A 72,089-nucleotide genomic window follows, 5' to 3' on the forward strand; every position below is an offset into this window, starting at 1 on the left:
CATCTCTCCAGAACTGCTTCTATTTCTTTAGGGGATATAGGACTGTTTAGATCATTAACCTGATCCTGATTTAAGTTTGGTACCTGGTACCTGTCTAAAAATTTGTCCATTTCATCAAGGTTTTCAAGTTTTGTTGAGTATAGCCTTTTGTAGAAGGATCTGATGGTGTTTTGGATTACTTCAGGATCTGTTGTTATGTCTCCCTTTTCATTTCTGATTTTGTTAATTAGGATGCTGTCCCTTTGCCCACTAGTGAGTCTGGACAAGGGTTTATCTATCTTGTTGATTTTCTCAAAGAACCTGCTCCTCCTTTGGTTGATTCTTTCAATAGTTCTTGTTTCTAGTTGGTTGATTATTTGCCCCTGAGTTTGATTGTTTCCTGCTGTCTATTCCTCTTAAGTGAAGTTGCTTCCTTTTGTTCTAGAGCTGCTAGGTATGTTCTCAAGCTGCTAGTGTTTGCTCTCCCCAGTTTCTTTTTGGAGACACTCAGCGCTATGAATTTTCCTCTTAAATATGTTTTCATTGTGTCCCATGAGTCTGGCTAAGGGTATGTCTATCTTGTTGATTTTCTCAAAAAACAACCTCCTCATTTGGTTGATTATTTGAATAGTTCTTCTTGTTTCCACTTGGTTGATTTCGCCCCTGAGTTTGATTATTTTCTGCCGTCTACTCCTCATGGGTGAATTTGCGTCCTTTTTTCTAGAGCTTTTAGATGTGTTGTCAAGCTGCTAGTATGTGCTCTCTCCCGTTTGTTCTTGGAGGCACTCAGAGCTATGAGTTTCCCTCTTAGAAATGCTTTCATTGTGTGCCATAGGTTTGGGTATGTTGTGCCTTCATTTTCATTAAACTCTAAAAAGTCTTTAATTTCTTTCTTTATTCCTTCCTTGACCAAGGTATCATTGAGAAGAGTGTTGTTCAGTTTCCACGTGAATGTTGGCTTTCCATTATTTATGTTGTTATTGAAGATCAGCCTTAGTCCATTGTGATCTGATAGGATACATGGGACAATTTCAATATTTTTGTATCTGTTGAGGCCTGTTTTGTGACCAATTATATGGTCAGTTTTGGAGAAGGTACCAGACGATCTGAAAAGAAGATATATCCTTTTGTTTTAGGATAAAATGTTCTTTAGAGATCTGTTAAATTCATTTGTTTCATAACTTCTGTTAGTTTCACTGTGTCCGTATTTAGTTTCTGTTTCCATGATCTGTCCATTGATGAAAGTGGTATGTTGAAATCTCCCACTATTATTGTGTGAGGTGCAATGTGTGCTTTGAGCTTTACTAAAGTTTCTTTAATGAATGTGGCTGCCCTTGTATTTGTAGCATACATATTCAAAATTTGAAGTTCCTCTTGGAAGATTTACCTTTTATGAGTATGAAGTGTCCCTCCTTGTCTTTTTTGATAACTTTGGGTTGGAAGTCGATTTTATTTGATATTAGAATGGCTACTCCAGCTTGTTTCTTCATACCATTTGCTTGGAAATTTGTTTTCCAGCCTTTCATTCTGAGGTAGTGTCTGTCTTTTTCCCTGAGATGGGTTTTCTGTAAGCAGCAAAATGTTGCGTACTGTTTGTGTAGCCTGTCTGTTAGTCTAATTCTTCTTATTGGAGAATTGAGTCCATTGATATTAAAAGATATTGAAGAAAAATAATTGTTGCTTCCAATTATTTTTGTCGTTATAGTTGGGATTCTGTTCTTGTGGCTGTCTTCTTTTAGGTTTGTTGAGAGATTACCTTCTTGCTTTTTCTAGGACGTGGTTTCCCTCCTTGTGTTGGTGTTTTTTTCTTTATTATACTTTGAAGGTCTGGATTTGTGGAAAGATATTGTGTGAATTTGGATTTGTCATGGAATACTTTGGTTTCTCCATCTATGGTAATTTTATGTTTGGCTGGGTATAGTAGCCTGGGCTGGCATTTGTGTTCTCTTAGAGTCTGTATAATAACTGTCCAGGCTTTCATAGTGTCTGGTGAAAAGTCTGATGTAATTCTGATAGGCTTGCCTTTATATGTTACTTGATATTTTTCCCTTACTGCTTTTAATATTCTATCTTTATTTAGTGCATTTGTTGTTCTGATTATTATGTGTCTGGAGGAATTTCTTTTCTTGTCCAGTCTATTTGGACTTCTGTTGGCTTCTTGTGTGTTCATGGGCATCTCTTTCTTTAGGTTTGGGAAGTTTTCTTCTATTATTTTGTTGAAGATATTTGCTGGCCCTTTAATTTGAAAATATTCCTTCTCATCTACCACTATTATCAGTAGGTTTAGTCTTCTCATTAAGTCCATTTTTTCCTGGATGTTTTGAGTTAGGATCGTTTTGCATTTTGCATTTTCTTTGATTGTTGTGCCCATTTTCTCTATGGAATCTTTTGTATTTGAGATTTTCTCTTCCATCTCTTGTATTCTGTTTCTGATGCTCCCATCTATGGTTCCAGATTACTTTCCAAGGTTTTCTATCTCCACCATTGCCTCACTTTGTGTTTTCTTTATTGGTCTACTTCCCTTTTTAGGTCTAATATGGTTTTGTTCATTTCTATCACCTGTTGGATGTGTCTTCCTGTTTTTCTTTAAGGACTTCTACCTGTTTGTGTTTTCCTGTTTTTTCTTTAAGGACTTGTAACTCCTTAACAGTTTTCTCCTGTATTTCTTTAAGTGAGTTATTAAAGTCCTACTTGATGTCCTCTACCATCATCATGAGATATGCTTTTAAATTCCGGTCTAGGTTTTCAGGTGTGTTGGGGTGCCCAGAACTAAGTGAGGTGGGAGTGCTGCATTCTGATAATGGTGAGTGGTCTTGGTGTCTGTTAGTAACGTCCTTACGTTTGCCTGATCATCTTTGGAGTTAGTTGTTATAGTTATCTCTGGTTAGACCTTGGTCCTCTCATGATTCTGTTAGCCTCTATCAGCAGACCCTGGAGATTAGCTCTCTCCTGATTTTCAGTGTGTAGAGTCCTCTCTGCAGGCAAGATCTCCTCCTTTAGGGAAGGTGCACAGATATCTGCCATTCAGTCCTGCTTCCTGACAGAAGATGAAGGCCTGAAACAGGGCCTCTCCCAGAAGCTGTTAGCTTCTGTAGTCCACACTCTCATCTGGGCAGACTAGTCTCAGATGGATTCAGGAACCAATATGACTCCCCCAGGTGCTCTGGCAAAGCCCTGCCAGAAGGGGGGGACACCTCTCCTCTGGCAGGTAAGGTACCCTGATGTCTGGAGCCCGAAGTGGGGTTTTCCTCAGAAGCTATGTGGCTTCTGCCTGTCCCAGAAGCTATTAGCTTCTGTAGTCCACACTCTCATTTGTGCAGAATAGTCTTAGAGGTTTCCAGGAACCAAGATGGCTCCTCCAGGTCCTCAGGCAAGGCCCTCCCGGTAGGGGGGTACAACTCTCCTCTGACAGGGAAGGTGTCCTGATGTCTGTAGCCTGAAATGGGGTCTGCCTCAGAATCTGTCCTCTTGGGACCTTGGGAGTATCCGCTGACTTCATGCCCACGGTGACCAGGTACTGGAACCAACTGGAAGGGACTTGTGACTGCCTTCTGCTTCCATAATGCTGTCTCATGTCCCATGTGTTTGGATTGGAACAGAAGTTGTGTTCCACTCACCAGAGGTCCTAAGATCGAATTGAAAATCCCCTAGGGACCTTGGGGGTGTCTGCTGACTCTGCGCCAAGGTCACTCATTGCTGGCACCGAAGGGAAGTGCTGGAGCAGCCATTCTAATATCGAGTAAAATTGACTTCCAACCCAAAGTTATCAAAAAAGACAAGGAGTACCACTTGATAGTCATTAAAGGTAAAAATCTATGAAGATGAACTCTCAATTTTGAATATCTATGCTCCAAATGCAAGGTCAGCAACATTCATTAAAGAAACTTTAGTAAAGATCAAAGCACACATTGCACCTCACACAATAATAGTGGAAGACTTCAAAACCCTGCTCTCAACAATTGACAGATCCTGAAAACAGAAACTAAACAGAGACAATAGAAACTAACAAAAGCTATGAAAGAAATGGTTTTAATATATATCAACAGATTGTTTTATCTTAAAACAAAAGGATATACCTTTTTTTCAGCATCTCATGGTACCTCCTCCAAAATTGACCATATAATTGGTCACAAAACAGTCCTCAACAGATAAAAAAATATTGAAATTATCCCATGAATCCTATCTAATCACCATAGACTAAGGCTTATCTTCAATAACAGCAAAAATAATGCAATGCCAATATTTAGGGGGAAACTGAACAACACTCTACTCAATGATACCTTGGCCAATGATGAAATAAAGAAAGAAATTAAAGACTTTTTAGAGTTTAATGAAAATGAATCCATAACATACCCAAAATTATGGGACACAATGAAGAGAGTACTAAGAGGAAAACGCATAGTGCTGAGTGCCTCCAAAAAGAAACTAGAGAGAGCATATATTAGCAGCCTGACAGCACACCAGAAACTCTAGAAATAAAGGAAGTAAATTCACCCAAGAGAAGTAGACAACAGGAAATATTCAAACACCGGGCTGAAATCATCCAAGGGGAAACAAACAAACAAAGAAACAAACAAAACCTATTCATCGAATCAAACAAATAAGGAGCTGGTACTTTGAGAAAATCAACAAGATCGATAAACCCTTAGCCAGACTAACTAGAGGGCACAGGGACAGCATCCCAATTAACAAAATCAGAAATGAAAACGGAGACATAACAACAGAACCAGAGGATATCCAAAACATCATCAGATCCTATGACAAAAGGCTTTACTCAACAAAACTAAAAAACCTGGATGAAATGGACAACTTCCTAGACAGATACCTGGTGCCAAAGTTAAATCATGATCAGATTAATGACCTAAACAGTCCCATTTCTCCAAAGAAATAGAAGTAGCCATCAATAGTATCCCAACCAAAAAAGCACATGACAAAATGGGTTTAATGCAGAGTTCCATCACACTTTCAAAGAAGATCTAATTCCAACTCTCCTTAAACTATTCCACAAAACAGAAATGGAAGGTACTCTACCCAATTCATTCTATGAAGCCACAATTACTCTGATACCTAAATCACACAAAGATCCAACAAAGAAAAAGAACACCAGACCAATTTCACTTTTGAATATCGATGCAAAAATAATCTATAAAATCCTGGCAAACCGAATCCAAGAACACATCAAAATGACCATCCATCATGACCAAGCAGGATTCCTCCAAGGAACACAGGGATGGTTTGAATCTGGAAATCTATCAACATTATCCACTATATAAAAAAAGTCAAAGAAAAAAAGCACACTATCATCTCGTTAGAGGCTTAGAAAGCATTTGACAAAATGCAACATCCATTCATGATAAAAGTCATGGAAAGATCAGGAATTCAATGCCCAAACCTAAAGATAATAAGAGCAATATACAGCAAACCAGTTGCCAACCTCAAACTAAATGGAGAGAAACTGGAAGCAACCCCACTAAAATTAGGGACTGGACAAAGCTGCCCACTTTCTCCCTTCCTAATCAATATAGTACTTGAAGTCCTAGCCAGAGCAATTCAACAACAAAAGGAGATCAAGGGGATACAAATTGGTAAGGAAGAAGTCAAAATATCACTATTTGCAGATGATATGATAGTATATATAAGTGACCCTAAAAATCCCACCAGAGAACCCCTAAACCTGATAAACAGTTTCAGTGCAGTAACTGGATAAAAATTAACTCCAACAAATCAGTGGCCTTTCTCTCCTCAAAGGATAAACAAGCTGAGAAAGAAATTAGGTAAACAATACACTTCACAATAGTCACAAATAATCTAAAATATCTTGGTGTGACTTTAAATAAGGAAGTAAAAGATCTGTAGGTAAGAACTTAAAGTCTTTGAAGAAAGAAATAGAAGAAGATCTCAGAAGATCGAAAGCTCTCCCATGCTCATGGATTGTCATGATTAATATAGTAAAAATGGCTATCCTGCCGAAAGCAATCTACAGATTCAATGCAATCCCCATCAAAATTCCAACTCAATTCTTCAATGAGTTAGAAAGGGCAATTTTCAAATTCATCTGGAATAACAAAAAACCTAGGATAGCAAAAACTATTCTCAATGATAAAGAACCTCTGGTGAAATCACCATGCCTGACATCAAGCTATACTACAGAGCAATTGTGATTAAAAACTGCATGTACTGATACAGTGACAGACAGGTGTACCAATGCCATAGAATTGAAGACCCAGAAACGAGCCCACATGCTGATGGTCACTTGATCTTTGACAAGGGAGCCAAAACTATCCAGTGGAAGAAAGACAGCATTTTCAACAAATGGTGCTGGCACAACTGGTGGTTATCATGTAGAAGAATGCAAATTGATCCATTCTTATCTCATTGTACACAGCTCAAGTCTAAGTGGATCGACATAAAACCAGAGATATTGAAATTTATAGAGAAGAAAGTAGGAAAAAGCCTTAAAGATATGGGCACGGGGTGTGGTGGGGGTAGGATTCCTAAACAGAACAGCAATGGCTTATGCTGTAAGATCAAATATTGACAAATGGGACCTCAAAAATTTGCAAAGCTTCTTTAAGGCAAAAGACACTGTCAATAAGACAAAAAGACCACCAACAGATTCGGAAAGGATGTTTTCTAATCCTAAATATGATAGGGGAGTAATATCCAATACGTACAAAGAGCTCAAGAAGCTGGACTCCAGAAATTCAAATAACCCCATTAAAAATGGGGTACAGAGCTAAACAAAGTATTATCAACTAAGGAATACTGAAGGACTGAGAAGCACCTGGAAAAATGTTCAACATCCTTGATCATCTGGGAAATGCAAATCAAAACAACCCTATGACTCCACTTCACTCCAGACAGAATGGCTAAGATAAAAAGTTCATGTGAGAGCAGATGCTGGCGAGGATGTGGAGAAAGAGGAATAATCTTCCGTTGCTGGTGGGATTTCAAGCTTGTACAACCACTCTGGAAATCAGTATGGAATTTCCTCAGGTAATTGGACTTAGTACTACCACTAGATCCAGCAATTCCTCTTCTGGGCATATACCCAGAATATGTTCCAACTTGTAATAAGGACACATTCTGCACTATGTTCATAGCAGCCTTATTTATAATAGCCAGAAGCTGGAAAGAACCCAGATGTCCCTCAACAGAGGAATGGATACAGAAAATGTGGCATCTTTACAAAATGGAGTACTACTCAGCTATTAAAAACAATGAATTTATGAAATTCTTAGGCAAATGGATGGAGTTGGAGGATATCATCCCGAGTGAGGTAACCCAATAACAATAGAAGTCACTTGACATGCACTCACTGATAAGTGGATATTAACCAAGAAACTTAGAATAGCCAAGCTATAATTTGCAAAACACAAGAAAATCAAGAAGAAGGAAGACCAAAGTGTGGATTATTCATTCCTCCTTAGAATAAGGAACAAGTTACCCAATGAAGGAGTTACAGAGGCAAAGTTTGGAGCTAAGATGAAAGGATGGACCATCCAGAGACTACCCCACACGGGCATCCATCCTATAATCTGCCACCAAATTCAGACACTATTGGATAAGGCCCCTTGGTCTTATACACTTTATATGCCCCAGTACAGGGGAACACCAGGCCCAAGAAGAGGGAGTGGGTGGGTAGTTGAGCAGGGCAGGGGGAGGGTATAGGGAACTTTCAGGAGAGCATTTGAAATGTAAATAAAGAAAATATCTAAAAAGAAAAAAAAATCCTGTACTCTGCAAAATTGGAAAATCTTAACGAAAAAAGAGTTTTCTAGAAGATATCAATTATGAATGTTAAATCAATTACACATAAACACTTTAGACAGCCCAGTAACACTAAAGAAATAGAAGCAGTCATTAAAAATCTCCCAAATAAGAAAATAGAAAGTCAATGGTCAATTTAATTTAACACAGAATTCTACTAGAGTTTCAAAGAACTAACTCAATGTATGTTGCTTTCTTTCAGAAAATGGAAAGATAAGGAACACTGCCAAACTCATTCTCTGATTCGACAGCGACCCTGTGGTTTCATAGTTCTACCACAGTTCATAGCATCACCTAAATCATATAAAGACTCAACAGAGAAATAGAACTTCAGACTTATTTCTCTTATGAACATTGATGCAAAATTACTCAGGAAAATAATCAAACTGAATCCTGGAACATAACAAGATGCAACAAACCCAAACATATACTTTAATAACAAGACAGTATGTAGTAATCCACTAGTAGGAAAATGGTTCCACAAACAGTCAAAAGAGTTTTAGACAACCCCATTCCCACTGGTAGGAAGACAACACAAACCCCTTGCTTCACAACTATATCATGAATGTAGAGGGCCTAGTACAGACCCACAGGGGCTCTGTGGTTGTTGCTTCTATATTAATGAACACCTAAAAGCCTTGATGAGTTGACTCTGTAGACTGTGATTTCCTGGTATCCTGACCCCTCTTATTCCTATAATCATTTCTCCACATATCCCAAGGAATTCCCTGATCTCCACCTAATGCTTGACAGTGGATCTCTGCACCCATCAGATGCTATGGGAAGCTTCTCTAATGATTAGGCAATTTAGTGATCTAAATATCATCTTCTGGTGTCCTCTTTGATTTATTTCTATAAACATTTAAAATGTTTTGTCATACTCTACTTTTATTTTTGTGGGTACTTACCCAAGATGTTTTTTGTGGTTTGTGGCTGTTGTGGATGGTGGTATTTACCTGCTTCATTGGCTGGGCCATACCCCACAATAAATTTACCACATCTTTGTATGTTTTCTTGGAGAATAGACAAACACTACCCCAATAGCGATATCCTATCCACATTGCCAGTGATGTCTAACTGCCATTAAAAGCAACTTTTATCTGACTCCACACCCAGTTTGCATCAAGATTTATTAATTCTTCTGCTATATTTATAATATATTGTCCTTCTATATATTAAGATATACAATTCTACATACTAAATTCGGCTATGTCTTCCATAGAGATACATGGGGACTCTTAGATAAAATATAAAAATAAAAATATACTCAGTAACATTGAGGGGATGTGGTGGGGAGAAGTATTAGATTTCAATAGACCAGGAGATCATAATGGATGATGAGCAATCCCAAGGAGATCCCTATGGGTCAGTATGCAGAGCCCAACAGGCAGGAAGAAGCAGAGATGCAGCATTTTTCTTATGAAATATTTTTCTCTCAAGATAGGGATCATGCATAACCTCTTATTTCACCATATATTTTGGGGGGGTATTCCCTGATGAGCCATGAGCAAGCTGCAAAAGATGGCATTAAACTGACACTAATCCATGCCTAGGGTACCTGATGGAATAGACTGTGGTCTTTGGACAATATGATGAAAGAGATTTGGCAATAAATGTCCTTCTCATAAGAATCTGAACTCCTATCTGAGAAACACAAGACCTCAGAGGTAAAGACAATGGGGTAAGTTTTCCCCTGTCTCTGCCTGAGACCTGCCTTCACCAAGGTTTGAAGCATTTTCTCACACCATCCCTTATACAATGAAGGTGTCTGTCTCTGCATGTATGACTTTTCCCTTGTCCAGTGATCTCTAATACCTTGGTTGTGTAGTGTAACCATGGTGTACCATAATGCTGGTAAGACTGCCTTGGGGTTTTTCTTATACCCTGGGGTCAACCTGATAGCTGAGGATCCTGGGCCAATGTCTAATTCAGGATATTGTAATTTCCTAAGGAAGCATAATGGAACTATACACCTGGTTTCAGTGTCCATGGTTTAGTTTCTGAGGCTTTTGTGCAGGATGATCCATGTGTCCACAGGAGACCTGCCTTCAGCAAGTTTTGAAGCCACTTCTTGCCCTAAGCCCTGGTTGATGAAGGTACTTATATATGCAGTGGCACCTTCCCAACTTCATCTATATGCAGTGGTCTCTAAAAGCTTGGTTATAGTTCCACAGTGTCAGCACAGCACTGATGAGATATGTGAGTCTACCTTGCTACTGTCAAGATTACAGCTGAGGATGCTACACCAAGTCAGGATATTGCTGTAGCACAGTGAGAGGACCTGGGCCCAGTATTCATGGTTTGGTGTCTGAGGATTCTGTCTTCTATTTAAACTAAGAGTGGTGTTACTTTTGTCTTATATGTGTATAATCTCTACGCCTTGATGGTGTAATACCCATGACTAGATTGTCTCAGTCCAGTGGAAATGAGAGCCCTGTGTGGTCTTCGACTTAAAGGCCATTTCCATGACTCACTCTGGGAAATCCACCTATAGCCTGAAATGCCTAAGATGCTAGGTTGCCACCTAGATGCCTGGTGGCAGTCCACTTTTTAGGGTGTTTTTTCTGAGCAAAGGTCCAAGGAACTAGATAAAGGATAGTTTAGCATTCTAGACAAAATACTATCATGAAACCTAATTATCTTGCTGAGGCCCCCAGTGCTTTGCTTTGCTTTGCTTGGCATGTTTTGAGAGTGGCAGAGAGGCAGGGCAAAATATTCTTTCAGTATTTCAAGTCCAGGGAGAAAGAAGGGTCTAGTGATTCTGGCAGCCAGAGTCAGTGCAGGCTCCTCAAACAGACAGGGCTCCAGATCTCTTGACCTACTAGATACAGAAGGCATAGCATACCACTTCCCTTTGAGGCCATGTCCATCAGAGATGGCAAACAATAGCAGCCCAGCAGTTTACACATATTCTCAGAGATATAGGAATATTGCCCTGGCATCCTCTAAGTCTTTCTGATAGAAAACATAGTGCCCAAGCACACACATTTTACTACAGGATCCCTAGCTACTTTCTCTTCCCCTACTTGCAGCAAAGTTCATTTCTTTTTTTTTCCATTTTTTATTAGGTATTTAGCTCATTTACATTTCCAATGCTTTACCAAAAGTCCCCCATAGCCACCCACCCCCAGTCCCCTACCCACCCACTCCCCTTTTTTGGCCCTGGCTTTCCCCTGTACTGGGACATATAAAGTTTGCGTGTCCAATGGGCCTCTCTTTCCAGTGATGGCCGCCTAGGCCATCTTTTGATACATATGCAGCTAGAGTCAAGAGCTCCGGGGTACTGGTTAGTTCATAATGTTGTTCCACCTATAGGGTTGCAGATCCCTTTACCTTCTTGGGTACTTTCTCTAGCTCCTTCATTGGGGGCCATGTGATCCATCCAATAGCCGACTGTGAGGATCCACTTCTATGTTTGCTAGGCCCAGGCATACTCTGACAAGAGACAGCTATATCAGGGTCCTTTCAGCATAATCTTGCTAGTGTATGCAATGGTGTCAGCATTTGGAAGCTGATTATGGGATGGATCCCCGGATATGGCAGTCTCTACATGGTCCATCTTTTTATCTCAGCTCCAAACTTTGTCTCTGTACCTCCTTCCAAGGGTGTTTTGTTCCCACTTCTAAGGAGGGGCATAGTGTCCACACTTCAGTCTTCATTTTTCTTGAGTTTCATGTGTTTAGGAAACTGTATCTTATATTTTGGATATCCTAGGTTTTGGGCTAATATCCACTTATTAGTGAGTACATATTGTCTGAGTTCCTTTGTGAATGTGTTACCTCACTCAGGATGATGCCCTCCAGGTCCATCCATTTGGCTAGGAATTTCATAAATTCATTCATTTTAATAGCTGAGTAGTACTCCATTGTGTAGATGTACCACATTTTCTGTATCCATTCCTCTGTTGAGGGGCATCTGGGTTCATTCCAGCTTCTGGCTATTATAAATAAGGCTGCTACGAACATAGTGGAGCATGTGTCCTTCTTACCAGTTGGGGCATCTTCTGGATATATGCCCAGGAGAGGTAGTGCTGGATCCTCCGGTAGTACTATATCCAGTTTTCTGAGGAACCGCCAGACTGATTTCCAGAGTGGTTGTACAAGCCTGCAATCCCACCAACAATGGAGGAGTGTTCATCATTCTCCACATCCACGCCAGCATCTGCTGTCACCTGAATTTTTGATCTTAGCCATTCTGACTGGTGTGAGGTGGAATCTCAGGGTTGTTTTGATTTGCATTTCCCTGATGATTAAGGATGTTGAACATTTTTTCAGGTGCTTCTCTGCCATTCGGTATTCCTCAGGTGAGAATTCTTTGTTCAGTTCTGAGCCCCATTTTTTAATGGGGTTATTTGATTTTCTGAAGTCCACCTTCTTGAGTTCTTTATATATGTTGGATATTAGTCTCCTATCTGATTTATGATAGGTAAAGATCCTTTCCCAATCTGTTGGTGGTCTTTTTGTCTTATTGACGGTGTCTTTTGCCTTGCAGAAACTTTGGAGTTTCATTAGGTCCCATTTGTCAATTCTCGATCTTACAGCACAAGCCATTGCTGTTCTGTTCAGGAATTTTTCCCCTGTGCCCATATCTTCAAGGCTTTTCCCCACTTTCTCCTCTATAAGTTTCAGTGTCTCTGGTTTTATGTGAAGTTCCTTGATCCACTTAGATTTGACCTTAGTACAAGGAGATAAGTATGGATCAATTCGCATTCTTCTACCCGATAACAACCAGTTGTGCCAGCACCAATTGTTGAAAATGCTGTCTTTCTTCCACTGGATGGTTTTAGCTCCCTTGTCGAAGATCAAGTGACCATAGGTGTGTGGGTTCATTTCTGGGTCTTCAATTCTATTCCATTGGTCTACTTGTCTGTCTCTATACCAGTACCATGCAGTTTTTATCACAATTGCTCTGTAGTAAAGCTTTAGTTCAGGCATGGTGATTCCACCAGAGGTTCTTTTATCCTTGAGAAGAGTTTTTGCTATCCTAGGCTTTTTGTTATTCCAGATGAATTTGCAAATTGCTCCTTCTAATTCGTTGAAGAATTGTGTTGGAATTTTGATGGGGATTGCATTGAATCTGTAGATTGCTTTTGGCAAGATTGTTTGATTGTTTTGTTTTGTGTGTTTCAAGTTTTCTCTTATTTATAAGGTTTTTTTTTACATTTCAAATGTTATCCCCTTTTCTCATTTCCCCTCCAAAACCCCAATCCCACCCCCTTTCTTTTGATCTCCAACCCACCCACTCTCGCTTCCCTGTCCTGGCATTCCCCTACAGTAGGGCATCAAGCCTTCATAGGACCAAGAGCCTCTCCTCCGATTGATGTCCATCAAGACCATCCTCTACTGCATATTCTTCTGGAGCCCATGTGTCCTAGTTCCAGCTCACAGAAAAATCTTCCCCATTCCCTTTCCCTAGAATCCATCAAGTAATCCACTATATAAACAAACTCAAAGGAAAAAAATTATCATCTCACAAGACCGTGAAAAAGCCTAGGCCAAAAGCCAAAGCTCCTTCATGATAAAAGTCTTGTAGAGATCAGGAACTCCTGACACACAACTAATATAACATAATAAAATCAATATGAAGGAAACCAGCACCCAGTATCAAATTAAAAGAAGAGAAAGTTGAAGCAATCTTCCTAAAATAAGTTGCAATACAAGGCTGCCCACTCTCTCCCTATTTATTCAATGTAGTACTTGAAGTTGTCAGGAGTCATCATATGACAAGCTAATAAATAATATGTGATCTTCCTGAGATGGTCTGTCTTGGATTATAATCCACGAGAGATTTGCTCCAATAGGCATATCGCAGGAGAAAATCATTTCAGGAACGATTCCTGCTAATGCTTTTCTTGTTAATATTGAACATATAAATTGAACATAACACTAGGAATTAGCCCACACTTCTGAGCAGATCTCTGCAAATCTACAAAAATATACTGGCTTGTAGTGATGCTATATATGAAAATACATGATCTCTTAAATCTTGAAAATGATCCTATCAGATTTCCTTAAGTTATATCAGTGTTTATTAAGCTCTTTTATAGTGGGTCTGCTACTAGATCCTTTTGTGATAGTCAAAACTGCAATGAGAACTCTGCCATTCTCCCATGTGTTACCAGTTAATTCCTCTACATAATAACCAGACTTTCTACTACTACTACTACTACTGCTACTACTGCTACTACTGCTACTACTACTACTACTACTACTACTACTACTACTACTATTACATTGTACTACTACAATGTACTACTACTACATTCCAAATGGTTGTAAAACAATTAACCAAAGGTCGTAAAAATATAACTAACAATTAATTAAAGGCTCTGGTATAGAAAATATAATATTGACTAGGTTTACTATACAAAACTTCACTAATAACTTACTTATGGTTTTTACCTTTCAGTGAACCTTCTTAGCTGTGACAGGTGATGAATATTTAGCCAGATAATTACTCCTAGTATATATGCATGTAAGCATTCTCTGTTGTAAAATTCTATTTCAATTTATGATTTTATGTGTGAACATTTGATGATCTTTTTAACATGTGGTCATGTATTCTGTAAGATGTGTAAGTGCTGAGGATAAAGAGAAGAGAGAAGAAATGAGCTGAGAAATTTTTAGATAGAACAGTTTATGGACATAACAGAGCTGAACAAGAACTTAGAAGTATAGGAATAGCATTGGAAGAGAAGATGTTGAGAGAAAGGGGGAAAGAGAAGAGAGCAAGATTAGAAAAAATGCAGAGTGGATTAAATTCTAAACTATATGTAACATTAAAAAAAATAAAAACTAATAGAGCAATGTGCAGAATGCGGAGAGAAAGAGGAAAAGGAACCTGCAGAGATAGCAGAAGTAGCAGGCAAGTTTCTCCTTACCATGGACAGAATAGGTCTTTTCTTACTAAGGCAAGCTTAGCCTTATTAAAGAACAAACCTTTTTTCTTATAATCTTGTGTTAAATTCATTCAGCATTAAAAGGGTAGAAACTTTTTTCTTCATAAAATAAAGGTTGGAGCACATTTTTCATCCAGAATGAGTTAGTTTCCTGCACCAGTGCTTGATCTTTGCGTCATATGCATAGGTCTGTATGGATATGTGCGTGTAAGTATGTAATTGACACAATTCATGCAAGTTGAACCTAACTGGTTTGAATTGGAATGTATGAATTTGCATTTGTGTAACTCTATGTGAATTTATGTGTTTATGCATATTTTCTTATGCAAAATTTTTCCTTCTGTGAGCACTATTCTCTTCTTCTCATCCAATAGAAGTTTATTGTTCCATGCTTCCCCCTAGACTGAGAAGTAAGAGGCATCTGGACAAAAGAGAAAAGTCTCTAGCAATTAATTCTTTACTTAATCCCATGCTATTTTAGGATGAGGTGTTAAGTGCCAGAGGCCACAGTTTCAGGTCTCAGAGAAACACAGGAGGCAGGTCAGCTACAGCAGCAAAGTAACTTAGACTTAGATAAGTAAATTTTTTATTATTATACAGCAACTCTAGATATCTTGAAAGACAGTCTTACCCTGTATCTTGTAATATGAAGTCTTACACTCCACTGATGCTCTCCCCACTCTGCTGCCTCATCAAAACAAACAAAAGAGAAGAACCTGCCAGGGCTGGCCACCAGCAAAGTTCTAGCTAGAGCAATAAGACAACAAAAGGAGATCTTAGGATATACAAATTGGAAAGGAAGAAGTCATGGTATGACTATTCATGGGTGATATGATACATAAATGTCCCTCAAAACTCTACCAGAGAACTCCTATGATAGATAAACAACTTCAGCAATGTGGCTAGATATTACATTGACTCAAACAAATCAGTTTCCTTCCTTTATACAAATGATAAAGTAGATGAGAAAGAAATTAGGGAACAACACCATTCAAGTAGCCACACATAACATAGAATACCTCAGTGTAACTCACCAATCAAGTGAAAGGCATGTATGAAATGAACTTCAAATCCCTGGAGTAAGGAAGGGAAGACCTCAGAAGACAGAAAGATCTCCCTTACTCATGAATCAGTAGGATTAACAGTGAAAATGGCCATCTTACCAAAAGTAATCCACTGATTTAATGCAAATACCATCAAAATTCCAAGACAATTCTTCACAAAAATAGAAAGAGCAATTCTTAATTTCAAACAAACAAAAACAATATACCCAAAACATTATAAACAATAAAAGAACTTTTGGGAGAATCATTGTCACTGACATCAAAGTCTTTTCTAAAATTAAATATCTATATCAAGTGTTCCCTACTGCTTGTCCCCCCTTAGAGAGACCCTACCACTATCCTGTATCTCTTTCTCTGAGAGGGCAGTGGCCTCCTGTGGGTATCCACCCACCCTTGTACATCGAGTCTCTGTAGGGCTAGGCAGAATTTCTCCCACTGTAGCCAGACACGTCAAACTATGTTGAGGAACAGATATCACTGTCAGGATATAACTTTAGGGAAAGCCTCTGGTCCCCTAAAGGTTTTTTTTTTCTTTGTTCTGCCTTTACTTTGCTGGTTTTTCTTTTCTTTTCTTCTTTTCATTCTAATGTTCAATCTTGAATCCCATGTATGGACTTGTGACATTCCATGAAGGAGAATCACAGCTAATAATATTTTTGAATTTTATTTTTTTATACTTTTTATAGACCAAAATATATTTTATTAGATATTTACCTTATTTACATGTCAAATGTTTTTCCCTTTCCTATATTCCTCTCCCAAAACCCCCTATCTCCTCCCCCTCCCCTTGCTCACCAACCTACCCACGCCTGTTTCCTGGCCTTGACATACCTCTACAGTAGGGCATAGAGCCGACATAGAGCCTTTCCTCCCACTGAGGAATGACTAGGACATCTTCTGCTACATATGCAGATAGAGCCATGATTCTCACAATGTGTACTCTTTGGTAGGTGATATAGTCCCTGGGAACTCTGGGGGTACTGGTTAGTTCATAATGTTCCTCTTTTGGGGCTGCTAACCCCTTCAGCTCCTAATTTTCTTTATTTCTTTTTCTTTACTTCCTTTTTTTTTTTTTTTTTTTTTTTTTTTTTTTTTTTTTTTTTTTTTTTTTTAAGACGGGTTTCACTCTATAGCTTTGGCTTTCCTGGAACTCTTTCTGTACAACAGGCTAGCTTCCAACTCTGATCTGTGAATGTCTCTGCCTCCTGAATGCTGGGATTAAAGGTATGAGCCAGCACAACCAACTTCAAAGGTTTCTTCCATTTATTTATTTATTTATTTATTTATTTATTTATTTATTTATTTATTCAATTTACATCCCTTCCCCACTACTCCCTCCCTGTTTTCTCAGAGTAGAGGAAGTCCCCTCAGGTCTCACCCTGCCCTGGAACAGGTAGTCCCAGCCAAACTAAGCACATCCCCTCCCACTGAGGACCAACCAGGAAGTCCAGCCAGAGGAAGGAAATTTCATTCAATTTTTGAGATTATGCTATAATTACATTGTTTATCGCTTATCTTTTCTCCCTTCAGGCCTTCCCATATATCCCTCCTTACTCTCTCTATACTAATCAGGACTCACCAGTATGATAGTTTAAACATGAGATGAAGATGGACAGGATATGTGGCAAAGTGGACATAGAACGCCCATGAGGCCTCAACCCTATACAAAAACTACTGCTAACTGTTGAATGTTGAGAGTGGGAGCAATATATGCCCTAGAGAAGAGCACACAGTTTGGTTAGCAATTACTATCATTATTTTTCTTTTGTTAAGGAAACAGAATAACCACAGCATTTCCCCCTTCCAGAGTAAGATGAAATATATCCTCTCCCATCCAGGTTTGAAGCTATTTAGGAGCCTAGTAACTAGTTGAGGTAGGTGATTGTGTCCCCCATGGCAGCGACCCACCTTTTTATACTGTATGTTCTCTAGGACTTTGGGTGTGGTATGGACCACAGCGATAGCAAATCCTTGGCAGGCATGACCACCCTGGGCATCACTCTGCATTTGAGGAGTCAAGATGATAACTAGGATCCTGTACCAACATCCAAGTGAGAGGGCCTGTGTTCAGCCCCTGGATCCAGTGTCCACGCTTTTGTATCTGAGGGTTCTGATCTCTTTTCCAGAAAGGGAGAAGGTTCCTTAAGGATAGTTATATCGTATGGTTCCTGTCCCTTGGGAGAATTTAATTCTCACAGTACAGTGGAAATGGTGACACAACGGGGTCTTTGTCTCCCAGGCTGAGTCATATGACTCATTCTTAGAGGCACATATCTAGCCAGAAGTAGCCAAGATACTGAGTAGCCAACGGTGAGTTTGGAAGGTAATGAGTTGGTGTGTTTTGCTCAGTAGAGGATCAGGTAGTGTGTGGCAATGCATTATTATGAAACAGTTGCTTACATCCCAGTTCTATGATACTAGGGTTGACTCAGCAGAAGGTAATATTGCTAAAGAAGCAGACACTGCATCAAGTGTAATAAGCACCTTGCCACTCAACTCCATCCCTAAATCCTAAAACAGTAAGAAATACGATTACTACCACTAAACAAAGTTCGTGATTAGGCTGGAATCTGTAATTTCAATCATAAAATTATACATAATTGAAATAATAAAGATTTCTGACAACTATGTTAACTCCTTCCACATATCCTTAATTTACTTGCCAAAATCAAAAACCTGATTCCACAGACAGATACTGAACTCAGTTGAATTTTTTAATAAACTTTATATTCGAGTTTCCATCAAACTTGTTCTCAAAAAAGACATTGTAGGCACAGTAGATGATGTTTCTATTTGGTATACCAATTCCCCAACTTTTGACAGTCAAAGGATTCATGGCAAAGGTAATTCCCCCATCAAAGTACAGAATAAGTGTGTGCAAGGTTTCAAAGCAAAGCTCACATTTTCAACTCTATATTTCCCCCTTACCTTGCTCTCATTTTTTTTTTTTTTTTTTTTTTTTTTGGTTTTTCGAGACAGGGTTTCTCTGTGTAGCCCTGGCTGTCCTGAAACTCACTCTGTAGACCAGACTGGCCTCGAACTCAGAAATCCGCCTGCCTCTGCCTCCCGAATGCTGGGATTAAAGGCGTGCGCCACCACGCCCGGCTCCTTGCTCTCTTTAGGGTAGAAGTTTCTGTCTCAATGGAGTTGTAAAACTCTGTCCCAGAACATTCTTTCTCAAGGAGCTACTGAAAAACTCCTATCCAATGTTCTTGAATGGAAGGGTTTCTTGTTTCAGCACACTAATGTGTAATTAAGGGGACAAACGTAAACATTTGTATCAGCTAATCCAAGAATAACTTCAGGAAGATCATATAGAGTTATACTTCAAGACCTGGAATATTCCTATATCCTGTATTCCTGAAAGTCTGGTAAATAGTTGACATGACCTCCTTTCTGTCAATGCCCATCTCCATTACTTTGATGCTCTTTAGCCTGGAGTTTTGTCTCCTGCAATGGTCACATGGTCACTCAAAACTGTCTTCTTCTTCTTCTTCTTCTTCTTCTTCTTATTATTATTATTATTGATTTACAGGACCACATTACTATTCTTTTACATCCTAGTGATAAAGTTGTGCTTTTTCAGGGACTACTCAGCAATCAAGTGCTGACATCTGGCTTTCAAAATATATTCAAGGTCCCCACCTTCTGACATCGCTAGGTAACACAGCAATGTGCCCTAAAATACAAAAATATCACCCACATTGAATACCAAAATGCAATTGTTTGAATGTAGAAATGATTTTAGAGCACCCAAAAACCATCAGTGTTAAATTATGTGCCATGCGCTCTGGTCGAGTCAACTTAAGCTGAGAGGCTTGAAAGTCACTCATGAGGCAAAGAGCTTCAAGGAAGCTCTCCTCCTGGAGTCTGGCATTCCCTCTAACCCATACATTAATTTTCCATTCCCGAGTTAGTCTAGTGTATGGATCCACGTGCTCTCTTTCAGTATTTTCCTATTATAAGTGCCTTTTATGTTTGAATTCTGACATAGCTAAAGCCTTCTGCCAGTGTTCCAACAGTCCTAGAACATCCTTGAGCAAGGCCATGGGCTTGAAATTCAGTAAGAATGTTGCTAATCAGAATAGCCTCTGGTACTATACTATCACTTTGAATAAAGGCTAGGTCACTCCCTTACACAGGAATTTACCATCACTGAGGAAGAAGGAAGTTTCAGACCAAAAGAGTAACCAGAATAGATACTTAGAACTATAGCGAAGTTACACCTATACACACACATATTTACAATGGCGTAAGGGGAAGATGGACTATACAATAGACTAAAATAGGAACTATGGCAAGGGCGCAAAGTCCTTGACCCTGGCATCTAAGATTTGTGAATCTTAGGTGGAGCCCTTGTTGATCCTAGTTGTTATCAATGAATTCTATCCCAGGTGGTTCCCTTTAGACCTCTTGTGTTTGCATTACTCTGTTTTATGTAAGATTCTGGTCACCTCATTTGTAACTTACGAATATGTCACCCAACTTCCTTATTGTCTTCTGCATAAAAAGTCTGATGCTTGATTTGAAAAATACATTCAGATTTCACACAACCTCTCCTGTGTGTGTCTGTTTGTGAATTCATCCTACGCTTTGCCCACCCACAACTAGAGACCTGTTCCAAGCAGACAAAGGGGCCCAGAGTGTCTGTGGCAATTATGGAAAATAAATATAAATGCATTTCCTTGGTGAATTTAACGAAGAATGATCTAAGATTTGAATTTATTATTTCTCTCCCTCCAATATCTTCCACTGTTTCTCTCTGTTGCATGAATCTGTGTCTTTACCAGCTTGAATAACTGAATCAATTTCTCTCTCTCTCTCTCTCTCTCTCTCTCGCTCGCTCGCTCGCTTGCTCCCTCTCGCTCTCTTTCTCTCCGTCTCTCTCCCTCTCTCCCTCTCTCTCCCTCTCCCCTCTCTCTCTTTCTCTGTCTCTACCCCCATTGAGCCACACAAAAAGCACCATATGGGGAAAAATTAGTGATACCTAAAGAAATGTTTCATAGTGTTTTTCAAGTGAATAAATAACTGACTTCAACTGATCTGGATAAAAAACATTACAAATACCATTTTATGCACTATTTATATATTTTATTCAATATTTGTGGTGGGTATTCATTTTTAAAAAACAGCTTTGATCCTATTTACCATTTTCCAAATGTGATCATTGTAACACTTACATAGATACACATTCATTACACTCTGGGTCAGAAGCATTGAAAAACATATTTTAAAATAACAGCTATGCCTTACATCAGATTATAATGATTGGTTACTTAAAACTCAAGGCAAGTAAGGTTGGTTGTTCCATTAGTCCCTTAAAGAGAGGTTATACAAAGGAAATGCATACAGTTGGCATTGTTCTACGTCTGAAGTGACCTCAGAGTATATTATTAACTCTGGTTTTGAGATTAAGCAAAAAGGCCAGTCATAGTAAAAGAAATTTCTCCTGAGAAATTTTTATTAAAAATTCATTACCATTGGTGTAGACTTGAGGTAAAGGTAGCTTGGCCTTCACAGAGTGATTTTGACCTGAAGGAGAATTTTCTCATAGATGCCCCAAATATTTCCGTGTGGTTTTCCTGCATGGATTTGGGAAATGGGTTATTTGGGTCTCAGAAGTATGGGAATGTAAGTTCCCTCAGACTAAGGAGTCTTTAGGAGAACCAAGAACCAGGTTGACCTGTGGCAGCTTGGACAAGTGCTGGCTCCTGAGGCAGGCAGTGCTCCAGAGGAGTTAAAGTCATAGGAGATGCATATACATCGACATCATGTGACAGCAATATTTGCCAAGTGAACCCGTTGCTCTCTTCTCAGTAGAATGCATCTGCCATTGAGGGATGTGATGAAATTTCCTGGGATAGCTTCCTGGCCTCTTTGCACACAGTAGTAATATGCAGCAATGCTTTGGATCCTTAGGTCTTCTCTGGGCTAAGCTGCTTACTCAAAACTATTTTGAAGAAGTCACACCTAATGCTGGATATCCTTGGATCATCCCATGGTGTTTGGGGCACACAGACCTACTACATAAATAGCTCTTTATTTTTCCTTCCTCACTTTTCTCTCCTTCATTCTTGTCTCTTACACTCTATCTCCACATGTGTACCTAGCCCCAGACATGAGTATGTGACTGTTTACAGAGGACATAGAAAGTCTTAAAGTGACTTAGGGACTTTGGAAAAACAGAAGACAGTGAAGTATTTTGAGTGATACTTAGTGATTAGAGTAGGGTGTGATGGAGCTGTGGGCTGGGGAGAAGAGAGAGATTGTCACAGATCTCGAGATTCCTTATTATGATTGCATGGCTATGTGCAGGAGATGGTTCAGATGGGGGCCCAAACCCAGGGCGTGGCAGGCATGAAGGCAGGTGGTATGGAATGCTTCTCCTTTTGCTATGTCCTCATCCACACATAAGATTCCTGGGCTTCCTGACTTCTCAACAATTGTTGTGAATGTACGCTGCTGCCCTCTGGTGGTAGGTGGGTTGGAAGACATGCTGCGGCATCAACCTGGACCCTGATGACTGGGTGCCTGAAGACTCAGACCTTAGTTAATGGAAAAAAGAATCAAAGGTATTGGCAAATATTCTTATCTCCTGGCTCCAGCTTGAAAATGTGAATAGAGCTGCCTGTGCTTTGCCCTGAATCCACCCCAGAGCTATATTCTGGTAGATTGAAGCTGTCTACTCTCCCAGGGGCCCAGCTGAGGTTGTTGGAATTCACCCTTTTGGCATTTGTTCATCTTCCCTTATAACCTAATCTCTCAGCTACAACCAACTCTCTCATCTACCAGCACAGGGTTCTCCTGGGAAGACTGGGGGACAAGCATCTTTAAACTTACAGCATTCTTGTGGTCTGAATTCCAAATGTTTGCGCACTCATGACAAGCTTGGCAGCTGTACAGCAGGTACTTTATTGTTAATGACGTAGTCATAAGCCAGGTATCTCGGCCCTGAGAACAAAAAATTATTAATCTGAGTCAAGCTCTCAGATAGGAAAATGGAAACACCATTACCATATAGATGGACTTTGCTATGATTTTTACTACTCTGTCCACTGCATGTATGTATGAACGATAAAGGCGGCATCTTACCACTACAAGACAGGATATTAAAAACAAAGAGAATTTATTGAACTTTCTAGAAGCTATTTGACTTTTCCTATGAACTGTGGTCCTCCACTGCCAGGTTGCTGACCTGGCTCCCCAACAAACACCCCTAACATCTATTTATATTATATTCTGATGACATAACCCAACCTGGTGCCGCCTGAGACTCCATTGTAAAGAAAAAATATACAGCTCACATCCACAGGTTGATGGAGGACATCAGAGGCAAAGATCATTCTCACACAAACAACTGGCAAGATTGTTGGTAATTGATCTTCACCAGGCATCTGGGGTCCATGCAACTTTCTGAGTTACTCAGATTAAAGTACATTTCACTTAAACTGGACATCCTGGTTCAAGATTATGCCAGGTTTGTATTCAAATTAATCTAAAACAGGGAGCCCTTACCTAGGAAGGGTTCGAAATATGAAATAAACACCTCAGCAACTTTAGGGAAACTGACTTCAGCAAGCTTCAGCCTGCCAGGGGATGGAAAACTTTACTTGCTAGGTTTGCAGGTACCTTTTTGTTGAGGCCAGCCAACAGCTCACATGTATGGGTTCAGCAATGCCTCTACAAGAATTATGCCAATTGTCACAACACAATTTGTGACTCTTAGGCTATATTGGGAGCTAGAGGTCATCCTCCTCATCTTTATTGTCTCTATGGCCTGATGAATCAGACCAAAAGCCATAATATGTACTGGAATGCTTTTAGAATGAAAATTAGTAGCTGCCATCTGCACACTCTTGGGGGCAGGGATGCACACCTGGTACAGTCAGGCTGAAGGGTGTTGATTGACCTGCTTGAAAAACAAAATCCAGACAGTGAAAGGCAACAGTACACAGTTTCTTTGTGGAAGCACAGGTACTTTATTCAGTTGCAAATTAGCAACAATCAAGATCAGGCTCTGGCCTCCAGGTGTGTGGGAGCTGGCTTTTAGAATTAGTAAAAAGGCCAGAGATTCTCTGGAAGTGGAGGCTGTGCTCTGAATCAACTTTGCTAGATAATCAAGATTTTTAGCTATCTTCAATAGGAATCTCTAATATTGGACTTATTACTAGACCAGTCCAAGACTGTGTTAGAATAACTGGTCACCTTTAAGAAAAGAGAAAAATCATTATGACTATTATATGACTAATATTTCTAGTCAGAATATACAGTCTCTGATGTTCATTTTGCCATAAAGTTTTAAAAGCTTGAAGCAAGAGAGCTTCACTAGTCCAAACTGGAAAAATGGAAAGCAAGGATGGGTCGAAAACATGTACCCAATTTAGCTTCCTTGTCACTTCAGTCAGGGCACTGAGCCAACTCACCTGCCAGCTTGTCAAACGAATTAGCCATCATGCTTCTGCAGTGTTCCATGGAGAGAACCTATGTTTTTCCTTTCCCTAATAAGGTAGCTGTTTAGGATCAAACCATATGCCAATAAGTAGATCCTTTTAAGATACTATAAAGCATTAAGTTCTTTGACATCCAAATTTCAAAATTCTAAAATAAAAGTATGATTTAAATAATGTGCACAGAAATACACTAAATAATATGCACAGGGATATAATTTCCCCCTTCTTTGTCTTTTAAGAAGTTAAAGTTTTTTTTGTTTGTTTGTTTTTTTTTTGTTTTTTTGTTTTTTTTTTTTTGTTTTGTTTTGTTTTGTTTTTATCGTAAACTTTTTTTTAATTAGGTATTTTCCTCGTTTACATTTACAATGTTATCCCAAAAGTCACCCATACCCACCCCACCCCCCATTCCCCTACCCACCCACTCCCCCTTTTTGGCCCTGGTGTTCCTCTGTACTGGGGCATATAAAGTTTGCAAGTCCAAAGGGCCTCTATTTCCAGTGATGGCCAACTAGACCATCTTTTGATACATATGCAGCTAGAGTCAAGAGCTCCGGGGTACTCGTTAGTTCATATTGTTGTTCCACATATAGGTTTGCAGTTCCCTTTAGTTCCTTGGGTACTTTCTCTAGCTCCTCCATTGGGGGCCGTGTGACCCATCCAATAGCTGACTGTGATCATCCACTTCTGTGTTTGCTAGGCCCTGGCATAGTCTCACAAGAGACAGCTATATCTGGGTCCTTACAGCAAAATCTTGCTAGTGTATGCAATGGTGTCAGCGTTTGGAGGCTGATTATGGGATGGATCCCTGGATATGGCAATCACTAGATGGTCCATCCTTTCGTCACAGCTCCAAATTTTGTCTCTGTAACTCCTTCCATGGGTGTTTTGTTCCCATTTCTAGGAATGGGCAAAGTGTCCACACTTTGGTCTTCATTCTTAAAGTTAAAGTTTTAAAGTTCCACAATATCTTGTCCTTTAGAATTAATAACTTGTAGACAAAACATCTCAAATACTTGACTGTTATAGTCAGTATTCACGTAACATGGGCAGTGATTAATAGCACTTTGAATTGTTTCTCTTAAAGAGTGAGTGGTTGATGTCCAGGACTCCACAGAAAGTTGTCTGCACAGACCAGAGTGTGGACCTCAGAAGCTAACAGCTTCTGGGACAGGCGAGAGCCACAGAGCTTCTGAGGCAGCGCCGTTTTCGGGCTCCAGACATCTGGCCATCTTCCCGGCCAGATGACAGGGGTCTGCCCAGCCTGGGAGGCTAGGATTTTGACTCAGGAGCGGCGGGAGCCACCTTGGTTCCCGGACTCAGCAGAAAGCAGCCTGCACAGGTGAGAGTGTGGACTACAGAAGCTAACAGCTTCTGGGACAGGCAAGAGTGACAGAGCTTTTGAGGCAGCGCCATATTCGGGCTTCAGACATCCGGCCACCTTCCCGGCCAGAGGTCAGGTGTCTGCCCGGACGGAGAGGCCCTAGCCTCAGGATCCGCGGGAGCCATTTTGGTTCCGGGACTTCACAGAAAGTAGTCTGCACAGATGAGAGTGTGGACTACTGAAATTAACAGCTTCTGGGACAGGTGAAAGCAACACAGCTTCTGGAAAAGGTTCTATTTTGGCCCTTCATCTTCGGCCAGGAGAAGGTCCAAACACCAGATAAGTGTGCACCTTCCCTGTAAGAGGTGAGCTTGCCTGCAGACAGCGCTCTGACCACTGAAACTCAGAGGAGAGATCTAGTCTCCCAGGTCTGCTGATAGAGGGTAACAGAATCACCAGAGGAACAATCTCTAAACAGAGACAACTATAACAACTAACTCCAGGTATTACCAGATGGCGAAAGGTAAAAGTAAGAATCTTACTAACAGAAACCAAGACCACTCACCATCATCAGAACCCAGCACTCCCACTTTGCCAAGTCCAGGGCAACCCAACACACCCGAAAAGCTAGACCCGGATTTAAAAGCATATCTCATGATGATGGTAGAGGACATCGAGAAAGACTTTAATAACTCACTTAAAGAAATACAGGAGGGGCCACCTTCCTGGTGAGAGCACAGGGGTCCGCCCGGCCCGAGAAGTTTCTTCCATAGGCCCTGGCGGCCGGAGCCTCCTTGGCTCCGGGACTCCGCGGAGGGCAGGCTGCACGGGTGAGGGTGTGGAATACAGAGGCCAGCCGTTTCTGGGACAGGCGAGAGCCAGAGAGCTTCTGAGGTGGCACAAACTTCGGCTCCAGACAATCGGCCACCTTCCTGGCCAAAGCAACAGAGCTCCTGGGAAAAATCCTGTTTTGGGCCTTCATCTTCAGCCAGGAGAAGGTCCAAACACCAGATAACTGTGCACCTTCCCTGAAAGAGGAGAGCTTGCCTGCAGAGACTGCTCTGACCACTGAAACTCAGAGGAGAGAGCTAGTCACCCACGTCTGCTGATAGAGGGTAACAAAATCAACAGAGTAATAATCTCTAAAAAAAGACAACTATAACAACTAAATCCAGAGATTGCCAGATGGCGAAAGGAAAAAGTAAGAATCCTACTAACAGAAACTAGGACCACTCACCATCATCAGAACCCAGAACGCCCACTTTGCCCAGTCCAGAGGATCCTAACACAACTGAAAAGGTAGACCTGGATTTAAAAACATATCTCATGATGATGGTAGAGGACATAAAGAAGGAATTTAATAATTCACTTAAAGAAATACAGGAGAACACTCCTAAAGAGTTACAAGTCCTTAAAGAAAAACAGGAAAACACAACCAAACAGGTAGAAGTCTTTATAGAAAATCAGGAAAACACTTCCAAACTGATGATGGAAATGAACAAAACCATATTAGACCTAAAAAGGGAAGTAGACACAATGAAGAAAACCCAAAGTGAGGCAACACTGGAGATAGAAACCCTAGGAAAGAAATCTGGAACCATAGATGCCAGCATCAGCAACAGAATACAAGAGATGGAAGAGAGAATCTCAGGTGCAGAAGATTCCATAGAGAACATCGGCACAACAATCAAAGAAAATGGAAAATGCAAAAAGATCCTAACTCAAAACATCCAGGAAATACAGGACACAATGAGAAGACCAAACCTATGCATAATAGGAGTGGATGAGAATGAAGAATTTCAACTCAAAGAACCAGCAAACATCTTCAACAAAATTATTGAAGAAAACTTCCCAAATCTAAAGAAAGAGATGCCCATGAACATACAAGAAGCCTACAGAACTCCAAATAGACTGGACCAGAAAAGAAATTCCTCCTGACACATAATAATCAGAACATCAAATGCACTAAATAAAGATAGAATACTAAAAGCAGTAAGGGAAAAAGGTCAAGTAACATATAAAGGCAAGCCTATCAGAATTACACCAGATTTTTCATCAGAGGCTATGAAAGCCAGAAGAGCTTGGAAAGATGTTATACAGACACTAAGAGAACACAAATTCCAGCCCAGGCTACTATACCCAGCCAAACTCTTAATTATCATAGATGGAGAAACCAAAGTATTCCACGACAAAAATAAATTCACCCATTATCTCTCCACGAATCCAGCCCTTCAAAGGATAATATCAGAAAAAAAGAAAAAAACCAATACAAGGACGGGAACCACGCCCTAAAAAAACCAAGAAAATAATCCATCAACAAAACTAAAAGAAGACAGCCACAAGAACAGAATGCCAACTTTAACAACAAAAATAACAGGAAGCAACAATTACTTTTCCTTAATATCAATAGTCTCAACACCCCAATAAAAAGACATAGACTAACAAACTGGCTACACAAACATGACCCAACATTTTGCTGCTTACAGGAAACTCATCTCAGAGAAAAAGATAGACACTACCTCAGAATTAAAGGCTGGAAAACAATTTCCAAGCAAATGGTATGAAGAAACAAGCTGGAGTAGGCATCCTAATATCTGATAAGATTGACTTCCAACCCAAAGTCATCAAAAAAGACAAGGAGGGGCACTTCATACACATCAAAGGTAAAATCCTCCAAGAAGAACTCTCAATTATGAATATCTATGCTCCAAATACAAGGGCAGCTACATTCATTAAAGAAACTTTAGTAAAGCTCAAAGCACACATTGCACCTCACACAATAATAGTGGGAGACTTCAACACACCACTTTCACCAATGGACAGATCATGGAAACAAAAACTAAACAGGGACACAGTGAAACTAACAGAAGTGATGAAACAAATGGACTTAACAGATATCTACAGAACATTTTATCCTAAAACAAAAGGATATACCTTCTTCTCAGCACCTCATGGTACCTTCTCTAAAATTGACCACATAATTGGTCACAAAACAAACCTCAACATATACAAAAATATTGAAATTGTCCCATGCGTCCTATCAGACCACCATGGTCTAAGGCTGATCTTCAATAACAAAATAAATAATAGAAAGCCAACATTCACATGGAAACTGAACAACACTCTTCTCAATGATACCTTGGTCAAGGAAGGAATAAAGAAAGAAATTAAGGACTTTTTGGAGTTTAATGTAAATGAAGCCAAAACATACCCAAACTTATGGGACACAATGAAAGCATTCCTAAGAGGAAATCTCATAGCTCCGAGTGTTTCCAAAAAGAAACTGGAGAGAGCACACATTAACAGCTTGACAACACATCTAAAAGCTCTAGAACAAAATGAAGCAAATTCACCCAAGAGGAGTACATGACAGGAAATAATCAAACTCAGGGGCGAAATCAACAAAGTGGAAACAAGAAGAACTATTCAAAGAATCAACCAAATGTGGAGCTGGTTCTTTGAGAAAATCAACAAGATAGACAAACCCTTAGCCAGACTCACTAGAGGGCACAGAGAAAGCATTCAAATTAACAAAATCAGAAATGAAAAGTGAGACACAACAACAGATCCTGAAGAAATCCAAAACTCCATCAGATCCTTCTACAAAAGGCTATACTCAACAAAACTGGAGAACCTGGATGAAATGGAGAAGTTTCTAGATAGACACTAGGCACCAAAGTTGAATCAAGATCCGGTTAAATGATCTAAACAGCCCTATATACCCCAAAGAAATAGAAGCAGTCATTAATAGTCTCTGAACCAAAAAAAAAAAAAAAAAAAAAAAAAAAAAAAAAAAAAAAAAAAAAAAAAAAAAACCCCAGGACCAGATGGGTTTAATGCAGAGTTCTATCAGACCTTCAAAGAAGATCTAATTCCAGTTCTTCACAAACTATTCCACAAAATAGAAACAGAAGGTACTCTACCCAACTCATTCTATGAAGCCACAATTATTCTGATACCTAAACAGCAAAGAGACACAACAAAGATAGAGAACCTCAGACCAATTTCCCTTATGAATATTAATGCAAAATACTCAATTAAGTTTTTGGTAACTGAATCCAAGAACACATCCAAACAATCATCCATCCTGACCAAGTAGGTTTCATCCCAGGGATGCAGGATTGGTTCAATATACGGAAATCCATCAAGGTAATCCATTATATAAACAAACTCAAAGACAAAAACCACATGATGATCTCCTTAGATGCTGAGAAAGCATTTGACAAAATCCAACACCCATTCATGATAAAATTGTTGGAAAGATCAGGAATTCAATGCCAATACCTAAACATGATAAAAGCAATCTACAGCAAACCAGTAATCAACATCAAAGTTAATGGTGAGAAGCTGGAAGCAATTCCACTGAAATCAGGGACTAGACAAGGCTGACCACTCTCTCCCTACCTATTCAACATTGTACTTGAAGTCCTAGCCAGAGCAATTAGACAACAAAGAGAGATCACGGGGATAAAAATTGGAAAAGAAGAAGTCAAAATATCACTTTTTGCAGATGATATGATAGTATATATAAGTGACCCTAAAAATTTTACCAGAGAACTCCTAAGCCTGATAAACAGCTTCAGTAAAGTAGCTGGATATAAAATTAACTCAAACAAGACAATGGCATTTCTGTACACAAAGGATAGACAGGCTGATAAAGAAATTAGGGAAACAATACCCTTCTCAATAGTCACAAATAATATAAAATACCTTGGTGTGACTCGAACTAAGGAAGTGAAAGATCTATATGATAAGAACTTCATGTCTCTGAAGAAAGAAATTAAAGAAGATCTCAGAAGATAGAAAGATCTCCCATGTTCATGGATTGGCAGGATCAATATAGTAAAAATGGCTTTCTTGCCAAAAGCAATCTACAGATTCAATGCAATCCCCATCAAAATTCCAACTTAATTCTTCAACGAATTAGAAAGGGCAATCGGCAGATTCATCTGGAATAACAAAAAACCTAGGATAGCAAAAACTCTTCTCAAGGATAAAAGAACCTGTGTTGGAATCACCATGCCCGACCTAAAGCTGTACTACAGAGCAACTGTGATAAAAACTGCATGGTACTGGTATAGTGACAGACAAGTAGAGCAATGGAACAGAATTGAAGACCCAGAGATGAACCCACACACCTATGGTCACATGATCTTTGACAAGAGAGCTAAAACCATCCAGTGGATAAAAGACAGCATTTTCAACAAATGGTGCTGGCACAACTGGCTGTTATCATGTAGAAGAATGCGAACTGATCAATTCCTATCTCCTTGCACTAAGGACAAATCTAAGTGGATTAAGGAACTCCACATAAATCCAGAGACACTGAAACTTATAGAGGAGAATGTAGGGAAAAGCCTCAAAAATATGGGTACAGCGGAAAAATTCCTGAATAGAACAACAATGGCTTGTGCTGTAAGAGTGAGAATCGATAAATGGTACCTCATAAAATTGCAGAGCTTCTGCAAGGCAAAAGACACCGTCAATAAGACAAAAAGTCCACCAACAGATTGGGAAAGGATCTTTACCTATCCCAAATCAGATAGGGGATTAATATCTAATATATTTATGAATTCAAGAAGTTAGACTCCATAAAATCAAATAACCCCATTAAAAATGGGGCTCAGAACTGAAAAAAGAATTCTCACCTGAGAAATACAAATGGCAGAGAAGCACCTGAAAAAAAAATGTTCATCATCCTTAATCAACAGGGAAATGCAAATCAAAACAACCCTGAGATTCCACATCACACCAATCAGAATGGCTAAGATGAAAAATTCAGGTTACATCAGATGCTGGCGAGGATGTGGAGAAAGAGGAACACTCCTCCATTGTTGGTGGGATTGCAAGCTTGTATAACCACTCTGGAAATGTGATTCCTCAGACAATTGGACATAGTACTACCGTAGGATCCTGCAATACCTCTCCTGGGCATATATCCAGAAGATGTCCCAACTGGTAAGAAGGACACATGCTCCACTATGTTCATAGCAGCCTTATTTATAATAGCCAGAAGCTGGAAAGAACCCAGATGACCCTCAACAGAGGAATGAATACAGAAAATGTTGTACATTTACACAATGGAGTACTACTCAGCTATTAAAATGAATGAATTTATGAAATTCCTAGGCAAATGGTTGGACCTGGAGGGCATCATCCTGAGTGAGGTAACCAATCACAAAGGAACTCACAGAACATGTACTCACTGATAAGTGGATATTAGCCCAGAAACTCAGGATACCCAAGATATAAGATACAATTTTCTAAACGCATGAATCGCAAGAAGAACAAAGACCAAAGCGTGGACACTTTGCCCCGTCTTAGAATTGGGAACAAAACACCCATGGAAGGAGTTACAGAGACAAAATTAGGGGCTGTGATGAAAGGATGGACCACCTTGTGATTGCCATATCCAGGGATCCATCCCATAATCAGCTTCCAAATGCTGACACCATTGCATACACTAGCAAGATTTTGCCTAAAGGACCCAGATATAGCTGTCTCTTGTGAGACAATGCCATGGCCTAGCAAACACAGAAGTTGATGCTCACAGTCAGCTATTGGATGGATCACAGGGCCTCCAATGGAGGAGCTAGAGAAAGTACCCAAGGAGCTAAAGGGAACTGCAACCCTATATGTGGAACAACAATATGAACTAACCAGTACCCCGGAGCTCTTGTCCCTAGCTGCCTATGTATCAAAAGATGGCCTAGTTGGCCATTACTGGAAAGAGAGGCCCATTGGACTTGCAAACTTTATATGCCCAGTACAGCGGAACGCCAGGGCCAAAAAGGGGGAGTTGGTGGGTAGAGCAGTGGGGGGTGGGTGGGTATGGGGGAATTTTGGGATAGCATTGGGAAATGAAAATGAGGAAAATACCTAATTAAAAAAAAGAATGAAGTAGAAATAAAAAAATGAGTGGTTGTAACTAGAAGGCTTGAAAAGTTATTAATAGTTACATGTGCATAATTTATTTATTAACTTAGGAATAAGAGCATTTATTTGCAGCAATTTATTAAGTCTAATTCCTCAAGAATTCACACACTTATGTGGAAACAAGTAGTAACTGAGGACACTGAGGAAAGAATTTTATAGGCACAATTTTCAAGAATACTAAAATATTATATTAAACCATAATTGTTTTGAATATATAAAGAATATGTAGGACCTATAGACTGCCTGAGATATAAATCCAACATGGCATTGCTTTAAGTTATCTAGGCAATCGAGAAAAATTTATTAAATGTCTAAAACCAGCCTTCTTAAAAGGACAGCATTTTTTCTATGAGTTGTATATGCATAAGCAATTGCAAATTTGAGATTAATAGCATCTGAAGGACGAAAAATCTTAAGCAATTGTGAGCTCTGACATAATATTTACTATTAATATACAAATGAAGGTTTGATTGTTCAGCATTTTAAAACACCATCTACAGCACACAACGTAATTATCTGTGCTGAAACAGTGGGAAGAATAAGCATGTGATCTAATTTACATCTACTTACTTCCCATACAGGGGTTGTTTTTAAACACAATAATTGGGATGTATGCATGCATGGATTTATAGAAGCTACAGAAGCATGCATAAAAACAATTCTTAACTTATCTTTGGGATATTGATTGTCAATCTTATTTAAAATGATGGTATGCAATAGATTAATATTTTGTAATAACTAAATTAATTGCTGTTTTGAACACAGAACAGACACTTAGTCAGGTTTTTAAGACACAAATTTTGTTATAGGTTTTCTAAAATACACAAGTATATCTTACAATCCTTTATTAGTACCAAAGTAGTTTTAATAGGATGTAGAAACTGTGTTTTGAGGTGAACGACACCTCGGCCTTGCACACCCTTGGCCTTCCTCTCAGGCAGAAGAGGCTGAAGGCAGCCCAATCTGTTGTAGGCCAGAAAGCCCACCCTGAGTCTTAGTGCAAAAATTATGGCTACCCAGGTCGGGACAGGTGGAGGCTTATGGGGCAATGGCAAGGGCAGCCCTCTCTTGAGTTCCTTACAAAGCCTCCCACTTTCTGGAGACCTCCCGAACCACTACAGCTCAGGGAAAGCTGTGTGCCCCAAGGTCCCGCCCCACAGCAGCCAGCAGCTAGCTGGCTCCACGTGGGCCAACAATTGGCTGGGAGGATGAGAAAATGACTTTACAATAATGTTTTCTCTTGCCAAAGAATTGTTGTTGGCACAGCTAATATTTGATTAACATTGATTATTATTAATAACAATTGAGACTGCAAGCTTATACAACCACTCTGGAAATCAGTCTGGCGGTTTCTCAGAAAATTGGACATGGTACTACTGAAGGATCCCGCAATACCTCTACTGGGCATATATCCAGAAGATGTACCAACTAGTAAGAAAGAAACATGTTCCACTATGTTCATAGCAGCCTTATTTATAATAGCCAGAAGCTGGAAAGAACCCAGATGCCCCTCAACAGAGGAATGGATACAAATAATGTGGTACATTTACACAATGGAGTGCTACTCAGCTGTTAAAAAGAATGAATTTATGAAATTCCTTGGCAAATGGTTGGACCTGGAGGGCATTATCCCGAGTGAGGCAACCCAATCACAAAAGAACTCAAGTGATATGTACTTCTGATAAGTGGATATTCGCCCAGAAACTTAGAATACCCAAGATATAAGTTACAATTTGCAAAACTCATGAAACTCAAGGAGAAGGAAGACCAAAGTGTGGACACTTTGCCCCTTCTTAGAGTTGGGAACAAAATACCCATGGAAGGAGTTACATAGACAAAGTTTGGATCTGAGAGAAAAGGATGGACCATCTAGAGACTCCCATATCCAGGGATCCATCCCATAATCAGCCTCCAAAGGCTGACACCATTGCATACACTAGCAAGATTTTGCTGAAAGGACCCTGATATAGCTATCGCTTTTGAGACTATGCCGGAGTCTTGCAAACACATAAGTGGATGCTCACAGTCAGCTATTGGATGGATCACAGCGCCCCCAATGGAGGAGCTAGAGAAAATACCCAAGGATCTAAAGGGATCTGCAACCCTATAGGTGGAACAACATTATATATATAGGTGAACTATCCAGTACCCCGAAGCGCTTGACTCTAGATGCATATATATAAAAAGATGGCCTAGTCGGCCATCACTGGAAGGAGAGGCCCATTGGACTTGCAAATTTTATATGCCTCAGTACAGGGGAATGCCAGGGCCAAAAAGTGGGAGTGGGTGGGTAGGGGAGTGGGGGGGAGGGTATGGGGAACTTTTGGGATAGCATTAGAAATATAAATGAGGACAATACCTAATAAAAATAATTAATAACAATTATAAAAGCTTTCTTTATTTTCTGCAAAGCCTTCTGTAGTAAACTAAAACCCTAAGTAATAAAAAGATATCGCCTCTGAATCTTTTCAGGAGCAACAGCTACTCCCCAAAACTTAAAAGCTCCTTGTGTGAGAGCAAGGATTTAAAGTAAACTTCCCTTGAGAGGCATTAGCTAATAAAATATTTCTACTTAGAAAACAATGTACACTGGAAGATTCAAACTCTTGGCTTGTTGTATAGAAGCAGAAATGATAAAAATTTCGTACATAATGTAGATCAATATTTATCCATATCTAGAGGCAAAATATTCCAGTTATTTTAAACTTACTTGAAGCAAAACCTTTACAATCATTAAGATGCAAAGGAGAGAGAGAAAAAAGAAACACACTTTTATATCTATAATAACTATATAAAATGTAGGCAAGCCAGATTATAATGCCTTTATAAATTTTACAGTCTGATTGATCCTTTATAAACTATGGATTTGAACTTTATTAAAACAGCATCTGGCTAGATCTGCAAAGATGCTCTTTTAGCTAAAGGGAATTTCCCCTGGAGGCAAATCTCCAGAGCTTCCCTAGGCACTGTTTGCAAGACAAAGGAAAGTCACACAAACCAAGCAAAAGCTGCTCTGAGCTTAGTTCCTCTTGCCATGAGGATGATATTAGAATTACTAAGTTTCTTTTGCAACATTAGATTATATCTATAACTTTGGGAAAGCAAAACCCAATTTCAAAACAATTTATCACTTTAAGAATCAACATTAAAACTTCACTACTACATTGCAAAATTTGGCTGCCAATTTATATCTATGAATGCATGACAATGTAAGCTTTAACGCTTCATAAAAGAGACATTGCTTTAAATTTTATCTTAATCTTACTTTCTAGGATAACAATCACATTAAATATTATCTCAGTTAAAAGTATCTTAGGAGGCCCAGTTTTTTGGCCTGCTCCACCACATGATTGAAAAGATTCCTGAGTTGCCAAATTAAGGCTAAACTTCTGTTACCAATATAACAATTATTTAATCTTAACCAATAATTTATGAGCTGATTGTGAAGACACACTGAGCATATTACTAGTTAAAAAGAAGAAGAAGAAGAAGAAGAAGAAGAAGAAGAAGAAGAAGAAGAAGAAGAAGAAGAAGAAGAAGAAGAAGAAGAAGAAGCTATACCAGCACTTTTCTAAATTTTCACATAGCTCTAAACACATGCACAAAACACACAAAGCAGAAACCAACAGCTCCAGACATGTGGAACCCCTACTTGTCCTCAATGAGCAGGCAAAAGAATTAGAAGGGTAAGCTTCCTTTTCATAAACAAAACTTGGTCCATCTTGACCAATCTCTGGAGACCACCAGGTGACTCTTGCTCTCCCACTTCCCAGGGTGTCCCCTGGTGAGGTGACAGTCTTCCTAGCACATCTGCTGACCACAGCCTGAAGGGACAGCTGCAAATATCAAGCGCACATTTCATAAAATCCCATTGTCTATAAACACCAGAGAAAACAAACTCAGGCAGATCTAAACTCAGACTGCACCATGTTTCAGAGGCACGAAACAAAACACAGACAACAAACCAATACAACAAGCACATGTTCAATTCCGGAAACATAAGACAGACACTTAGAATGAAGACACCAGCTGGCACACACACAAGAGGGGGATTCCCCAATTTTCTCTCTGTCCCTGGGAGAGTTTCAAAATCCACTTTCTTTCTGCCTAATGCAGTTTCCAACTGCGGCCATCTGCCTGATTATTAAATCCCTTTTATTAAAACCTAATATTTCTCTCTCCTAAAAAAAACAGCTTCTAGAAGCTGCAGCCAAAGGCCTGCCTGTTGAGTTCCTAGTTCCCGGTAGCTCACTGCTAAACCTAAGTGAATCCAGCGTGCTGGTATAGCACTGATCCATCTTATCCCATACCAACCTTCTGTGGTACAAATTTTAATTCTTTTCTTCTTGCATGGAGCTACAAATCAGCAGTGTTTCTTCCAAATGTCCTCTGCCTTTCTCAGGTCCTGCATTGGTTCGCCAAATTGTTGAGGCTGGCCAGTGGCTCACATGTCCGGGTTCGAGCCTGGAAGGCATCTTGGAATCTGGAAGAAAAGAGGGAATCTAGGCTATGAGAGAAAGGATGGAACCAAGACAATAGTCTGATCAAGGTTCAATTTTAATATAGGGGAACACGTGCTTATAAAGAGGGGGGCCCACTCCCACTGAATCATCCTTGGAGTCCAGCTGCATGTGTCCACATGTAGGCAATGGAACAGCTAGGCAGCAGGTAGCAGCAGCAGCAGTGGTTGAATAATAGGGTGGCAGGCTCCACTCCAGGTGATCTCCTAGTGACAAGTCAAGCCTGCTCAGCCTGTTTTCAGGCTGTGGGGGGGGGAGGTTACACCTTTTCCAGGTGGGTTGAAGCATTCATCTGGACTAAACCTGCTCAGATAGTAGCTTAAAAGTTCCTCCAGGAACTGGTCTCCTGATTATCTTCTAGCAATGGCGTCTGACAGTGACCCAGCATTCATAGCCATAACTTAACAATTAACAAAAGATTTGCACACATATTGAAAACATTATTATGCATATAATCCTCAGAATTTGGGCAGGTTAAAATAAAAGAGGACATTAAGAGAAACTTTAGCAAAGCTCTCATTAGAGTCCAGCAAATGTTAAATAGACCTTCCTTTGCTTTGGGCTTCTGTACCCCATATAGATAATAAATTAGTCCCTATGAATTTACATTTGAAAGATTTCCCCCACTGCTTCCCAAGCTCAGAGGCCAGCAGTTGATAGATCTCTCTAATGTTCATTATCAAGCTACTACAAGATCTCTAGTTCCCCATAAAGAGTATTTATCAGGATATTTGAGAGATTCAGTCTACATCTAAAGCCATCACCAGTTTCTGCTTGTTCAAATCTGGAGATAAAGTATGGGTCAAACAGGTAGCCATAGGGGCACTGAAAACAGCTGGAACCTGCTTGGAAGGGATGCTACATGGTGATTTTCTCCACATCTATGATTATGAAGGTAACTGCTGACACTACGTCGTGGATCCACCCTTTCCAGATCAAGAAATTTGAAGCCATGGATGTTCCTGCCAAATGGAATATATCTTGGAGTATGGATCCATTTCATCAGTCCCAAGATTCTTCCACTCCCTGGTCTTCTATTCTTATGATTTGCCCTATTGGTATGAGGATAGGGTAATCATCCAAACCCATGGCTCTCAGGACTGGACTTGGAAACTAAGGAAGACAAATACAGGGAAGGTATTAGCTAGCATGACTACAGACCAGAAACCCATATTTATCTTGACTTTTGTCATTGATATCTACTTTATATGTCTAGTTGCACGAGAAAAAGGAATGATGTTGGAATTTATTTTTTGAGATTGGAATACAGAGTTTACAGTTCTATGCAAGCCCTGTAGCTGCCCCCAGAAACAGAGAATCCATTTCAAAAATTCGGGTTGTAAAATAGAGGCTTCCTAAAAAAACACAGATGAATATATAGGAAGTCCCTTCCCCCAAAAAATACACCATAGAAAAATATAATTCAATGGTCATAAAATGAAAACATCTAAAATTTTTGGTAAAAAAAAAAAAAATCTTGCATTTGGATAACAAGAAAAACCTGGGGAAACAAGATTCTGTTCCACAGGATGGGATCTGAGGAATGAAATTGATCACTATCCGCCAGAAATGTGCCAAGAATGCTGGCTATGCTTAGATACCAAGCCCTTCCCTAATTAACTAGTATGTCAGTCCACTAACCTACAAAACTCATTGTGACTGTGGTAGCCCAAATTAACATTAGAGGACTTATAATGGGATGAGACTTGTCTAATATCCAAAACCTTTAACTTAGGCACTTCTCCTTACTCTGATGCCTATTATTCTGCCTTATGGCTTGAATCTTCTGGACAACAGCCATATTACTGAGACCAATTGGTGGAAATGTAACAATGGTTTGACTCAATATGCCTCTTCTGATGCATTACAAACTAGGTAGACATGTTGATCAGGACCTAGATCTATTGAAACTATACTTAGATTCCCTTCTAGAAATGGCACAAAAGTGGAGAGTCTTAGACTTACTTCTCACAAGATAAGGGGGACTACATATGGCTTTGAAAGAACATATTCTTTCTGTACTAAGTCACCAGGAGTAAAAACAAACAAACAAACAATAACTCAAACGAGAAAAAGAAACAAAGACATTAATTAGAAAAATAGTACTAGTCTCTGTTCTTATAGGCAATCAAGTATATATATAGTAAAAGGAATGGTCCTTAGGATCAACCACATCTTTTTAAAACAGGTTGAGCCTATTATTTGTCTCATTCACTAAGACCAGTGCAAATGTAACAGGTCCCTAAATCTTAGGCCCCCAGACCTCAGCATGATTGGCTCCACGGTGGAAGCACCATTTAGTTCATAAAAGTCAGCATATAGACAGCACCACCTGCCAAAATGAAAACAAAGACCTGGTCCATCAAAGTCCATAGTTCTGGGACATTCTCGAAATGAACTGACTAATAAAATATTTCTACTTAGAAAACAATGTACACTGGAAGATTCAAACTCTTGGCTTGTTGTATAGAAGCAGAAATGATAAAAATTTCGTACATAATGTAGATCAATATTTATCCATATCTAGAGGCAAAATATTCCAGTTATTTTAAACTTACTTGAAGCAAAACCTTTACAATCATTAAGATGCAAAGGAGAGAGAGAAAAAAGAAACACACTTTTATATCTATAATAACTATATAAAATGTAGGCAAGCCAGATTATAATGCCTTTATAAATTTTACAGTCTGATTGATCCTTTATAAACTATGGATTTGAACTTTATTAAAACAGCATCTGGCTAGATCTGCAAAGATGCTCTTTTAGCTAAAGGGAATTTCCCCTGGAGGCAAATCTCCAGAGCTTCCCTAGGCACTGTTTGCAAGACAAAGGAAAGTCACACAAACCAAGCAAAAGCTGCTCTGAGCTTAGTTCCTCTTGCCATGAGGATGATATTAGAATTACTAAGTTTCTTTTGCAACATTAGATTATATCTATAACTTTGGGAAAGCAAAACCCAATTTCAAAACAATTTATCACTTTAAGAATCAACATTAAAACTTCACTACTACATTGCAAAATTTGGCTGCCAATTTATATCTATGAATGCATGACAATGTAAGCTTTAACGCTTCATAAAAGAGACATTGCTTTAAATTTTATCTTAATCTTACTTTCTAGGATAACAATCACATTAAATATTATCTCAGTTAAAAGTATCTTAGGAGGCCCAGTTTTTTGGCCTGCTCCACCACATGATTGAAAAGATTCCTGAGTTGCCAAATTAAGGCTAAACTTCTGTTACCAATATAACAATTATTTAATCTTAACCAATAATTTATGAGCTGATTGTGAAGACACACTGAGCATATTACTAGTTAAAAAGAAGAAGAAGAAGAAGAAGAAGAAGAAGAAGAAGAAGAAGAAGAAGAAGAAGAAGAAGAAGAAGAAGAAGAAGAAGAAGAAGCTATACCAGCACTTTTCTAAATTTTCACATAGCTCTAAACACATGCACAAAACACACAAAGCAGAAACCAACAGCTCCAGACATGTGGAACCCCTACTTGTCCTCAATGAGCAGGCAAAAGAATTAGAAGGGTAAGCTTCCTTTTCATAAACAAAACTTGGTCCATCTTGACCAATCTCTGGAGACCACCAGGTGACTCTTGCTCTCCCACTTCCCAGGGTGTCCCCTGGTGAGGTGACAGTCTTCCTAGCACATCTGCTGACCACAGCCTGAAGGGACAGCTGCAAATATCAAGCGCACATTTCATAAAATCCCATTGTCTATAAACACCAGAGAAAACAAACTCAGGCAGATCTAAACTCAGACTGCACCATGTTTCAGAGGCACGAAACAAAACACAGACAACAAACCAATACAACAAGCACATGTTCAATTCCGGAAACATAAGACAGACACTTAGAATGAAGACACCAGCTGGCACACACACAAGAGGGGGATTCCCCAATTTTCTCTCTGTCCCTGGGAGAGTTTCAAAATCCACTTTCTTTCTGCCTAATGCAGTTTCCAACTGCGGCCATCTGCCTGATTATTAAATCCCTTTTATTAAAACCTAATATTTCTCTCTCCTAAAAAAAACAGCTTCTAGAAGCTGCAGCCAAAGGCCTGCCTGTTGAGTTCCTAGTTCCCGGTAGCTCACTGCTAAACCTAAGTGAATCCAGCGTGCTGGTATAGCACTGATCCATCTTATCCCATACCAACCTTCTGTGGTACAAATTTTAATTCTTTTCTTCTTGCATGGAGCTACAAATCAGCAGTGTTTCTTCCAAATGTCCTCTGCCTTTCTCAGGTCCTGCATTGGTTCGCCAAATTGTTGAGGCTGGCCAGTGGCTCACATGTCCGGGTTCGAGCCTGGAAGGCATCTTGGAATCTGGAAGAAAAGAGGGAATCTAGGCTATGAGAGAAAGGATGGAACCAAGACAATAGTCTGATCAAGGTTCAATTTTAATATAGGGGAACACGTGCTTATAAAGAGGGGGGCCCACTCCCACTGAATCATCCTTGGAGTCCAGCTGCATGTGTCCACATGTAGGCAATGGAACAGCTAGGCAGCAGGTAGCAGCAGCAGCAGTGGTTGAATAATAGGGTGGCAGGCTCCACTCCAGGTGATCTCCTAGTGACAAGTCAAGCCTGCTCAGCCTGTTTTCAGGCTGTGGGGGGGAGGTTACACCTTTTCCAGGTGGGTTGAATCATTCATCTGGACTAAACCTGCTCAGATAGTAGCTTAAAAGTTCCTCCAGGAACTGGTCTCCTGATTATCTTCTAGCAATGGCGTCTGACAGTGACCCAGCATTCATAGCCATAACTTAACAATTAACAAAAGATTTGCACACATATTGAAAACATTATTATGCATATAATCCTCAGAATTTGGGCAGGTTAAAATAAAAGAGGACATTAAGAGAAACTTTAGCAAAGCTCTCATTAGAGTCCAGCAAATGTTAAATAGACCTTCCTTTGCTTTGGGCTTCTGTACCCCATATAGATAATAAATTAGTCCCTATGAATTTACATTTGAAAGATTTCCCCCACTGCTTCCCAAGCTCAGAGGCCAGCAGTTGATAGATCTCTCTAATGTTCATTATCAAGCTACTACAAGATCTCTAGTTCCCCATAAAGAGTATTTATCAGGATATTTGAGAGATTCAGTCTACATCTAAAGCCATCACCAGTTTCTGCTTGTTCAAATCTGGAGATAAAGTATGGGTCAAACAGGTAGCCATAGGGGCACTGAAAACAGCTGGAACCTGCTTGGAAGGGATGCTACATGGTGATTTTCTCCACATCTATGATTATGAAGGTAACTGCTGACACTACGTCGTGGATCCACCCTTTCCAGATCAAGAAATTTGAAGCCATGGATGTTCCTGCCAAATGGAATATATCTTGGAGTATGGATCCATTTCATCAGTCCCAAGATTCTTCCACTCCCTGGTCTTCTATTCTTATGATTTGCCCTATTGGTATGAGGATAGGGTAATCATCCAAACCCATGGCTCTCAGGACTGGACTTGGAAACTAAGGAAGACAAATACAGGGAAGGTATTAGCTAGCATGACTACAGACCAGAAACCCATATTTATCTTGACTTTTGTCATTGATATCTACTTTATATGTCTAGTTGCACGAGAAAAAGGAATGATGTTGGAATTTATTTTTTGAGATTGGAATACAGAGTTTACAGTTCTATGCAAGCCCTGTAGCTGCCCCCAGAAACAGAGAATCCATTTCAAAAATTCGGGTTGTAAAATAGAGGCTTCCTAAAAAAACACAGATGAATATATAGGAAGTCCCTTCCCCCAAAAAAATACACCATAGAAAAATATAATTCAATGGTCATAAAATGAAAACATCTAAAATTTTTGGTAAAAAAAAAAAAAATCTTGCATTTGGATAACAAGAAAAACCTGGGGAAACAAGATTCTGTTCCACAGGATGGGATCTGAGGAATGAAATTGATCACTATCCGCCAGAAATGTGCCAAGAATGCTGGCTATGCTTAGATACCAAGCCCTTCCCTAATTAACTAGTATGTCAGTCCACTAACCTACAAAACTCATTGTGACTGTGGTAGCCCAAATTAACATTAGAGGACTTATAATGGGATGAGACTTGTCTAATATCCAAAACCTTTAACTTAGGCACTTCTCCTTACTCTGATGCCTATTATTCTGCCTTATGGCTTGAATCTTCTGGACAACAGCCATATTACTGAGACCAATTGGTGGAAATGTAACAATGGTTTGACTCAATATGCCTCTTCTGATGCATTACAAACTAGGTAGACATGTTGATCAGGACCTAGATCTATTGAAACTATACTTAGATTCCCTTCTAGAAATGGCACAAAAGTGGAGAGTCTTAGACTTACTTCTCACAAGATAAGGGGGACTACATATGGCTTTGAAAGAACATATTCTTTCTGTACTAAGTCACCAGGAGTAAAAACAAACAAACAAACAATAACTCAAACGAGAAAAAGAAACAAAGACATTAATTAGAAAAATAGTACTAGTCTCTGTTCTTATAGGCAATCAAGTATATATATAGTAAAAGGAATGGTCCTTAGGATCAACCACATCTTTTTAAAACAGGTTGAGCCTATTATTTGTCTCATTCACTAAGACCAGTGCAAATGTAACAGGTCCCTAAATCTTAGGCCCCCAGACCTCAGCATGATTGGCTCCACGGTGGAAGCACCATTTAGTTCATAAAAGTCAGCATATAGACAGCACCACCTGCCAAAATGAAAACAAAGACCTGGTCCATCAAAGTCCATAGTTCTGGGACATTCTCGAAATGAACTGACTTTGCTTTTCGGATTCTGTAGTTCCACTTCTGAGCAATTGATCTTGACAACAAAGGTATGTCACCCCATACCACAGATCAAATTTTGTGTGCTTAAAAGTTCACTAAGTAAGGCTCAGAGCTACACTGGGATCCTGAACAGCCATGTATTTGCCAGAAGCAAAGACAGACATTCCAGTTTCTGGCTATTATAAATAAGGCTTCTTTGAACATAATGGAGCATATGTCCTTATTATATGTTGGAGCATCTTCTGGGTATATGCCCAGGAGAGGTATTGCTTGATCCTATGGTAGTACTATGTCAAATTTTCTGAGGATTTGCCAAGCTGATTTCCAGAGTTGTTGTACCAGCTTGCAATCTACCCAGCAATGGAGGAATGTGCCTCTTTCTCCACATCCTCACATGATGTTCCTCAACAGAGGAATGGATACAGAAAATGTGGTAATTTACACAATGGAGTACTATGCAGCTATGAAGAAATAAACCTATGAAATACTTAGGCAAATAATGGATCTGGAGGATATCATCCTGAGTGAGATAACCCAATCACAAAAGAACACACATGATACACACTCACTGATAAATGGATATTAGCCCAGAAGCTTGGAATACCTGAGATACAATTCACAAAACACATGAAACTAAAGAAGATGGAAGACCAAAGTGTGTACACTTAGAAGGAGGAACAAAATACCCATGGAAGGAGTTACAGAGACAAATTGTTGAGAAGCACTGAAGGAATGACCATCCAGAGACTGCGGCTCTAAGAAATACATCCCACAAACAACTACCAAACACAGACACTACTGTGGATTCCAACAAGAGCTTGCTGGCAGGAGCCTAATATAGCTGTCTCCTGAGAAACTCTGCCAGTGCCTGACAAATACAGAAGTGGATGCTCAAAGCCATTCATTGGACAGAGCACGGGTTCCCCAATGAAGGAGCTAGACAATGTATTCAAGGAGCTGAAGGGATTTGCAGACCCATAGTAGGAACAACAATATGAACTAACTAGTACCCCCAGAGCTCCCTGTGACAAAAACCTCAACTAAAGAATACACATTGTAGTTTGTGGGCAGCCCATCTCCTTTCTCTTGGACCCTGAAGACACTTACTAGGTTCTGATGGAGTTTGGATGACCCACTACTCCTTCTAATTTTCCTATTGTAGGGATAGGAGGACAGCCTTACTTCCCACACCAGACCTCACAACTTATTTGCATTTTTAGGGGTGTACCTCTCACCCATTCATTTTTGATAGTGCCAACATGTCCTGTCTGCTTATTGGGAAGGGATCTTCTAGCCAGACTGGGAAACTCTATTTCCTTTGCTCCTCACATTCACTTAAATCCAAGCTCAGCAACAGTTCCTCTCCTCCTTCTAGCCAGCTAACCTAGTAAAACTACCATGTCATTTCCTTTACCAGCTTCTCAGATAGCTCCCTGAGTCTGTGACATACAGAAACCCTCTGTTGATAAACATCATTCTCCTGTTTTCATCCAATTACTGCACTCTACAAGGTACGTTTCCCAAGCTCAACCATCTCTCTCTCTCCAGAACCTCAGGGAACTTAATCTTATCTTTTCTGACCCCGTGAGGAAAGAAAAACTCCTTTGCCATACCTCTTCCCTCTTTAACACCCCTACACTAGCAGTTAAGAAACCTAATGGTATGATCACCTGGTTCAAGACCTCAGGCACATTAATTCTACAATGGTTCCTCTCAATTCTGTTGTGGCTAACATTTGCACACTTTTTACCACTATCCCCTTGGGGACTTCTCATTTCTCAGTCATAGATCTCAAGAATGCATTTTTCTCTATTCCTCTAGATGCCCAGTCACAGAATATACTTGCCTTTACCTGAACAGATCCTGATACCCAATTAACTACACAACTAAACTGGACTGTTCAACCTCAGGGATTCTGCGACAACCCACACATATTTGGTCAGGCCCTGGTTTCTGACTTACTATCTCTGTCTGTCCCTGAATCTAAAATTATACTTTACATAGATGATGTCCTACTATTTAGACTCTCTCTAGAAATTAGCCAAGTTGACACCTCTGCTCTTCTAAATTTCCTCTCCAGTTGAGGCTACAGGGTCTCTCCTTCTGAAGTCTAATTGTCCACACCTCAGGTTACCTATTTGGAACTAACAATTACCCCAACCCACAAGGCTATTACCTTAGATAGAAAGAGTCTGATTCAGCCTCTAAATGTTTTTCTACAAAGGAAGAGATTTTATCACTCTTAGGAATAGCCAGTTTTTTTTTGTTTTTTGTTTGTTTGTTTGTTTGTTTGTTTGTTTGTTTGTTTTTACATTCGTGGGTTCCTTCCTTTTCCATTCTTTCTCATCCCTTATATGAAGCAGTGTTAGAACCCACCCACAATCCTCTCCTCAATCCTATTACCAAGCCCTTTCAAAGGCTCCAACAGGATCTCCTTAAGGCTCTACCTTTTCATCTCACTGACCTGACTCATCCTTTTTTCCTCTACATTACTGAAAAAGAGGGGTTTGCCCTTGGAGTTTTAGGTTATCTACTGGGACCTTCTTTTGCACCCATAGCATACTTGATAGTATACTTGTAAAAACAACTATATCTAACCATCCAGGGATAGGTGTAAGACCCCAACTCAATGTGTTTCTTAGACCCCTAGAAAGGAAGCCCATCATGGAGTTCTTTGTTCTTTTGCCTTCAGCCTGAGAGAAAGATGACCACTGGGTAACCCACCCAGGCACCTGACCCATAATGTAAGGGACCAAGAATGTTTGCAAAAAGATAGCCTGTAACCTTTCCATGAGAGATGAGCTGTAATTCACCATCCCCATTCTTATGATGTTTACTCAGCTTCCCCATTCTTTAAGGGACCAAGAATGTTTGCCAAAGATAGCCTGTAACCTTTCCATGAGCGATGAGCTCTAATTCCCCATCCCCATTCTTATGTTTACTTGGCTTCCCCATTCTTTGTGGTCTTATCCTCCCCTCACTTTGTGGTTTATTCTTTAAAACCCTCAACTGCAACTGCAGAGGGTCGATCTCCTCTGCCCCTGTGTGTGTTATGAGCTTGGCCTCAGCATCCCGAATAAATCTCATGCAATATTGCATCAAGAATGGTTTCTCTTGCGTTATTGGGGTGCCGGCTCATCCCAGGACTTGAGCGAGGTTCTCCCCAAAATGGGGGTCTTTCAGTTGGGGGATCATCATGGGATTTTGTGGCCAACCCATTTCTCAAAGACCCCTCTTGGAGGTAAGATTCTGTTTTTGTCTATGTCTTTCTCTGCTGGCTGTGTTTGAATTTGGTACTTTTGGTTTCAGTTTGCAGTCATCAGAGCTCGTGAGAGAAATGAACTCCTAGACCAGGATGGAAGGGAGGGTTATTGACAGACATGTCAGGGGATAACTGGCTGCCACCCTGGGAGATTTCCCAGGAATTCTGAGGGAGCTCCAGGGAAGCCTGGAGATTTCCCATCTGGGTGCCAAGTTGGAACCTAAATCCCTCCTGGAGAGGAGAGATTTTGTGCCCACTTGGCTGTCTGATTATGTTTCTTGGTATTGGAAGTCCCGCAGGAAGCGAGTCCTGGTTTCGGTCTTCTTGGTATTTTTGTGTGTTTTGTTTGTTTCCCTGTACATGACTTGGTCGATGGGATAGACCATTAGTACTCCCCTTGGACTGACTCTTGACCATTGGACTGAAATTAAGACTAGGGCTCACAATCTATCTGTAGATGTCAAAAAGGAATTCTACCACTGATGCATTGGCCAAAAATCGCGACCACCCCTCACACCCGAGAACCAACTTGGAGGTATGGGGATCCCCTCTGGAATGTGTGCGTGCCAGCCAGTGTCTCTGTTCTGAGTGTCTGTTTCTGTTTTCTGAAATTAACGTGCACTTGTTGTGTTGGTTTGTTTGTCTGTTGTTTCTGAAGCATGGTCCAGCCTGAGATTGGATCAGTCTGAGTTTATTCTGATCACCCTGAGTTTTGGATTCTGATCTGCCTGAGTCTGGTTTATACTGTAACCCTCTTGTTGAGAACTGGCCATCTGATTCAGCGATCCTCTGGGTCATTTCTCTGGATTTGGTCTTTGTGTTTGTTGACAGTTTGTGTGCTCTTTGTATTCTTTGTCACTAAGATGATGAGACAGTCTGTGATGACCACCCTAGTTTGACTCTTAATCATTGGACTGAAGTTAGGACTAGAACCCATAACCTCCCTGTGGAGATCAAGAAAGGACCTTGGCAGACTTTTTGTGCATCTGAGTGGCCAACTTTTGACGTTGACTGGCCACTGGAGGGAACTTTGGTCTTGACTAAGCCATGATCTTTCAGGAAGGACCAAAATCGCACCCTGACCAACAGCTGTACATTACAGTAATGGCAAGACCTGGTCCAGAAGCCAGGCTCCCGAGTCCTAGTCTTCCAAAAACTCACAGAAGAGAAAAAGAAAAAAAAATAAATAAAAAGTACATATTGGTCTTTGGAGCCCTGCACCTGTAGTTAGAAGTCTAGTGTGTCTGGAGAAGCCCTGCTAGGAGCTGATTGTAAACAACGCTCTTAAAGGGACCAGCAGCTTCTCAAGTCTATAGTAAGGGAAATTATGGCTGTTTTTCCTAAAAAAAAGTCTCTGTGCTTGTCATTATTGGATTCATCAGGTGACAAGGTGCTCCTCTCTTGAATTTAAAGCTAGAAAAATTAAGAATTTTGTTTGGTTTAAATAAGCAAATATATGCAGCCTTTTCATTTTTGTTTCTGAATAGTTTTAAAAGGTATAAACATGTTTTATGTATCTTGGTTATAGATTATTGGCTCATACATTATTGGTTATTATTAAAAATTTATACCATTGGTAACAGAAAGTTGGCTTAAAACTGGAAACTCTGGGTTGGATTAATTTAGAACTACAATATGCAGCATGAGAACACCCAAGGAAACAGGTCTCTAAAAGATATGCCTAAATTGGGTAATACTCTATGTAATTCTTATCCTAGAAACCAGACTTATAAAAGATAGGATTTAGGGCAGTGTCTCTTTAAAGTATTGGGGGCTGCATATTTTTGTGTTTGTGTGCAGGAACAGGCAGCCAAACTTTGTAGCAAGTAATGTTTTTGGTGTTGATTTTTTTTTCCATATATACCTATGGAAGTTTATTCAACTAAATAGCACTATCAGAGAATAAACACAGTGCATCATAAAAGAAAAGAAAATTAAGCATCTTTGGTGTTGATTTTTAAAGAGAATAGATTGTTTACACTGTTAAAATTGTGTTTTGCTTCCCAAAATTGTTGTTGTGTTCTGGTGCTACAAGAGAAATCAAAAGTGAAGGCTTCTCCCGAATCAGAGCCACCAGCTAATCCATTGGCTCCTCCAAAAATCTATGAAGCCTCCAGAGTGGCCTAGTCCACTAACTCCCCCTTATCTACAGCCTCAACACCTGCTGCAGGCCTTTGCAATGCTTTGTTTTAATTTAATAGTCAGATTTCCCTGATTCAGCACCAGTTCTAAGTCTGCTGCAAGGTAATGGCCAAGGCGAGGCTCCTATGGAAAACCACAGCGTGGGGGCCGGGGGGAGGCAGACCTGGCAGGGGAACACTGACACGGAGGTCCTGGAACACCCCCGTGCCATGCACCTTGTGCCTACAGGATGGGCAGAGGGGAGGGGAGAGGGTGAGGCCTTGGGGTCTGTGCGGCACCCGCTGGGCTCCTCAGGAGCAGTTGTGCCACAAGAAGGGCCCACTGTCCAGAGTCGCCACCACCAACCCCCCACACCCAAGTGTCCAGGTCTACGTACCTGCTCCGAGTACACTGAGCTGGAAAGTGCAGAATCCGAATGGACTCAAGTGGACCCACCCAACCTTAAACCCCTTCAGTACTGTTCATTTTCCTCTGTTGACCTTTATAACTGGGAAACTAACCACCCCCTCTTCTCAGAGGATCCCCAATGCCTCACAGTGTTGGTGGAGTCCCTTATGTTCTCTCATCAGCCTACTTGGGATGATTTTCAGCAGATGCTGCAGCCTAACCCTAACTGAAGAGCAAGAGAGAATTCTGTTAGAGACTAGGAAAAATATCCCAGGAGCCGACGGGTGGCCTACACAGCTACAAAATGAGATTAACACGGGATTCCCTTTGACTTGCCCTGTTTGGGACTACAACATGGCTAAAGGTATGGAGAGCTTGAAATCCTATCACCAGGCTTTGGTCTCTGAGGTGCCTCAAAATGGCCCACTAATTTGGCTGAGGTAAGAGAAGGTATATTACAAGATAGAGACATGATCTAGTGAAAGGGGAAGAGAAGGTGTTATACGAGAAAGAGAGAGAGACAGATGGGAGGTGGAAGAGAGAGAGAGAGGTGGGAGGCACAAGAAAGAAAAAACAGGAGAGATCATAGACAAGAAAGAAATTTGACTAGAATTTTGGACACAGTGTTAGGAGAGAAAGAAAAGAAAGGAACTAGTCAGATAGGGAACCTGGGCAACTGAAGAACAGTGTGCTTAACAGAATTGAGTGAGTTGGGGTACCGAGCCTCAGCTAAAAAGGCTCAGCTGTGTCAGACTGAAGTTATTTATTTGGGATATACGCTTTGAGACAGTAAGCAGTGGCTAAAGGAAGCCAGAAAACAGACTGAAACTCAGATCCCCACCATAACTACACCAAGGCAAGTAAGAGAATTCTTGGATACTGCTGGCTTCTGCAGGTTCTGGATACCTGGGTTTGTGACCTTAACTGCCCTGTTGTACCCCCCTAACCAAGGAAGAGGAGATGTTTGTGTGGACTCCAGATCAAAGCCTTTGAAGAAATTAAAAAGGCCCCACTGAACAGGGGTCACCAGAGGAGTCCTTACTCAGACTTTGGGACCTTGGAAAAGGCCAGTGGCTTACTTATCCAAGAAGTTAGACCCTGTTGCCAGCTGGTGGTTTTCTTGCCTGAAAGCGATTGCTGCTATTGCTCTGCTTGTCAAGGATGCTGATAAGCTCACTCTGGGACAGCAAATAACTGTAGTGGCACTCCACACACTTGAAAGCATTATAAAACAGCCTCCTGACCGATGGATGACCAACACACGTATGACACATTATCAGAGCATTTTGTTGACTAAACGAGTGATTTTTGCTTCCCCTGTTGTCCTCAATCCGGCTACCCTACTGCCAGAGACTGATGACTCTTCACCTACTCATCACTGCACTGACATTCTGGCAGAAGAAACTGGTACTCGAAATGATCTGAAGGATCAGCCTTGGCTTGGGTGTCTGAGCTGATACAGGGATGGCTGTAGCTTCATAGTTGAAGGAAAGTGGAAGGCAGGAGCAACAGTGGTAGATGGAAAGCAAGTGATCTAGGCCAGCAGTTTCCCTGAAGGGACATCTGCCCAGAAAGCCGAACTTTTGGCTTTGATACAAGCTCTACGAATGGCAAAGGGAAAGTACACTGACAGCAGGTATACTTTTGCCACTGAGCGGAGCAATATTCAGACAAAGACGGATGTTGACATCTGCAGAGAAAGACCTAAGATGCTGTGGCTAAAGGGAATCGGATGGCAGATCTAACCGCCAAAGAGGCAGCCCAAGGAGCAATGATCCTGGCAGTCAAGGAACCTAAAGATTATTATGATATCAGAGAGACCAGCTTTAGATACACCCTTGAGGACTATCAAGTTATGGACAAATTAGGACTGGTACCAACTTACATTACTTGACACACTTGGGGGCCAAGAAATTAAAAGGTGTGGTTAGGTCCTCTGACTACTATGTTATAGGACTCCCTGACATGGCAGAAGAAATAGTCAAAAGCTGCAAGGTCTGTGCTATGACTAATACAGGGAACTCTATGTATACTCCTGATAAGAGGTTCAGGGGCAACCGGCCTGAGGCCTACTGGGAGGGAGATTTTACAGAAATTAAGCCAGCTAGAAATGTCAAGAAGTACTTATTAGTCTTTATAGATACCTTTCTGAGCTGGATAGAAGCTTTCCCTACCAGGACTGAGACGGCCAAAGTGATGGCCAAGAAGATCCTAGAAGAAATCTTCCTGAGGTTTGGGATACCCAAGGTAATCAGGTCTGATAATGGACCTGCCTTTTTTGCCCAGGTAAGTCAGGGACTTGCCAAGATACTGGGGATTGATTAAAAGTTACATTGTGCATACAGGCCCCAAAGCTCAGGACAGGTAGAGAGGATGAATAAAACAATTAAAGAGACACTTACCAAATTGACAGCGGAGACTGGTGCTAATAATTGGATAGCTCTCATACCCTTTGTGCTCTTCAATGTTAGAAACACTCCTGGACAGTTTGGACTGACCCCCTATGGATCACTCTATGGGGAATCCCCTCCACTGGTAAAAATAGCCTCTGTATATAGTGCTGATGTGCTGCATCCCCAGGCTTAGTCCTTTAGGCTCAAGGCACTCAAGTGGCTGAGACAGCGAGCATAGAAGTAGCTCCACGAGGCCTACTCATGAGAAGGAGAACTGCAAGCCCCACATCTCTTCCAAGTTAGAGATACTGTCTACGTTAGATGTCTCCATGCAGAAAACCTTGATACTCGGTGGAAAGGACCTTATCTTGTACTCTTGACCACCCTACTTTCTACCCTTATGGGACTCCTTTTGATTTTGCTTCTGCTTTTTAATTATAGGTCCATGTGTGTTAGATAGGCTAGTAGCCTTTATTAGAGCAAGACTTAGTACATTGCAGCTTTTAGTTTTGAGACAACAGTACCAGCCCTAAAGGAAGAGTGTTGCTTCTATATTGACCATTCAGGGGCAATTAGAGAGACTCTATGGCCAAACTCAGAGAAAGGTTAGAAAAATGAAAACGAGAGTGAGAAGCTAATGAAGGATGGTTTGAAGGTTGGTTCACAAAATCCCATGGATGAGTACTTTACTATCTGCCCTCATGGGCCCCTTATTAATCTTGCTTCTTTTATTTACCATAGGCCCCTGCATAATTCACAAGCTAGTGGCTTTCAACAGACAGTGGGTCAGTGCTGTACAGGTTCTTATGTTGCTCCAACAATATCAAAAATTAGAACAGGCTGATAAGGGCTGTACTGAGTCGGAGGTTTAATTTTCTACTTCTATGACAAAAGTGCTCTGATCTCCTCTTCCTTTGAGAGACCATCCCCCAGTTTGATGTCCCAGCCTCTCTCTAATCAGACAATAATCCTGAATTTACTTGCCAAGTTTCTCAAATCGTATCTAAGTCCCTAGACATCCCCTGGCATTTTCATATTCCCTACCACCCTCAATCTTCAGGTAAGGTATAAAGAACTAACTGCTCTTTAAAAAAATACACTCTTGTTAAGCTGTCACAAGAACTTCACCTTTATTGGGTAAAACTCCAACCACTGGTTCTTTCTAGGCTATGAGCACTCCACAAGTGACTTCTCCTCATCTTACCCTTTGAACTCATGTATGGACATTCATTCCTAATTCCTGGTCTTTCACCTAAATGTTCTCCACTCCCAGACCATATATTCACCCCATACTTTGCCATCTCTGTTCTTGAAAGACCCACAACGTGAGGACTCCCCCACGTTCTGACTCAGGAGAGGCGACACCCCAAAATCACCAACGAGAAACGTTCTTGCTGCAAATTGCAAGAGGATTTTTATTCGAGAGCGCTCTCGGGCCCACGGTCATACACCACGCAGGGGTAGAGGACTGTGGCGCCCCGAGTAGCTGAGTAAGGGGGTATTTAAAGAAAAAAAACCACAACTCAAGGAGGCGAGAAGGGCGTTGTTGGAAAATACCAAAAATACCAGTTAAGAGTCACAAGGAAGTTCAAAATCACAGGTGTCACAAGGAATACCTGGTAATTGTTAACTCTCAAGACAGTTTCTAAGAGCCCCTAACAATAGCACATTTGCATTGCAGGTTCTGGTAATGGTCAGGGTGACTTTCTTTGAATTAACACTCTTTGAACCCAGGAAGCGGGTGGGTGGAGGAAGGAGTGTTGCTATCTGCTTTATGATTAGCATACCTTGGAGCACTGAGTTTACTACTCTTTCATTCCCCCCTTCTTCTTGTTAGTAGTTCTAATCTTAGAACTAGACACTATCTTTTCCCTGACATACTTGATCCTTTACTTTAGGGCATGGTACTGTTGTCTCAAAACTAAAAGCCGCACTGCACTAATTCTTGTTCTAATAAAGGTGACTTGCCTATTTAACACACATGGACCTATAATTAAAAGCAGAAGCAAAATCAAAAGGGGTCCCATAAAGGTAGAAAGTAGGGTGGTTAAGAGTACAAGATAAGGGCCTTTTTACATGAGTCTTAAGGTTTTCTGCGTGGAGACGTCTAATGTAGCAGGCCTTCTTCTCTTGAGTAGGCCTTCTGGAGCTGCTTTTTTGCTCACTGTCTCACTCACTGGAGCACCTTGAGCCTAGAGAACAAAGGCTGGGAAAGCAGCATGTCAGCACTATGTACAGTGGCTATTTTTACCTCTGGAGGGGTGGAGGGGAGTCAGTCTAAACTGTCCAGGGGTGTTTCTATCCCTGAAGAGCATAAAGTGTAGGAGAGCTATCTAATCATAGCGCCAGTCTCCGCTGTCAATTTGGTAAGGGTCTCTTAATGGTTCTATTCATTCTCTCTACCTGTCTTGAGCTATGGGGCCTCCATGTACAATGTAACTTCTAACCGATCTCTAATATCTTGGCCAGTCCCTGGTTTACCTGGGCAACAAAGGCAGGTCCATTACCTTGGGAAGATTTCTTTTAGAAATTCCACCTCGTCATAGCACAGTCCTTGCAGCTTTTGACTATTTCTTCTGCCAAGTCAGAGAGTCCTGTAACATAGTAGTTAAAGGACCTAACCACACCTTTGAATTTCTTGGCCCCCAGGCCAAGTCAAATACTGTCCATAACTTGATAGTGCTCAGCAGTGTGTCTAAAGCTGATCTCTCTGATGTCATAATAATCTTTAGGCTCCTTGACTGCCAGGATCATTGCTCCTTGGGGTCACCTGTTGGTGGTTAGATCTGCCACCTGATTTTTTTTTTTTAGCCACAGCATCTTAGGTCTTTTTTTCCAGATGTCAACAGCCCTCTTTGTATATTGCCCCGTACAGTGGCAAAAGCATACCTGTTGTTAGTGTAGACTTTTCTTTTGCTATTTATAGAGCTTGTCTTAAAGTCACCAGTTCAGCTTTCTGGGCCGACATCTCTTTAGGGAGGCTGGTGGCCTACATCACTTGCTTTCTGTTCACCACCGCACTGCTGTCCCCACCTTCTGCTTACCTTCAACCGCGAGGCTACTGCCCTCAGGCCAAGGCTGATCTGATCTTCTGCCAGAATGTCAGAGCAGTGATGAGTAGGTGCAGTCTCACGCAGTGGGACAGCAGGTGGAATGAAGCGAAGGTCACTCGTTCAGACACCAAAAAAGCTCTGATGTGTCACAGGAGCGTTGGTCACCATCTATCAGTCAGGGGGCTTTTGGATAATGTTTTTAAGAGCGTGGGGTGGGGTGCCACTATGTCCCGGAGTGAGCTTATCAGCATCTTTGAAAAGCAGTGTTATGGCAGCAATAGGTTTCAGGCAAGAAAACCACCCGCTGGCAACAGAGTGTAACTTCTTGGATAGGTAAGCCACTGGCCTTTTTTAAAGTCCCAAAATCTGAGTAAGGAGTAATTTCTTCAAAGGCTTTCTGGTGACCTGGGGTCCACACAAACACCTCCCCTTCCTTGGTTAGGGGGGTACAACTGGGCAGCTAAGGTCGCCAACCCAGGTATCTAGAGTCTGTAGAAGCCAGCAGTGCCCAAGAATTTTCTTACTTGCCTTGGTGTAGTCGGTTGGGGATCTGAGTTACAGTCTTTTTCTGGCTTCTTTTAGCCACTGCTTTCCACCTTGAAGGGTGTATCCCAAATAAGTAACTTCTGTTTGACACAGCTGAGCCTCTTTAACTGAGGCTCAATCTTCAGTTGCCCAGGTTTCTTGTCTAGATCCTGTCTCTCTTTTGTTTTGTTTTGTTTTTTTTTTTTCTCTTATCACTGCGGCCAAGATTTCTTTCTTGTCTATGATCCCTCCTGTTTTCTCTCTTTTTTTTTTGTCTCCAGCCTCTCTCTCTTTCACACACAGACTTTCTCTGCCTCTTTTACTAGATCACATAACTGTCTCCTTCTTGTAATACACCTTCCAATCTCTGAAGTTTCTTTCTAATATCGGGAGCTGACTGCCTTATGAAAGGCCATGGCCACTGAGGCCTTCTGGGCTTCCGATGTAAGATCAAAGGGAGTGAACCGCCTGAAGGCTTTTATAAGCCTTTCAAGGAACATTGAGGGAGGTTCAATTGGCCCCTGCATTACCTCTTACCTTAGCCAAATTAGTGGGCCCATCTTGAGGCACCTTGGAGACCGGAGCCTGGCGATAGTTTTTTTTAAGCTCTCCTTACCTTTAGCCATGTTGTAGTCACAACTGGGGCGAGTCAAAAGGAATCTCATGCTGATCTCATTTTGTAGCTGTGTAGACCGCCGTTGGCTTTCGGGCTATTTTTCTAGCCTCTAACAGAATTTTTTCTCGCTCTTCGGTTGTTAAGAGCATCTGCAACCGCTGTTGACAGTCATCCCAAGTAGGCTGATGAGAGAACATAAGGAACTCTACCAACCCTGTGAGGCGTTGGGGATCCTGAGAAAGGGGGTGGTTAATTTTCCAGTTATAAATACCAGCAGAGGAAAATGACCAGTACTGAAGGGTTTAAAGTTTGGGCGGGTCCACCAGAGTCCGCCCGGACTCTCCACTCTGCGGCTCCCTGTGGCTCCATGTACCCACAGCGGTCCTCCTCCTGCCACCCTGAGGGGTTCAGGGTTCCCTCGGCGGCTGGGGTTGAGGCTGTGGATAAGGGGGAGGTAGTGGACTAGGCCTAGGACTAGGAGGCTTTATACAACCACAATTTTGAGAAGCAAAACCCAATTTTAACAGTGAAAACAATCTATTTTTTCTTTAAAAATGAACTCTAAAAACATTACTTGCTACAAAGTTTGGCTGTCCGTTCCTGCACACAAACACAAGAAGGTGTAGCCGTCAATATATCTATTATAAATCGGGTTTCTAGGATAAGAATTACACAGAATATTACCCAATTCAGGCGTATCTTTAGAGACCTGTTCCCATGGGTTGTCTCATGCTGCATGTTGTAGTTCTAAATTACTCTAACTCAGAGTTACCAGTTTTAAATCCACTTTTTCTTACCAATGTTACAAATTTTTAATCATAACCAATATCTTATGAGCCACTAATCTATAACCAAGACATATAAAACATATTTATACTTTTGAAACTATTTAGAAACAAAAATGAAATGGCCGTATACATTTGTCCATATAAACCAAACAAAATTCTTAATTTTTCTAGCTGTAATTTCAAGAGAGGAGCACCTTGTCACCTGATGAATCTAATAATCACAAGCACAGAGATTTTTGTAGGAAAAGCAGCCATCTGTTCTCTTACCATAGAACTTGAGAAGCTGCTCGTCCCTATAAGAGCAGCGTTTATAATCCGCGCCTAGCAGGGCTTCTCCAGCCACACTAGATTTCTAACTACAGATGCAGGGCTCCAAAGACCAATTGATACTGTTTATTTTATTTTATTACCAAATTATCCCGATAGTCGGAGAGTACTGCTTTTCTCAAAACCCATTTTCTCACATCTCAGGTGTAAACTATCTCTAGTCAGGGTATAAAGCACCTATGAGAATTACCTTTGTTTTTCTAGATTTTCACATAGCTCTAAACACATACACAAAAACACACAAAACAGAAACCAACAGATCTAGACACACTCGACCCTTTCTTGTCCTCTACAAGCAGGCAAAAGAATTAGACGATTTTGGAGGGGGAAGCTTCCGCTTCAACAGAACTCGGTCCCTCTGACCGATCCGGAGACGGCCAGGCGTCCCTGGCTCTCCTTACCTCCCAGGGCGTCCCCCAGGGCCACAGCCTGTGGTCCTCCTAGCACGTCTGCCGACCACAGTCCTCCGGTCCTTACGGCCCAAAAGGACAGCTGCAAATGCAGACGTGCGCATTTCAGAAAACCCCATCACCCCATCGTCTACAAACACCATCATCCACTTCTACCTAGACGACCAAAAACAGAGAAGCACACTTGTTCCTCACTCTGCCAGGTGTAAAACCAAGGCACAAGGTGGGACTCGAACCCACGATCTCGTAACCCTGAAACCAAGACACAAATTCAATAAACTCAGATGGATCCAAACTCAGACTTCGCCATGCTTCAGAAACAGAAGACAAGACACAAACAACCCAACACAAAAAGCACATGTTCCAATGTTCCTTTCAGAAAACAGACACTCAAAACAGAGACACTGGCCAGCACACACACAAGAGGGGATCCCCATACCTCCAAGTCGGTTCTCAGGTGTGAGGGGTGGTCAGGTTTCCCGGCCAACGCAACAAATGAAAGACCCACAACGTGAGGACACCCCCACGTTCTGACTCAGGAGAGGCGACACCCCAAAATCACCAACGAGAAACGTTCTTGCTGCAAATTGCAAGAGGATTTTTATTCGAGAGCACTCTCGGGCCCAGGGTCATACACCACGTAGGGGTAGAGGACTGTGGCGCCCTGAGTAGCTGAGTAAGGGGGTATTTAAAGGAAAAAAAAACACAACTCAAGGAGGTGGGAAGGGCGTTGTTGGAAAATACCAAAAATACCAGTTAAGAGTCACAAGGAAGTACAAAGTCACAGGTGTCACAAAAAATACCTGGTAATTGTTAACTCTCAAGACAGCTTCTAAGAGGCCCTAACAATAGCACATTTGCATTGCAGGTTCTGGTAATGGTCAGGGTAACTTTCTTTGAATTAACACTCTTTGAACCCAGGAAGCGGGTGGGTGGAGGAAGGAATGTTGCTATCTGCTTTATGATTAGCATACCTTGGAGCACTGAGTTTACCACTCTTTCATTCTCTCCTATGGCACTTTGCTGACCACCATCTACTATGGCCATACACTGTCTCCTGTCCACTTCTTATCAAGTCCTTCTATCCCCTACAGATCATTGGCATCACATCTCTCTCTTAAATGGCAGGGCCCTTTTAAGGTAATCCTTGTGACCCCTACAGCTGCTAAACCCAAGGGACTCTCTCATTGGATCCATCTGTCTCACCTCAAACCTTTCATTCCTCCACCTAAAAATGACACTTCTTCATACACATTCACCCTAACAGGACCATTCTCTATCTATTAAGTTCCAGAGGACATTGAGACCACCCATCATGTCCCCAGTCCCAGAAAATGAGACTCCACTCTGGCAGTCAAGCTTGACCTCACTGGATGAGATATGGGTTTCTTATCCTCCCCCTGATGTTCATTTCCATCTGGGTAGCCCTAACATCTGGAGGGTCAAAGTCCAAGAAATCACCACAGATAACAAACATTCTTTCCAAATAGGGTCAGGAAACTGCTCCATAGCTGGATGCCAGGAACTGATCCAAATTGATATCATCCCTGTATCTGTTATCCCATCTAAATATTATGATCTCTATACTTGCTTTTTCTTTAACCAGACAAAAGATTATTGTAGAAAACTGTCAGATGAATATGGGGGCTGCCCATATTGGTCTTGTCAGATACATATGCTAGGGTCATGAACCAATCATTTCTTCTATCAACACCACAAGACAATCTTTTTCTACATATAAGACTCATGGGATTCCAGGTGGGAGGTAGGAGTTATTGGTAAGCTCTACAGTAAAAATCAACCCAGTTCCCTAGTAAGTACCAACCATATCCAAAGAAAATATGTCTCAATTGCCCAACCCCTAGATATCTGAAAAGTAGGGGAGATAATCAAACACTCCTCTGAGGTCCTTACCTCTTTGATATCACCCCTCATAAATGGCACTAACTTGTCATTTTGCCTTTTGCTTCAAACTTGACCTCAGCATACCAACTCCTTAATGTCACCAGCCTCAACAATTTAAAGAATGCTGATTATGTGTACCCCCTGGAGCTAACTCACAATTGTCACTTACAGCCTCTCCAGTGATACTGCCAAGTAACTTTACCTCAGCCTTTGTCAGTTGCCTTGACTCCAATGTTGCCATGACTACATACCTTATCTCTATCCCTCTCTTTGGCATAGCAAACTGTTTTAAGACCTCTGGGACACGTCCTGTAGGAACACTAAGTTCCCTAGACTTCAATAAAACCATATCCCTCAATATATCATACCTGCCATAATGCCATGTAGTCCTGAACACGTCAATTCTTTGTGGCACTCAGGAATATCATTGCCTACCCATCAGCTGGTCGGGACTTTGCACAATGGTACTCCTATTCCCTGAACAGGGAGTAATCCAGGGAAATGAGCCCCTGCCAATCCCAGTTGAAAATATGATAGCTGGTCAACATAAGAGGGCAATTCAAGTCATTTCACTCTTGGTTGCTATGGGAATAACCATAGGTGCTGGTACTGGAATTGCAGGGATAATGACTTCCATGACCCAATATAATAAGTTCACTTCCCAGTTAAAAAGCTATCTTCAAAAATGTCTGAAAATGTGCTCAGTATCCAGAAACAGATAGATTCTTTGGCAGTGGTGGTGCTTCAGAATCTACAGGGGCTAGATATTCTGAAGCTAAAGAAGGTGGTCTTTGCCTGTTCCTCCACTGTAGCCTCCCCCAGCCTTGAAGCAGGCTGATTCAGAAGTCACTGTCACTGAGAATAAGAACACCTGGGTGGAGCCTTCTCACATAGATGGCTCTATTGTTCTGTTACCTGCCTGCTCTTCTCCAAGACACTGCTACCTGCTGAGAGGTTCTTGAGATATTCCAGAGACAGCAAACAATCCAGTAATTTACTCCTACTTGCCAAACCAGTTCTGTCCAGCAGATTGCCTACAGGCTGGTGACAGGCATCAAGAATGGATTGGTGGAGGATGGCCTCGCCTCCCCCCTTTATAAGCACAGACACTTATTAAACTTTGGGCCTTGATCAGAAAATATGTGTTGGTCTCCATTACTTCTCTCACCATTCTCTCCCATAAAGTTCTGGCCTCCCACTCAGGAACCCAGTTAGTGTGGACGCATATGGCTACAATCCAAGAAGAATGCTGTTTCTATGTCAACCCGTCCTGGATAGTGATAAAATCCAGGAGCTACAGTTGACATTGAGAACTTCAGAGACCATGAGACCTCCAGTTCTACGATTTTCGAAAATCCTATATTTAAGTGGATACTCCCTTTCATAACACCTTTCCTAGTCATTTTCTTGCTATTATAATTTTCTCCCTGCCTCATTCATCTTGTTTCCATATTTCTTCAACAACAAATACAGAAAGTTTCTAGCCAAACTACTAATCAGTTCGTGTTAGAGGATTACCAGCCACTGCCCACAGAAGAGCTGCTGTCCACAGAGGAACCTGATGTGAATGTTTACCAAGAGGATCTAGATGGTGAAGGTAAGCTACACCACAAAATGAGCAATGCTCATACACAGCAGGAAGCAGCTTAAAAGACATGATGACCTCATTCCCTTTTCATCATTGCCTTTCTCTTTTTCTTTCGTTATCTTTATAACAAGAAGGGACTTATGTTGGCATCAGGACCTCCCAAACCGATGAGATCACATAGGTGACAGAGAGACCTACAGAACTGTTGCCAAGATGTAAGCTACCATGTTTCCAGAATACACTTGTCTCACCTCCCACCTTTACCTGCATTACATCATTTTCCATATAAATAAGGGGAACACCCCTCCCTCTCTTTCTTTTCCCCCTCTTCTCTGTCTGCCACCAACTTGTCTCTCCCTCTCAATAAAACCTCTTCCAGACTGCCAGCGGTTCTGGCACATGACTTTAATCCCACCACTTGGGAGGTAGATGCAGGCCGATTTCTGAGTTCAAGGCAAGCCTGGTCTACAGAGTGAGTTCTTGGACAGCCAAGTTGCCAAGTTCTATAGAGAGACCCTGTCTTGAAAAACAAAACAAAATAAAACAAACAAAGAAACAAAAATTCTCTTTCATGTGTAATTGTCTTGGCCTAGTTTGTTGTTGAAATGAGACCTGCTTGCTATTCAAACACATAAAGTGTAAGAGACAAATATAGTAATTATAAACTCAATAATATAAAAAAAAAAAACGAGTCTGGAACAGAGATATCAAGTGATGAAAATATGTCTATGAATGACTCAAAAATTGTTGATTGTACCCAGTAATTAGGATATTATATATCAAAACTGTTGTGGGAAATATGTTTTAAAAATAAACCCGCCAACTCTCCCTGGTGCCGGACCAGACTTCTGTGCTCCTGCAGGCCTGCCAACTCTCTGCAGCTTGCCCCTGCAGTATCTGGCTCATGTTTCCCTTGAGCCACTAGTTCCCTCTCTGCTATAATCCCTCTAGTCAAAATCTCACATTCCAGTAACTAAATGGCACCACCAACATCATGGTTGCATCTCACAACACCCAGTAGCCTTGTAGAATCACGACTCTTAAAGCTTAATTAACCAATCAGATTTATGTATCAATAATATCACAATTTACAAGGTACAATACAATAATTTCAGAGACAATTGATAATGATAAAACCTTTATCCCAATATTTCTAAACTTGTGAAATCATAGCCATTTGTGGCTAGTAAATGCCACGCAGGTACACATACAAAGCCATCTTGGTTCTCCTCCCTACCCTCTAGGACTCTCCTCCTCTCCATAACTCCTAGCTCTGACCCCTTGTCCCTGTCCAATCACAGACCTCCTCTGCACTAATATAGTTAGTTGGACAGGGTAAAGAGTCCATCTGTCTGAGTACAGTAAAAATAGCAAAGATCACCAAAACAACCAACAATGGAGGGCTGGGGTGGGGGATGCTGAGTAAAGGGAATCCCAACATCTTATTGGGATTTCAAACGGGTGGGGTCATTCTAGAAATCAGTTTGGAGCATTCTGAAGGCTGTAAATGTTAGCACCAGGACTCTCCAAGCTCCTGTCTAACTATGTGACCCTTGACCTACATTGCCAGAACAACAACCCTCAATCCCACAATCCACTTGGCTCAGTTGCCACCCTCACCAGTGTGACATTTTTCATATAAATTAGGGGATCACCCCCTCCTCACTCTTTCTTCTCTTTCTTCTCTCCAGCCTCTTTTTCTCTTTTTCCTCCTCTCTGCCCTTCTAATGGCTTTGCTGGCCCCTATCCCTGCACAATAAACCTCTCCCACGTGGAACCACCTTGGCCTGGTCTGCTGTTCGGTTTATCCGCTCAAAATATATAGATTAATATTATCTGGTGTTAATTAACATATAAATGGTGCCAAGACTCAGATAAAGAGCAAACAGACACCAGTGTCTGGTGTGCCTGAGGGGGCACCCCAGTGGACGCAGCGGTGGGCACAGAGCACAGCATCCACGGTAAGAATCCCACTGTCTTGAGCCCTGCCCACTTTGCACAGTGGTCTGCACTTCCCTATCCCTCCTTGCTCTAAGCCAGAATTCTTAGTGACCCCCACCTTCCGCTGTGTCTTTAAATCCCAGTCATAAGGGGAATTGACCTCCTTTGCCTGAGAAATGGCTTGGCACTCACACAAAGACCAGCGGGGGAGGGGAGCCTCTGCCTGCCTTTTCCACCACCTGACCCCTGGCTGCCACGGAACCCACAAAATTTAAACTAAGTGAACTGTGCCACTTCCACACGCCTTATAGGCCAGGCTTCCACGCTCCCATTTTACTGGTTCGCTAAAAATTCCCACGCAGACACCAGCATACCATCAGTAGGGCTCATCAGTGGGGAAGGCCCTCCAGTTCCCCGAACAGAACTTGGCCAGTTCTGCCTGAGAACTAAGGGGCTAGCGTTCCAGCTGACATAGAAGCAGACATTGCCCATCTGGATCCTGTTCTCCTGAAAGTTGCTCTCTCTCCTCAGGGTTCTAGCTGCTGGCTGAAATCCCTTGCCAGGGTGGAGCACTTTCCACAGTAAGTCCAGGGCTTACTGGGTAGCCACTAGAGGTCCTCTTGAGGACTTGTGCACTCTAGCCTGGTTGATTTCCTTTTTGGTTTCTGAGCTCTTCTCTGAATGCTGGTACGAACACCAGGAACCTCCAGAATATGGGCAACAACGTGTCTTCAAATGTATCCTCAGATACACCACTGGGATGTCTCCTAGAAAATCTTAAGTCTTTGAAGCTGATGCCTCCTTTAAAGGCATCAAAATTAAAAGGATCTTTATACATACTGCCAGCAAACTGATAAATGGGAAGAGGTTATCTATGTAAAATCTTTCATTCATCTCCATTCCCACCCTGCTATGTTTTCTTCTTGCTCTCCCACTCAACTTCTGTTACCATAAATCCTGCACAACTCCCACTAAATGATATTATGATACTGGACCCAACATACGACCCACCTCCTTTTCGCAGTAGGCGAGCTTCTGTGAGATTTATAACCCAAACTGCTGCCTCGGTTTCCCCCCTTCCGAGACTCCCTGGGGCCTGCCACCCCCATCTCTCCTCCTTCTACACCATCTACAGGTCCCACCAAATGTTCTACCTTAGCACCTACTTTCACACCACCTATCACTCACTCTAAGTCCACGACCAAAACCCAAACTCTCCACCCCTAGAGGAATCTGACCCAGCAACTGTCCTTCCCTTAAGGGAGGTTTCAGGGGTAGATGCAATGTCCAGACGGTCAGAGTACACGATCCCTTCTCACTGAGCAAACTTTCTTGGATAGAGAAGAGATTGGGCTCCTATACTTCTAATTCTTCTGTGTTTATCAAAGAATTTCAGTTTATCACTCAGTCGTACAGTTTAACTTTTCATGGTATACACATGATACTTACTAACAATTTGCTTCCCCAGGAACGTGGGCGAGTTTGGAAACTAGCGACAGCACATGCAGATGAGATTCATCGAAAGATAGAGCATATCCAATGAGAGCAGAGACAGTACCTGTCCCAGATCATCAGTGGAATTATAATTCCCCAGGTGTTATTCTAGCCAAGGACAGGTTTGTTACATGTCTTTTGGCGGGTCTGAGAATAGCAGATTTATTAATTTTTTATTATAAGGTATTTATTTCATTTATATTTCCAATGCTATACCAAAAGTCCCCTACAACCTCCCCCACCCACTCCCCCACCCACCCACTCCCACTTCATGGCCCTGGCGTTCCCCTGTACTGAGGCATATAAAGTTTGCAAGACCAATGGGCCTCTCTTTCCACTGATGGTCGACTAGGCCATCTTCTGATACATATGAAGCTAGTGACATGAGCTCTGGTGGGGGGGGTACTGGTTAGTTCATATTGTTGTTCCACCTATAGGGTTGTAGATCCCCCAGCTCCTTGGGTACATTCTCCCTCTCCTCCATTGGGGGCCCTGTGATCCATCCAATACCTGACTGTGAGCATCCACTTATGTGTTTGTTAGGCCCCGGCATAGTCTCACAAGAGACAGCTACATCAGGATCCTATCAGCAAAATCTTGCTAGTGTATGCAATTGTGTCAGCGTTTGGAAGCTGATTATGGGATGGATCCCCTGGTATGGCAGACTCTAGATGGTCCATCTTTCATCTCAGCTCCAAATTTGTCTCTGTAACTCCTTTCCATGGGTGTTTTGTTCCCAATTCTAAGAAGGGGCAAAGTATCCACACTTTGGTCTTAGTTCTTCTTGCGTTTCTTGTGTTTCGCAAATTGTATCTTATATCCTGTGTATCCTAAGTTTCTTTGCTAATATCCACTTATCAGTGAGTACATATCATGTGAGTTCTTTTGTGATTGAGTTAGCTCACTCAGGATGATGCCCACCAGGTCCATCCATTTGCCTAGGAATTTCATAAATTCATTCCTTTGAATAGCTTGGTAGTACTCCATTTTGTAAATGTGCCACATTTTCTGTATCCATTTCTGTTGAGGGGCATCTGGGTTCTTTTTAGCTTCTGGCTATTATAAATAAGGCTGCTATGAACATAGTGGAGCATGTGTCCTTCTTACTGGTTGGGACATCTTCTGGATATATGCCCAGGAGAGGTATTGCGGGATCCTCAGGTAGTACTATGTCCGATTTTCTGAGGAACCACCAGACTGATTTCCAGAGTGGTTGTACAAGCTTGCAATCTCACCAACAATGGAGGACTGTTCCTCTTTCTCCACATCCTCACCAGCATCTGCTTTATCCTGAATTTTTGAACTTAGCCATTCTGACTGGTGTGAGGTAGAATCTCAGGGTTGTTTTGATTTGCATTTCCCTGATGTTGGACATTTTTTTCAGGTGCTTCTCAGCCATTCAGTATTCCTCGGGTGAGAATTCTTTGTTTAGCTGTGAGCCCCATTTTTAATGGGGTTATTTGATGGATACTTCAATGCATCTTAGAAGCTGGGAACAAAAGAGCGATGGAAGTAGTTACAGAGACAAAATGTGGAATGTAGACTGAAGAAATGACCATCCAGAGACTGGTTTACCTGGGGATCCATCTGTGATGGTTTGTATATTCTTGGACCAGGGAGTGGCACCATTTGGAGGTATGGCCTTGTTAGAATAGGTGTGACCTGGTTGGAGTAGGTGTGTCACTATGGTTTTGGGCATAAGATCCTCACCTTAGTTTCCTGGAACTCAGTCTTCCACTAGTAGCCTTTGGATGAAGATGTAGAACTCTCAGCTCCTCCTGCACCATGCATGCCTGAATGCTGCCATGCTCCCACCTTTATGGTAATGAATTGAACCTCTGAATCTATAAGCTAGCCCCAATTAAATGTTGGTTTTTTATAAGACTTGCCTTGGTCATGGTTTATGTTCACAGCCATAAAACCCTAACTAATATACCATCTCATATACAATCACCAAACCCAGACACTGTTGTGGATGCCAACAACTGCTTACTGACAGGAGCCTGATATAGCTCTCTCCTGACAAGCTCTGCCAGAAAACTAACAAATACATAAGTGGATCCTCACACCCATGCACATAGGGTCGCCATTAAAGAAGCTAGAGAAAGGACCTAAGGAGCTGAAGAGTTTGATGACCCATAAGAGGAACAACAAAATGAACTAGCCAGTACCCCCAGAGCTCCCAGGCACTAAACCACCAACCAAAGAGCACATATGGTGGGACTCGTGGTTCCAGCTGCATATACAGAACAGGATGGCCTAGTTAGACATCAATGTGCGGAGAGGCCCTTTGTCCTATGAATGTTCTATGACTCAATGTGGGGGGAATGCCAGGGCCAGGAAGCTGGAGTGGCTGGGTTGATAAGCAATGGGAGGGAGGATAAGGGGTGGGTGTTTTTCAGAGAAGGAACCAGGAAAGGGGATAACATTTGAAATGCATATAAAGAAAATATCCAATAAAATATTAGAGAAATTTGATATTAGTACTTTAAAAGAACACCCAAAAGCTCTAGAACAAAAAGAAAAAAATGACACCCAAAAGAAGTGGTGGCAGGAAATAGTAAAACTTGGGGTGGAAATCAATAGAATAGAAAGAGAAAAATATTTTTAAAATCCATGAAATAAGTATTGGTTCTTTGACAAGATCACTAAGATCAAAAACTCTTATCCAAATTAACTAAAAGACAAAGAAATAATATCCAAATTATTAAAACCAGAAATCAAGAGAAGGACATAACAGACACCTGATAGTTTGGAAAGATCCACAAAATGCTTTCATCTTACCATAAGGATACTTGCTCAACCATGTTAATTGCTGCTGTATTCATAATAGTCAGTAACTGGAAACAATCTGCATGTCCATAAGCTGAAGAGTTAATAAAAATGTGGTATATCTAAACAATGGAATATTACTCACCTGTTATAAAAAAATTGACATAAGGAATCTGCAGGCAAATGCATGGAAATAGAAAAAACTCTTCCTGAGTAAAATAACCTAGTCCAATTAAGATAGATATGCTATGTATTGATTTATATGTTGATATTGACTGGGCTGTATTGTTTTTGTCAACTTGCCACAATGTAAAGTCATCTGAGAGAAGGAAAACTCATTTGATAAAATGTCCATAAGATTAGGCTGTTCAGGCAAGACTGCAGGGCATTTTCTTAATTAGTGATTGATGGGGAGGGATCCTGTCCATTGTTTTTACTACCATCAATGTGCTTGTGGTTATGAGTTATCTATGAGAAAGCAGACAGAGCAAATCATGTGGAACCAGCCACTAAACAGTACCCATCCATGATCTTTGTATCAGTTCCAGCCTCCAGGTTCCTGGCCAATTTCAGTTCCTGTTCTGTCTGTCTTCAATGATGAACAACAATGAAGAAGTCTAAGCCAAATAAGTCCTACCCTCCCCAACTTGCTCTTTTGTCATCGTGTTTTGTGACAGCAATAGAAACACTAAGACATTCAACATTACATAAGTGATGACCAGTCTATAATTGGTAGATCCACGGAAGTTAGATATAGAGGAAGGGACTGGCGCAAACCCATGGATGCCCATGGTATGGCGAAATAGAATGGTTTTATTAGTGGACCAAGGTGGACAAGAAAGAGATCAGGTGACATGGTGAAGGGAGATGGGGTTGAGGAAGGGAATGCAGGGAGAGATAGTTGAAAGAGAGGGGCATTTGACGAATGATGAGAGAAAAGAAGTAGATTTAGAAGCGAGGGGAAGTGGAAAAAGAACTGTGGGGAGTAAAATTTGTGGGGACAGTAAGCAGGGTAATATTATATGAGAAATTACTTTACTTTAAATTTTACTACAAAGAAAAATAAATTAAACATGGCAGAGGGGCTCTCAGGACTGTACATTTTACCTCTGAACTATTGGGCTTTGATGGATTCTTGGTGAGGTGAACCATATAAAAATTGAAGTGTACACATTCCATGGGTGACAGGGGCAATCAAAGATATCATGTACATTTGGTAATAAGAGTTTACATAATCCTTTAAGTCTGTTTTACAACACAGTATTCTATTCAATTCTATTGGGACTGTTTAGATAGATAAGTGGTAATTGCAGCTATGCTAACTAATCTGTGTTTTATCCTCAAAATGTGTATGGTATAAGGAAAGACAAGACATTATTACATGTACTTCTGAATTCCATATGTATGTTATACAACCTGAAGCATCATACTAGATAGATGTTGGGTGGTATGCAAAAGGAACAGCAAAACCATTAGAACTTATGGAATGTTGCCCAGGAGTTAGCCCAAGCAAGGTGTGCCTGAGAGAGGCAGAACCCCAAGTACTGTGTCCTGAGGACTTCATGCTGTTGTGGAGTTTTGTTCTGCTTGCTATGCTCACCATCACATCCCTTATAATCTATGAGTTGTATAAAAACTCTAAGGGGGAGGGGGTTCCAGCCCCTTACTGGCCAATGTCATTGTCACAAAGAGTGTCAGTTAGATTGAACATTTTCAAGCATTGCTGCTGGAGCAGATTAATAATTAAATCATTACACTTGGAAAGAATTACTATGAAAAAACATGCTTTTTATTCATTTATTTATTTTGCAAAATCTGAGATGGTGATCAGGTGATGATTAATTCCTTACCCACTTTTTCCCCTCAGTTTCCTGATATGATTTAATAAAAACATGGTTAATGAATACATGTGCACTCTAAGGATTCAAAGTAGAAAGAGCTGATTGTTTTTTGTATAAAATTTAGTTCTGTGGTTCTATTAAGATTTTTATAGAGCACTTCCAGTCCCGCCAGCACCAGGGTAGCTTGGGCACGGAGTCGGCTGACACCTGCAAGTTACCCACAAGACCCGCCATGGGACCTTAAGACCTCTGGTGAGTGGAACACAGCGTCTGCTCCAATCCACTCATGAGGGACCTGAGACTGCATTAATTAGGGAAGCAGAAAATCCGGCCTGATCAGGGGCACAAGTCACTTCTGTTCCCCGCCAGCACCAGGGTAGCTAAGGCCCAGAGTAGGCTGACGCCCGTAAGGTATACACAGGACCCTCCACGTGATCTTTAGAACTCTGTGAGTAGATCACAACTTCTGCCAGGAGGCAGGTTTGAACACCAGATATCTGGGCAACTTCCCTGCAAGAGGAGAGCCTACCTGCAGAAAGTATTCTGAACACTGAAACTCAGGAGAGATCTAGTCTCCCAGGTCTGCGCATAGGGGCTAACATAAACACCTGAGGAACAGGATCTAACCAGAGACAACTACAACAACTAACTCCAGAGATTACTAGATGGTGAAAGGCAACCATAAGAATCTTACTAACAGAAACCAAGACTACTCACTGTCATCAGAACGCAGCATACCCACCCCACCCAGTCCTGTGCATCCCAACACACCCAAAAAACTAGACATGGATTTAAAAGCATATCTCATGATGATGGGAGAAGACATCAGGAAGGACTTTAATAACTCACTTAAAGAAATACAGGAGAGCACTGCAAAACAGATAAAAGATCTTAAAGAGGAAGCACAAAAATCCCTTAAAGTATTGCAAGAAAACATGACCAAACAGGTGATGGAATTGAATAAAACCATCCAAGACCTAAAAGGGGAAGTAGACACAATAAAGAAAACCCAAAGTGAGGCAGCACTGGAGATAGAAACCCTAGGAAATAAATCTGGAACCGTAGATACAAGCATCAGCAACAGAATACAAGAGATTGAAGAGAGAATCTCAGGTACAGAAGATTCCATAGAGAACATTGGCACAACAATCAAAGAAAATACAAAATGCAAAAAGATCCTAACTCAAAACATCCAGGAAATACAGGACACAATGAGAAGACCAAACCTATGGACAATAGGAGTTGATGAGAACAAAGATTTTCAACTTAAAGGGCCAGCAAATATCTTCAACAAAATAATAGAAGAAAACTTCCCAAACCTAAAGAAAGAGATGCCCATGAACATACAAGAAGCCTACAGAACTCCAAATAGACTTGACCAGAAAAGAAATTCCTCCCAACACATAAAAATCAAAACAACAAATGCACTAAATAAAAGAGAATATTAGAAGCAGTAAGGGAGAAAGTTCAAGTAACATATAAAGGCAGGCCTATCAGAATTACACCAGAATTTTCACCAGAGACTATGAAAGCCTGAAGATCCTGGACAGATGTTATAGAGACCCTAAGAGAACACAAATGCCAGCCCAGGCTACTATACCCAGCCAAACTCTCAATTACCATAGATGGAGAAACGAAAGTTTTCCACGACAAAACCAAATTCACACATTATCTTTCCACGAATCCAGCCCTCCAAAGGATAACAACAGAAAAAACAAAACAACAACAAAACAACAACAACAACAAAAAACAATACAAGGACTAAAACCATGCCCTAGTAAAAGCAAGAAAGTAATCCTTCAAGAAATCAAAAAGAAGACAGCCACAAAATCAGAATGCCAACTCTAAAAACAAAAATAATAGGAAGCAACAATTACTTTTCCTTAATATCTCTTAATATCAATGGACTCAATTCCCCCAATAAAAAGACATAGACTAACAGACTGGCTACACAAACAGGACCCAACATTCTGCTGCTTACAGGAAAGCTATCTCGGGGAAAAGACAGAAACTACCTCAGAGTGAAAGGGTGGAAAACAATTTTGCAAGCAAATGGTCTGAAGAAACAAGCTGGACTAGCCATTCAAATATCGAATGAAACTTTCATCAATGGACAGATCGTGGAAACAAAAACTAAACAGGGACATAGTGAAACTAACAGAAGAGATGAAACAAATGGACTGAACAGATATCTACAGAACATTTCATTCTAAAACAAAAGGATATACCTTCTTCTCAACACCTCATGGTACCTTCTCCAAAATTTGACCACAAAATTGGTCAAAAACAGGTCTCAAGAGAAAAAAAAAATATTGAAATCTCCCATGCATCCTATCAGACCACCATGGACTAAGGCTGATCTTCAATAACAACATAATTGATGGAAAGCCAACATTCACATGGAAACTGAACAACACTCTTCTCAATGATACCTTGGTCAAGGAAGGAATAAAGAAAGAAATTAAAGACTTTTTAAGAGTTTAATGAAAATGAAGCCACAACATACCCAAACTTATGGGACACTATGAAAGCATTTCTAGGAGGGAAACTCATAGCTCTGAGTGCCTCCAAAAAGAAACTAGAGAGAGAACACACTAGCAGCTTGACCACACACCTAAAAGCTCTAGAAAAAAAGAAAGCAAATTCACCAAGAGGAGTAGACAGCAGGAAATAATCAAACTCAGGGGCAAAATCAACCAAGTGGAACAAGAAGAACTATTCAAAGAATTACCCAAACCTGATAAACAGCTTCATTGAAGTACATGGATATAAAATTAACTCAAACAAGTCAATAGCCTTTCTCTACACAAAGAATAAACAGGCTGAGAAAGAAATTAGGGAAACAACACCCTTCTCAATAGTCACAAATAATATAAAATACCTTGGCGTGACTCTAACTAAGGAAGTGAAAGATCTGTATGATAAG

The 72,089-nt window shown here is 41.0% G+C and overlaps 1 long non-coding RNA gene across 1 annotated transcript; it reads right to left on the bottom strand.

Moving 5' to 3' along the window:
- Positions 1–20,782: 20,782 nt before the first annotated feature.
- Gm42175 lies at positions 20,783–36,912 on the bottom strand. The gene is made up of 3 exons (XR_880623.2): positions 36,733–36,912; positions 22,552–22,662; positions 20,783–22,256 (listed from the first exon to the last, which is right to left on the bottom strand). It is a non-coding gene; the product is annotated as a predicted gene, 42175 (long non-coding RNA).
- Positions 36,913–72,089: the final 35,177 nt, after the last annotated feature.

Source organism: Mus musculus, chromosome X (genome assembly GCF_000001635.26).
Source record: "Mus musculus strain C57BL/6J chromosome X, GRCm38.p6 C57BL/6J".
Taxonomy (NCBI): domain Eukaryota; kingdom Metazoa; phylum Chordata; class Mammalia; order Rodentia; family Muridae; genus Mus; species Mus musculus.